Here is a 64,706-nt window from a genome sequence, read left to right on the forward strand (position 1 = left end):
TCGTTCCCTATTCACTCACTCACTATTCCCTATAGTGTTCATGATATAGTGCACTAAATAGGGAACGAACAAACGAGAATTCGGACACTACGCTGAACATTTCTAAACGTAATTTGTGTCAGTAAATGTGCCGGGTATTTGTGTGACGCAGACAGTTGCGCCCAGATTGTGTAAACAAACCGGGCACTCTAGAGGAAAGCTGGAGGTTGTATTGATGTTGAATGTTACATTTCCTTGAACAAGGTTTTTCTTATTAATTTTGAATGTTTCATTTTCTTGTTAAATCCCAAATAAATTGTTGATATTTCTAAACGAAAGCCTGAGACTCCATCATTAAATGTAGTCGTTTTCGCCGCTTGCGGTTATTGAGCTTCTTCTTCTCCTCCGGAAAAACAAGACTGCATTGCATTGTGGTATATGGGAGTAACACGTAGGGAACATCATATGCACACTCACATTTTGGGTATTTTAAGTGCACTATATAGGGCATGAAATTAACCAGTGAGAATTCGAACAACACTACAAAATAGCGAGCACCCTATATAGTGCACTATATCCGTGATAGGGAACGATTTCGAACACAGCTACGAGCTGTGTGTCATCAGCGTGCGTCATCATGACAGCGCCGCCGGCGCTGACGCATCGAAACTTAAATCAGCGGAGGCTCACGGCTCACGCTGGTCCAAGGGGAAGACCATCGTATTTGTTTTTAAAGGGACACTGTGTAAAACTTACTCCCATCTAGTGGTACAATTGTATATTGCATTCAAACTAATAGTGCTCGCTTGTCCAAAAACTACGGTGGGCAGTATGTGCCAAGAAGCTGTGACATGACACCTACTACCTCATCGAGTCATTCGAGTGATGATGATGAGGTTGGTTATTTTTAACAAACTTCAAACGGCATTGAATCATTAGTGTAAGATAGTGAATTATTTCAGTCATCATTCACGATAGTCATTATTTAAACAATGTGACGAAAACGCAACCCATTGTTCCGAAGGGCCGTTTGTCCGATAAGTCAAACAAGAGGCGCATTAGGCCGACGGTTTAATATGCCGAATAGGCCTACATATAAAGAGTTTTGTATCTCTTTCTCTCTCTGAGAGCAAAAATGACAAAAGAGAGAGAGAGAGGTAAAATACTCATTATATGTAGGCCTATTCGGCATATTGAACCGTCGGCCTAATGCGCCTCCTTTTTGAAAAGTCGGACAAACGGCCCGTCGGAAGTAACTTTAATGTTGCATTTGTCGAGGGGCAATCAGTAGAGAAATAGAAAAATTCAATCTAAATCAGCAATAGCAGGCCTATAACTTTTTTTTAGTAGGCTAGAGTTTATATTACTCTACTACACGCATGAACTATGTGCTTATTAGTAATGAAACATTCTTTATCCGTTTACTTTTCGATGTCCGTCCAATGTCAGAGATCATCATCAGGCGATTCAACGCCGGTAGGGAGAGGAAGAGGGAGAGGAAGAGGGAGAGGGAGAGGCGAGGACAGAGAGGCAGTGGATCGGTGGGAGCTAGGCGAGGAGGACGACGAGGAAGAGGAGAAAGAGAGTCAAGAGAAGATCTTGATAGGATTGCCGTTTATTTGTTTATTCCTTTTGCCCTTTTTCCCTATTATGGATCCCCATTAGTTGTCTCAGAAGCGGCAGGGTCTTCCTGGGGTCCAATTAAAATCGGAACATACAAACAATCATAACGCCGGTAGGCCCTACATGTATTCTGTTACTCCCAAACACTAGCCGCGTTTACATGGCAGATCTATGCCGCATAGATTTCTATGCGGCATAGATCTGTTCCATAAAATGTGTTACGAATGTACTGCATACATGGCAGTAACAAAGTGTCCGTTATTCTCTCGCGCACACCTGACACGTCTCTGGACCGGCGGTGACATAAATGGATGTCTTATCACTATCTGGGATTTTAAATTTGATTTAATGAAAGCACAGCAGGAGAGAAGCTTTTATCTGCCTGCTCCTTCAATTAAGAAGGAGGAGGACAGCGCAGCAACGTCATTTCTCGTCAGATCTTTATATTTACCCTATATGCTCCGCCGCAAACGAGGAATTTGGATGCAAGTCCGCAGCCAAGACTGGTGGGAGAGAGTGGTCTTACGGGAATTTAGTGACCAGGAATCCTCGAAGGTCCAATTGCGCACTACTGCAGCTGCCATCTCTCTAAGTTAAGAAGTATTTTAACGTTCAGCCTGCAAAAGTACTAGTAGTAGCCTACTCATTTACAGTTATCTCGGACGCGCGCGGACACCTCATTAATAAACACCCATGTCCCGTCGCTTAGCAAACCGGACACGCTTACCGGACTACTTTTACGGAGTGATAACAAAGACGTGAATCAGGCAATAAATCCACTTTCCTTGCAGCAGGTGAAGTTCGGTGTGCTTAAAAGTACCGACGGAGCTCAGTGAACTAATAATAATAATAATAATAATAATAAATTGTATTTATAATGCACTTTATATTCAAGAATCCTCAAGTGCTCAAGAGAAAAAATACAAAAAACTATTTAGAAAGTTTAGCTAAATGCTCTTTAAAGAGATGGGTTTTTGGAGGTTCCTGTTTAAAAAGAGCTTAGTCTGGTTAGCCCCTCAGGTGTCATGGAGGGCGTTCCATAGCTAGGGGCAAGCAGCAAAAAGGCCCGTCAACCCATGGTGCACAGCTTTGTATGTCGGGTTTGGGAGGGTGTGAGTGGATCCTGAACGAGTGTACGTGAGTTTGTCGGGGGGTTGAGGAGTTCCTGAAACGTAGAGGGGGCAATTCCCGTGAAGGCACTGGGGGTGAGGAGGGAGACTTGTACTCCAATTTCTGAGTGAGACAGGGAGCCAGTGCAGTGATTTCAGGATGGGGGGGTGTGTGGTCATGCTTGCGCACCCTCATCAGGACCCTGGCAGCACTGGTTATGAATGTATTGGATCCTCTGGATGCCTTGCCAGGGATCCCAATGAGGAGTGCATTGCAGTAGTCAACCTGGAGGAGACAAAGGCATGGACGAGCTTCTCCTGCATCAGCCCCGGGTGAAGTGATTGGTGCGGAGTGTGTTTGGCGATGTCCTGAGGTGGTATAAAGCTGTCTTACAGAGGTGTTTGATGTGGGTGTCCAAAAGTTAAGTTGTGGGTCCATTTTAACACCGAGGTTGGTGACGGATTGGCAAGGGGGATGTGTTTTGCCAGAGAAGGTGATATTGGTGATGGTGGGGGAGCGGAGCTGATGTGGCGTGCCAATAAGGATGGCTTCCGTTTTATGTGGCTGTTAAGTTGTAGGAAGTTGAGCTTCATCCACGCCTCTATCTCCTCCAGGCAGGGTGGTCAGTGTGGATGTTGGCAGAGGGGCAGAAGAGTGGGGGTTGTCCTGATGTAGAGCTGTGTATCATCAGCAATAGCAGTGGTAGAACAAGCCATTGCCTGCTAATGACACTACCCAGGGGGAGCATGTACAGTGAGAACAGTGTGGGGTCCCAACACCGAGCCCTGGGGGACACCGCATGGTGACGTTGTTGGTGTGTGATTTTGCTTTGCCCAGGGCAACGTGCTTCAGTTCTGTCAGTGAGGTACGAGGTGAACCAGTTCTTCACATTTCCTGATAGTCCCAATGGTGTATTGCGGCACGGTGAAGGAGAATATGTGGTCAAACCGGTATCAAAAGCAGCTAGTTAAGTCCCATGAGGATGAGGAGAGATGGGTAGCCGGTGTCTGCTGCCATCAGGAGGTCATTTGTGACCCCTGACCAAGGCTGTTTCTGTACTGTGGCCATAGCGGAAACAGACTGGAATTTTTCAAACAATGGATGTGTATGAGGTGATCCTGGAGTTGTGCTGCAACTGTTTTTTCCAGAACTTTGACAGAAATGGGAGATTTGAGATGGGCCTGTAGTTGGAGAGGACTTCTGGATCAAGGTAGGTTTTTTTTAATGTTGGTCTGATGACAGCAGGTTTAATGCGATGGGATATGGGCCGGCCAGGAGGGAGTGGTTAATGATATTGGGTGATGAAGTGGAGAGACAGCAGAGATGTGGCCTTCAGCAGGCTGTAGGGAAGGGGTTCTAGTGCACAGGTGGATGGCTTCATTTCCTGATGACGTCCTCCACCTCTCTTCCTTGTGATGCTGGAGAAGAGCAGAGGGTCTGGACAGAGTCAACTCGTGTGGGTCAAGCAGTTGGAAGGGGCAGGGCAGTAGTAGGATGGAGAGGTGTGAGCGGAATGTATTCACTTTTTGTTTAAAAAAGTTGATGTGCATGTTGCACCTCTCCGTGTGGCATCATATTGGGATGGTAAAGGGGGTTGAGAAGGTGATGAACAGTTGAAAAGAGCTGTTTGGAGTTACCAGGGCTATTGTTGATATTGCGGATAGAACCTGGACCGTGCATTATTCAGGCTTCAGCATATCCCTCCCGTGTTCCCTGTATGCCTGTTTGTGAACGGTCAAACCAGAGGCATGGAGTCGCCGCCTCAAGGAACGCCCAGCAGCCTGCATTGTACGGTTCCTGGTGTCCAGTGCGGAGCGCGAGAATGAGACTGCCCTCGATGTAATAGGGGGCGTGGAGATCCGGAGACTGCTCAGGGACTGTTTGTATAATCCACATGATCGCAAGAGAGAGGGAGTCAGTTGAGCCAAGGAGAGATGTTGAAGGTCCAGGGCCAGGGCATCCATGTTGATATTTTCAGATTCCTGAAGTGGATCTGCCGCTTTGGTTTGGTGTGGGAGGAAGTAAAAGGGAGCTCCCTTTACACAACTCTGTGTCCGGACGCCAAATCATAGACTGGTAGGTTGCTGATGGGGGCGGAGTTTGAGTACCATGTCAATTGGTGTGTCCTCTGGAGTGGTGGGGGCATACATGGTTGGTATGTAGGTTGAGGTAGTCTAGCAGCTGAAGAAAATCAGCAGCGGCTGGCATGAGGGGGTTGTCAACATGAATATTTAAAATCACCCAGATGATGGTATTGGCAGAAGGTAGTACAGAGTGTTTGTGAGGAGATCAGACATTTCCGGGATGAAAGCAGAGTTGGGTTTAGGGGGCCTGTATATGAGTAGAACAGTCATGGGATGGGGGGGCTTGCATGTGAATGCAAGCCTCTAAGTGAATGCTAAGTGAATGCGGCTGCTCTAAGTTAAACCCCAATCTATGCGGAATAAGTGTATACATGGCGATTTAAAACGGACTACACCACCTATTCTATTAGGCATAGAATCTATGCCGAACATATAATGTGATTCCGAATGAGGCGTATACTGACAATTTTCCGCATAGAAAATCTATGCTGCATAGATGTGTCCAGTGTAAACCGGTACTGTTCAGTGTCCACTGTTGTGCCGCCTATGTAATGAGTTACCAAACGACATGACAAAAGCTTGTACTTTAGACAAGTGGTTTTTCAAACTGTGGGGGGCGCCAGAGGTTCTTCAGGGGGGGCGCGACGTGAGAAAAAAATAAACCCGAAGAAAAACCCTGAAAGACGATGATTCAATCATCAGTCGTACTTCAACTGTAGAAGTAAACATAACTAAATCAATTTTCAACCGTTTATCTTCGTGCAAACCATTTAACAAATCTACACACTTGTATCTTCATAATAATCAAACAGAATTTCGATATCATTTAAAATGGTCTTCAGAATCACAGTTTTAGTTTCATACTGCTTCGTTTCAAGCTGTTTCATTGAAGACGTCAGCTCCATTCTGATACAACCTACTTACATAGACATTCGTAACTCATTCTTTTTCAACCGTTTACCATCGTTCAAACATTAAACAAATCTACACACTTGTATCTTCAATACTATCTAAACGGAATTTGATAGCATTTATACTTTTTTCAGGAATCACAGTTTTAGTTTCAAACCGGCGTCGTTTCAGTTGGGTTATATTAATTGAGGTCACCATAGGCAACGCGGTAAACAAAACCCCGGCCGAATAGTCGAACGAGGGATCTCTGGACTGAAAAGGCAGATCTGATTCGACTCGAAAATTTCAGAGTCGGGACCCTGAATGAATCCTGTAAACTGGCAGTTACAACAGATTTAGATGTTCAAATGTATTTAACATGGTAACATGCTTAGATAAGGTGTTACATTTTGTTGTTTAAAAAACGCAAAAAGCGTCATTGTTCAGAAACTATGTTTAAAAAAGTGATGATAAAAAATTTGTTTTCCAATGTTTCAAAAATATGTTCCCAAAGGTTTTTTAAAATTATGATCGGAGAGGTTTGACATTGTAAAATAATAAAATAGCTTTCCAACCACACAGGTATTTAGAAAACAAAATTGGGGGGGGGGCTGGGGGGCTCAGCTGATTTTTTTTCTCTGAGGGGGGGCTCACTCTCTACACATTGTAAAACCCCTGCTTTCGACAGTGACATCGACTTACCTGTCGAGAAGAAAGCAGGGCAACAGTCAGCATCCCTTTCAAAATCGTTCTCCTTCATCAGCTCTTTCCACCTTGGAAAAGCGACTCCGATGTTTACCCTCCTTTTCTTGTATTCGCTGGTCACGTTGCATTTTTAAACGCTCTTTTTCATTTTTTTTTGGCAACGATTGATTCCTTCTCCTGTGGCGTTGGCATAACTATGGTCTTTCAAAGAAATGCGGGTGCATGTTCAATTTGCCGGTAAAAAACTCGTCTCGCTAAACTAAGCTCTGTTCCACCGTCACGCTGGCTCAGATTGAAAACGCGTTTTGGCAATTCCTGTACGACGTAGTGCTTTTTGTACCCCTCTCGGCAGCTCATAGACCGGAAGAAAATGGAAGCCTCCATGAAGCTTAACCCGTCCTAGTTAACCATATTGATATTAATATTAATTATTCTTTCGCTCAGGAGGAATAAGTGAGATTTTTGTCAGCGATAATTTTAACACCAATGAGGACTATTTATGAATGAATATGTGTGATTTGAGGTAATAAATTACTCAAAATATTACACAGTGTCCCCTTAAGAAAGAAATCGAAAAATAAAAAACGCGATTTTTTTCAAAGTGCTAAATTATTATAATCATTAATATTAAAATTATTATAAAGATGCCCCCCCCGATAGTATCGACCATCGGCGATCGCTATAGGGCGCTATCGGACGATGGAAGCTTGTAGACGATTGCCCAACCCTATATCAAACCCATGAACCAGATGAGCAACAGAACATCGACATCACCTGAACAACATTCTGTCGCTGTTTCATCGCACAAATACACACACAGCCACACTCACGCATCAACACACACACACACACCCACACACAGACAAAAATGACATCCTGGGTGAATTCCTTCCATTTAAAATATTAGAAAGCTGTCGTTTACAGCAGTTCGCAGAAAGATAAACCAGCCAAACAGCCCACTCTTGTGCACATTAATATATAATACACATCACCTATTCCAAACATACACACACACACACCACTCACACACACACACCACACACACACACACAGCACACAACACACAACACCACACACCACACCACACACACACACACAAAAACACAATCAGTAGCACTTCAAATGGAGAAGCATGTGAATGGAGAATGCTAATGTATGGACACATGCAATGCAGACTTGCCTATCCCAAACACATCACACAAATAAAAAACGCAGAGTTACGTATGTAACTCCGGTTCTATGAAGCCTGGATGACCGTGCATTAAGCACTTGATTTATCCGTCTCGCACATGCGCAAGTTCGAGTACCTATACCAACAAGTCACCTCTGACCCTCGGGAGGTCACCCTCAGGTGACACCGGATGGGCTATATAGCCCGAGTGTCGACAAAGGATCTGTTCCCAGAATCTTCTCGCGAATCACGAGACTTCTGAGTGAGCTGTAACTCTGGCGGCCATCCAGGATTCATAGAACCGGAGTTACATACGTAACGCTGCGTTCTATTTCATCCTTACGACCCTGCATTAAGCACTGGAATGGCCAATTCTCAACAACGTCAACGAAGAATCCAAGCACTCACCCTACTGCACTGGAGACAGCAGAGCTTGGCATCAGGACCACGCCCATTGCCATGGGGAGTTGCAACGTTGACACGGGTAGAACCTGGAGAATGTGCTAGGCGACGTCAATGACGCCGTGGCACAGATGGTCCCCAGGTGCACCCCCTCTCAGGGGTAGCCCCATGAGTGTTGAGACGCTCCTGGTTGAGTGACACCTCACCCTGGATGGCGGGGGGCAACCACTGGTCCCGATAGGCCTGCGTTATGGTCTCCACAATACCAGTGGACAGCCTCTGCTTCGTTAAAAGCACGACCCCGGTTAGGGCCACCATGGCAAACAAAAAAGCTGCTCCGACTGGCGAATACTGGCGGTTAGCAGAAATATAAGCCCTAAGGGCCCGCACCGGGCACAGCTGCTCAGACCCACCCTCCTCAGATGGGGGGTCAAAGCGTGCTAACTGGATGGGCTGGTTAAGGTGATTGCGTGGAAGCACCTATGGCAGGAACGCAACATTCGGCCATAGAGTGACACCCGAGCCATCAGAGTTCCACCTCAAGCAAGTATCACTCACCGATAGGGCATGCAACTCCCCGACCCGCTTCGCAGAGGTTATGGCGAGTAAAAAGGGCAGCCTTCATGGACAGCCACTTCAACCCCCCTTGACCCAAAGGCTCGAAGGGAGGCGATGACAAGGCTTCGAGCACTAGGGGCAGGTCCCATGCTGGAGCCCTCAGTGCACTGGATCCACGGCCCTAGCTGCACACCAGTTGGAGAAAAGCTTCCATCTGTTTTTGTACTGCAACCTGGTCGACAGTGCCCTGGCACTCATTACAGTACCCCTGACAGCCGCAGTGCAATCCCTCAGCAGTGGGTCGGGCCCTGCAGTGGCCAAGCCCAGAGCTGAAGGCGATGGGGGTCGGGATGCCAGATCTGACCCCCCAGCTGTGACAGGAGATACCCCTGTCGGGGAGGCGCCATGGCGAGCTGGAGCAGAGCCTGAGCAGCAGTGGATACCAGAGCCTCCCCGGCCAAAAGGGGGCCACCAGAAGGAACCGGCGGCCATGCAAAAAGACCCTCTGGAGTGTCGGCTAGAACCAGAGGCAATGCTGGATACGCATAGAGAGGCCTGTCCGGCCAATTGTGCGCCAGCGTGTCCTGCCCTAAAGGGCTGGACGCTTCTGACCAGGAGAACCAGAGGGGGCAAATGCGCAGACTCCTCCGAGGCACAGAGGTCTACCTCTGCCCTGCCGAAGAGGCCCCACAACGACTCCACCACCTCGGGGTGAAGCCGCCATTCCCCCGTTGGAGGCTTCCATCGGGAGAGGAAGTCTGCTGCCCGATTCTTGGCCTCTGGCAAATAGACTGCCCGTAGGCTGGCCAGACGGAGAAGCCGTGCCGACCTGGTGCCCCCCTGGTGGTTTACCTGGGAAACCGTGGCCATGTTGTCCGGCCGGACCAGGACATGCCGGCCTGCCAAATGGGGCAGAAAGCTGGCCAGTGCCTGCTGCACAGCCCGGATTACCAACTCCCGGCGTACCGGAATTGCGCCCATGGGCACACCTGCCGCCAGACACGCTCTCTCTCTCCATGGAGCCAGAGAGACAAAACACTGCAGGGTCACCTTGACCCTTCTCTGCCTGTGCCACTTGGCATCTAGGTGCAGGCTGTTCAGCCACATTTGGAGCGGGCGCAGGGACAGTAAGCCCAGAGGCCCCACAGCTGAAGCAGCTGCCAGCTTGCCCAAAAGCTGAAAGAACTGAATAAAAAGCAGCCTCCTGCTGGCTCTGAAGAGGGGAAGGAGGCGGAGGATGTCGTTCACGCGCCGAGGTGAAAGGTAGGCCTTCATGGCAACCGAGTCTAGGACCAACCCCAGATAGGTAACCCGTTGGGAAGGGTCCAGGCAACTCTTCAATCGGTTCACAGTCAAGCCCAGCCGGGCGACGTGCGACAGCAGGCGGGCCGTATCCTGGGCAACCTGGGACCTGGACGGCGCACAGACCCGCCAGTCGTCCAGATACGGCAGGGCCTTCATGCCCCGCGTCTGCAGGGTGGCGGGGGCTGCCGCCACAACCCTGGTGAAAACCCTTGGGGAGAGGGAAAGCCCGAAGGGAAGTGGAACTGAACTGGAAATGGCGGCCCCGATAGGCAAACCTCAGGAACCGCCTGTGGTGTGACGCAACCAGCACAGGAAAATAGGCGTCCTTTAGATCTATAGTCGTGAACCACTCCCCCCTGGCACAAACGCATGCCGTGGGCACAAAGCAAATGAAATGTATCAAATTTCTGTGTGGCGCGTGCCGTGCCGTGTGCAGGCACGCCAGAATTCAAATAGTTAAGAGATGGCGGTTAAAGCAAAGCACAGCGAAGAATTTAAATACTTTAAAGAAATAGGAGATCATAAGGTGAAATGTAAAATATACTACAAGTACTATGTGGCAACATATGCTCCTGAAACACAACGGTGAGTTCGGGAAAGCAGACCCGCAGCAACCAAGTGTGTCGGCTATTTTCACCGCAGCAAGACGCAGCTGTAATCCCGGCCGTGTAGAGAAGATCACAACGCTGAGTATTTTCATAGGCCATTTGCTGCCCTTTTATTTGCAGCTTTAAATTATTTGCAATGGTTAAGCTACTTGTTTAGTTTTTTTTTTTTTTTTTAACCGCTACAGGCCTTGGTTCGACGTGATTTAAATTGTGGGACGCATATTTATTTCTGTAAGGAAAATGTGTTTTGAACGTTTGCAAAAATAAATAATGAATACTCTGATTACTCTGACTGTTTTGATGGAGAATAAGCATTACATGTTTGGTTGGTAATATTGCCGTTCATCATTAGGCCAATTCCTGCTGCAGATGCGTTGCATTCTAAAAATAGATTTGATTAAACGAGTACTCGATAGATCCTCGAGGAATTCCTTCGATCACTCGAGTTTGGAATTTACTACTCGTGCCCATCCCTACTATTCAAATTCAAATTCAAATTCAAAAAAACTTTATTTGTCCCCAGGGGGCAATTGAGGGCACATAGCAGCAGCATTACAAAGGACAGGGCCATGTCCAAACAAAACAAAAAACAAACAAAAACAAAAACACAGCATTGCTACCTGGCAGACAACACACACAAGCACAGGTGTCACAAACACACACATCCATATAAACATGCATAAAATATGCAAAGTGCACGCTTACAAATGGAGAACTGACTCCCAAAAGTGCAAAATGTGTCAAATATTACATAAAAATAAAGCGCAATCAGCTAACAAATACCATGCTGGTTACAATACACCTGAGATGAACCGAGGCGAGGTACCTATGTTTTAACAGTCAATGGGAGTGAGAGGGCCAAAACAGAGTTCACGGCTTCACCAGTCCATGTGGGGAGGGCACAAGCCCGGGTGGGGGGTTTAGGAGGAGTTGAGGAGGTGAACAGCCTTGGGAACAAAGGTTGCTTTTCTCCTCTGTGTCCTACAGCCGAGGCAATGTAGTCGGCGCCCTGAGGGGAGCCACTCAATGGCGGGGTATAGAGCGTGTGAGGGGTCCTGCATAATTCTGTTGGCTAACCGGAGTGTTTGCTGGTCGTGGATGGAGGAGAGAGTTCTTGTTGAAAGTCCAATTATTTTAGAGCAAACTCTGGCCGTACTCTCCAGGCGGTTTCTGTTTTGGAGGGTGATGGAGTGGAACCAGCAAGTTATGGAAAAAGTACAGATGCTTTCAATGAAGGAGTAATAGAAAGTAAGCAGTTTGTTTTTGCTGACTCCAAAGGAATTTAGTTTCCTTAAGAGATACTTCCGCTGATGACACTTCCTAAGGATCTCTTCAGTGTTGGAGGAGAATTTCAACTGGCTGTCGAAGATGGTGCCCAGGTATTTATACTCCTCCACCAGCTCCACCGGCCTCCCGTGGATTGAGATGATGGATGCTTCTGCCAGCTCTCTCTGCCTCTTAGAAAAGGTCACCACCATCTCTTTGGTCTTACTCACGTTCATCTCAAGGCATGAGCTGTCGCACCACTCCACAAACTCCTGGAGAGCTGATCCATGCTGCTGTGAAGGACCTGAGAGCAGGGACAGGAGAACTGTGTCGTCTGCGTACTTCACCAGGTGACACTGAGGCTGTGTGGATCTGCAGTCATCTGTATAGAGGATGAAGAGCAGAGGTGGGAGCACACAGCCCTGAGGGGAGCCCGTCGAGGTGTGTCGGAGGTCGGAGAAGGTGTTGTTGACCCGGACTCTCTGTGACCTGTCGGTTAGAAAGTCCATTATCCACCGGATGAGCTGGTCGTCTCTCGCTGGATAAGAGTGTGGCTGGGAGCGGACCCGGGGGGCAGCCGGGGGGACTCTAGGCCTGCCAGGAGACCCGACAGCTGCAGGTTGGTTTGCCTAGCTTGGGCAGCTCGCTCCAGCGCCTCCAGGGCAGCTGATCCAAACAGCTCCCCCGATACCACTGGCACGGCTCTGAGGGCCTTCCTGCATGCCTCCGTCAGGGGCGACTGAGCCAACCAAACCTGGCGGCGAGTCTGGACCAGGGTGGACATAACACGGCCCAATTCCCTGGACATGAAGGCAAAGGCCTGTAGGGACACTCAGATCCTGCGTGGATGACTCAACTGCAGCTTGTTGCAGCGAAGTCGAGAACGCCAGCATTACTGTACGTCCACACCAGAAGCGAATTGAGCGACCAAATCGCCGGAAGTCATTCACTTTCTATGGGCAAGAGCGACCAAAGCGACCGAAGCGACTAACGCTACCAGCGGCCAAAGTTGAGCGACCAGAGCGTCAAAAAAAAGTTGAAAACTTTTTAACTTAATGCAAATGACTATGACGCGCTTCAGCGGCCAAACACTGACAGCCAATCGGAATGTAGGCGCTCTTCGCTTGCGTGGATCCCAGGGAACACCGGCAGGCACTTTGGTTCCTACCTACCTTTATTCACTCACTGAACAAAATGTCGGCTGAAGTTTTAATCGCGGCTGTAACTGGCACCCGGTGTTGTACGACCCCAACCCTTTTTCAGTCAGAGATCGAAACGCCATAGTGGTTTGGATACCAAGTGATGATAAGCGGGAGTATTTATACATCTAGAACGTTCGTATTTAAGCGGGAATCATTTTCATTTGCTCTCCATGCCACCAATCTAACCAACCAATCGCGTGTAGCATGCTTTAAACAAAACTAAAAAAGTTTTTGAAATCGTCACATAAACAAACTAATCGACAAGAAGAGGGATAAATGACAAGGGATATATCTCTTGTCTTTTATCCCTCTATTCCCCACTATTCACGGAGCCTGAGGTGAATAATTGTTAATTAAATAGTCTAGATAGATAGATAGCCTAGTCAAGTCTTTATTAATACCAAACGACACAAATCGTCGGGAATCCATTTAGGTGGTTCGGCCCACACAGGAGAGTAGCTTACAAGACCACACAGAACAAGTCTGACTGGACATACACACAATACATCACATTAAAACTAGACACGCGTTGATAGATAGATAGACAGATAGGACTAGAATCTAGATACAGGTATGTTCCATTATTTGCCTTGCGGAGCCAACCAGTCCTGTGCACGTATGCAAATTAGCCATGTGCGCCAATGTCTATTTGTTTTGAGTGCGACGAATGAGTGCAGATCATGATTTGCAGATGCAGATCAGTGAAACATATTTTAACTAGCCTACTACAGCACGCAGGGTTTTTTGTTCTCGGTTGTAATTAGCCTACATTTTAGGAGTTTTTTTATATTGGGGGGGAATCACTGTCTTGTTGTCGAAGCACTTTATCCAACAAGCAAAACCGTCTCGGCAATATGGCCAAAGTGTATGGGAGTTCACTCTTTGATATGGCTGTCTGCACTAAAAGCATACGGCTCCTTTAGATGTGTCTGCATAATTGAATTGTACGTCATGAGCGACTTGAGCGACCAAAGCGAACAGAAATATTCGCAGCGAAACTTTGTGAAACTACGTCCACACCAGGAGCGACCAAAGCGTCAAAGACGCTTTGGTCGTTCCTGGTGTGGACGTACAGTTAGGTGGGAGAGGGAGTTGCTTATCCGACCCATACGCACTGCTGCGTCGTAGACCTTCAAAAGTAGGTGGTCTGTGACCCTGCACTAGAGCCGAGGACACCTGGCATCCGGCCGCAAAGCCTGATCGGGAGTCAAAATGAGGGAGGCAATGGCGGGCTCAATGGGTGGCATGCGACCAAGCCCATACTGCGCTGGATCCCGCATGGCAGCCAAGGCCTGAGCACTGGCAGAAGGACGGGGGAGAGCCTTGGCATCCTTCCAGCAAACACGTAGTTCCTCCGAAGTAGGGACAGAGAAAGGGGCTATGGCAGGGCTGCACCTGAAAAAGGCGCTAGGCTGAGCCAAGTCTGCCTGAGGAGCATCGAGCCCCAGGCGAGCCAGGGCCGTAAGGATGACGGCCCCCATGGGGTTACCCTCTATGCTGTGCCCAGAGCTCTGAGCAGAGGAGCGGGGGGCCTCCCCAAAAGTGTTTGAGGTTTCCTCCTCCGTGACACCTTCACTAAAGAGGTTAGCCGACGCCACCAGCGACAGGACATCGTCCGTGCAAGGCACAACCCCCAAGGAAGGGTCAGGTTGGATGCCAGCCACCGCCCCACCCGCCCCAGGTTGCAGGGTCAGGAGGAGCTCCTGTATCCTCACCATGTCGGACGACAAGCGATCCACCTTGAATGCTAGCTCGTTCCTAGCCCTTTTCCTGGGGGGGGCACTGCTTTACCCCCACGCCAAGAACGGCTGGGCTGAGCCGAAGGAAGTGGCGTCATTGAGGGAAGTCGACGGCTGTCGGACGTTCCACCGCTGCGAGTGCCAAGGGCATGGAGCCACAGTTCATACAGGCCCTCTCAGTAAGGCCCTCCTTCAAATGCTCGAAGCCGAGGCAAGAGGGGCAGCGATCATGACCATCGTCAGGCTCAAGGAGGGCCACACAGGCGCCACACACATGAGCCGTCAGCAGAACACTGGGCGAGGGAGCGAGAGCATCGCCTTCACCAGTAAGCTACTTACTCAAAAAACACAAGACAGTGTTACCGGGAGAGGACTCGAGAGCGCAGTCTTCACCAGTAAGTGACTGAAAAGAATTACACAGCACTGTTACCAGAAGAGGACACAAGAGCGCTGCCTTCACTGGAAAGTGAATGAGCTGAAATATACAGCAGTGTTACCGGGAGAGGACGCGAGAGCGCTGCCTTCACCGGTAAGTGACTGAAAAGAAATACACAACAGTGTTACAGGGAGAGGATGCGAGAACGCTGCCCTCACCGGTAAGTGACTGAACGGAAAACTTTTTTATTTATTTTTTTAAACAAAAGTGTTACCAAACAAATGTGGTAACGTAGAACACAGCCGAGCTGCTTCTACTCAAAGGAAACAAAGGAAGCTATACTTAGCGGCTTTTACAGTGGGGGGAAGCGACAAGCTGCCCCACCAAAAGTAGCGGCATAGCCCTTTCTGCGCTGTACAGTCATACAGCCCCTGGAGGACGAGTTCACCCGTTTACTCCGATGCGATCCTTACAAAAAGCAAATACGATATCCGCAAGTGGTACTACATGCATCTTTTGCGAGAAGATGAAAGGAACAGCTCCTCTGTCGACACCGTCTATACAGCCCATCCGGTGTCACGAGGGTCACAGGTGACTTTGTTGGTATAGGTCAGGGGTCACCAACCTTTTTGAACCTGAGAGCTAGTTCATGGGTACCGAGTCATACGAAGGGCACCCAGTTTGATACACTCTTCTGAAATAACAAATTTGCTCAGTTTGCCTTTAGTTATAGATTATTAATATTGATTAATGATACACATCTATGTGAAAACACTGATCATGTTAATGATTTCTCACAATAATTATTAACAATGACTTAAAAAGGTGGGAAAGAGTTGTCCAAGAATGAGCTGTGTTATTTCAGAACAGGCCTGCGGGCCCCTCATATACCGTAGTAACAAACGACAAAAATTCACATTCCATTGTGATTCTTTGGATTTCAGTGAGTGATTAGAGTCGGTGAGTCAATACACACAGGTAATCCCCAAGTTATTCCTACTCTCAGACACTTCTCGTGTTCACCAATCCCTAAACAAGTCCGTCCGTCCGTCCGTCCGTCCGTCCGTCCGTCCGTCCGTCCGTCCGTCCGTCCGTCCGTCTGTCTGTCTGTCTGTCGGCACCATATCAATGATATAACCCTCAGGGGGACCCTTTGTTTCCAGCCCCAGAAAATGATTTTGTCAGGATTCTATGGCCAAACGAGAGAAGGAAAATCATGAGCCTTTCTCCACAACCAATAATATACCAGTATACAACCCAGTACGGTTCCTGCCTCAACAAGGACATGTGGATGAGGACAGCCCAGATTGAACACTTCTCTCACTTAACCAGAGGAGAGGAATGGGAAAGGAAGAGATGGGAGGCTCAAAGTTGTTCACTGTTGGCATTTGTTGATTTCCTGATATATTTGGTTGAGACTGATGGACTTAAAAAAAAAGAAAAGTAAAACTCGATCAACACAACTGCAGTCGCCTTCTTGTAATTTCATTATTCTAAAGTGAGCTATTTATTTCAAGATGCAAATTTTGTTATTTTTTAATAAGTACACTGAAAGTATTATTGAAATATTACACACATGCAACCAAAAATGGCTTTGGATTGTGTGTTAGGATCAGACCACGTGAAGATATTATTTGTGACTTTTCCCTACAAGAAAGTGACTTGAGTCGATGCAGTTCTAACAGGACAGAGAGGATTCAGTCTGCTGGGCTGGTTTACTGAACACAGCAACTGATTTGGTAAATTGCTGCGATCAAAGTAACGAATGGATTGATCACTTACTGGTTGATGGAGGACGGCTCCCTTCAGGTCTCTGTTGTTACCTGTGGGTTAATGGAGGACGGGTCCTTGCAGGTCTCTGTTGTCACTGGTTGGTGGAGGACAGGTCTCTGTTGTTACTGGTTGGTGGAGGACAGGTCTCTGTTGTTACTGGTGGGTTAATGGAGGACGGGTCCTTGCAGGTCTCTGTTGTTACTGGTCGGTGGAGGACAAGTCTCTGTTGTCGGGGTTATAGTTCTACAGGCGGAGGTATTTCCAGCTTGGTGGCGCTAGCAGGCTAGCGTTCAGCGCTATCCGCTAACCAGCAGATGACTTAGTGAATAATCCTGAAATAGTCCTCATCCTCAGGAACATAAAGAACACGAGAAACGAACCGAGTGACGGTAAGTAGGTCCTCGATGAGCTGGTTCGGCAGGTTTCATCATATCATGTTTCATCATCTTTAGATGACGGCTCTTGTCCTCAGCGTGGTCCTCTGTCGGGAGCCCCTGCACATCAACAAAACTGTCCTGGTTCTGCTGGACGCTGGGAGAGGAAACACAAACACAAACACACACACACACACGCACACACACACACAAACACACCGATGGAAGAGCAAAGGACTGTGGGGCTTGTAGTACTAGTATGTATTACACACACACCCACAGACACCCACCCAGGGGCGCCGCTAGGGATTTTGGGCCCCATGAAAAGAATGAAACTTAGTGTCATTATTTTTTCTGTATTATAATTTCATCATCATTAGGGGCCTCTCTGGGCCCCCCTCCATCATGGGCCCCTAGAATCCGTCTCCTTTACCCCCCCTTTTCGGCGCCCCTGCACCCACCCACCTTGTGTTTAACACACACACCAACATACTAACACACACAGGCACACGCACTGTGTTTGAGTCCTGGTGTTTCCGATGGTACATTTCTCAGATCAGAAATGAAATTTGCAAAGCAGTAAGTGCATTTCTCAAAACAATGTGTTCAAATAGCAAAACACCATGGATTGCCTGCAAAAGCCAGTCTCTTGCTCAAAAATCCTAGTTCATCTCTCAAAAGTAAATATCTGTTTCAATGAACATGTCAGTGCCATCAGAATGACAAGTCCTTGTGTCATTGTCTACGGATAAGACAGTCAAATTGCTTAGTCATGTTGTCAACATAACAGTGTACTCTGGAGGGATGTTCTGATGTAAACTATGGCTGAAGTTTTGAAGACAATTATTGTAAATTGTAAGTGTATGTGTATGTGGGAGATTGATTGCAAAAGACTGTACAAGATTCACATTTAAGATTTTACTGTAATTTATTGAGAGACCATGTCATTGTGATACAGAAAGGAAAAGACAACACTGCATAGCACTAAGAAAAAAACAAAAAAAACAAAATTAGAAACGTGAACATAGGATAATCTCCCTAGGGAAAATTGTACATGCAGTACTGTAGGAATTAGAGTGCAGTCTTCCTACACCTCCTGACGTTCCTGTCTGTTGGGCCACAAATTCTCATCCACATCACAACGAATATCTTCTCTTGCGATGCAGCGTGGAAAGAATCTTTTAGAGTGTCTTATCCAGCCTCTGCAGGCGTCTGCTGTGATGTCATCACACGCTGCATCCATGGCAGCCAGAAGGGTCATCTGTGAATGTGGCTGGTGATCATAAACTTTCCATCCCCATGCTGAGAAAAATTCCTCAATGGGATTAAGGAATGGGGAGTAGGGTGCGAGGAACTCCATCAGCATCCTGTTGTGGGTCGCAAACCATTGCCTGATGATGTTGGAGCGATGGAAACTAACATTGTCCCAAACTATCACGTACTTTGGCAAGTCATCTCCAATCTGACCCCTCTCTGGTTCAGGGATGAGATCCCTGTAGAGTGTGTCTAAAAAGGTGACAAGACGCACTGTATTGTATGGCCCAATAAGGGGAATATGCGTTAGCACACCATTCTCAGAGATAGCAGCACCCATAGTTATGTTCCCGCCCCGTTGGCCTGGCACATCAACTGTAGCTCTGTGGCCGATGATATTTCGACCACGCCTTCTGTGTTTCGTTAGGTTGAATCCAGCCTCATCTACGTAGATTAAGTTGTGCGTTGGTTCACTTGCTTCCAGTTCCATTGCACGCTATATCCAGAAGACACAAAATTAGTTTTATGAATTACATGCATTTTCATTTTGGACAAGATACAGTTACATCAAATGTATACAGCACATATCGCATCTTCTTTTCTACAGCCATAGCAAATGTGTAAAGGTCACACTTACAGTACTGTATATCACTATACGATGTTGTACTGTTTACTGTGAGGTAAAGTTACTGCATGCTCATACATGTTTTACCTGTACATACTGGTAGCGCAGCACTCTTTCACCATTTCTTTCAAATGGAACATTGTACAGCTGCTTCATACTCATTTGGTGTCTTTTCAGCAACCTGTCAATGGTTGAGATGCTGACTGTTTGGATGTTTTCAAAGATGTTGTTGTCCTCTATAATGGCACTCTTTATCTCCCTTAGTCTTATGGCATTGTTTTCTACAACCATGGTGCAAATAGCCTGCTCCTGTTCAGGTGGGAAAAGGGGCCTTCTGCCACCCCTGTGAGGTTGTCTTGCCATCCTATGTGGAAAAAAAGTAGTACTTACTGAATATTGTAAAATGCAAGAGGAATACTTTACTGTAATATGAAGCATTACAGAAAGTATACAGTACAGTGCCTATCGTTAGATTACTGTCTGTTCTCTTGACGAAAAGTCTGAATGATTGAGGACACAGTTGTTCTCCCAACATTTGGCTGCACCCTTCGACCAGCCTTGGCCATTGTAAGCCCATGATTGATAACATGGTCTACAAGTGTGGCTCTTATCTCATCAGGAATGTTCATTCTGCCTCTTCCTCTGTTGTGCCTCCCAACTCCTCTGCCACGCAGCCTCACTCCTCTTCCTCTTCTCTGTTGACCCCGTCCAATTCCTTGTCCTTCCATTGTCAAACATTGTAACATTGTGTTGTGCTCCAGCTATATATATACTTGATTGTTGATGAGATGCACCTTTAAACTACTTCAGTAAAACTGGTTGATCATTGGTTGATCTAACGCTTCAAACATTTCCCTTCATTAGAGAAGGTCTAGATTCACCTGGGGGCAATTGACCAATTCAGGACAGACTTAGACAAAATAACAAAAAAAAGAGTCTAATGCCAGTGTAGAGAAATGTATATAAATATGCTTGACATATTATGAAAACTTGTTCAACCATTTTGCATGTAAAGACTTATGCAATGAACTCATCCCCAAATGTTGTGGGGATGAGACTATTCCATAGAGACCATTACAATACATTTTGATCAACATGACATAAGCATTATCAATATAATGTAGGAAAGAGCAGAGAATTGTACATAACCATGTGCATGGATGTACCAAAGCATTTGCAACGTGTTCAAATAAATTAGAAACTTTTTTTCATGTGCACAAGTGACACACTGATGTGAAGATTGAACAGGTAGTTTTGAGAATTTCATTTCTGATCTGAGAAATGAACCAAAGCGACTGAGAAAAACGGTAACAAAGACGTTGAAAGATGGTGCGATCTACGAGAGAGACGCAGAGCAACTTTCCTTAAGAGGCTTTTGTCGGGATAAAAAACCCTAACCCATCCCTAAACCAAAAGCGGTTAGCAAAATAAAGAATATGTTGCTGTTTTTGCACTTGTAAATAGTTAATCGCGTTTGTAGCCTACACTCAGACGTGAAGTCATTCTTGCATGCGAGTATCTCAACTCACAACTCAAAACTCACCTGTCTTCAAGTCACAACTCAAAACTCACCTGTTCAAACTCGCACACAACGTCTAACTGATCACTGTTTTGATTGTTTTTTTTGTTTTGTTTTGTCTTGTTTTTGTTTTATTTATTTCTTATTGCTTATGTTTACTTATTTATTTATTTATTTATTTATTTTTTCCACAATGTCTTGTTTTGTTTTTTTTAAATGTATGATGAATATATGCTCTGTAAGGTGACCTTGGGTGTTTTGAAAGGCGCCTCTAAATTAAATGTATTATTATTATTATTATTATTATCTTGATTCATAAAAAAATATTAACATTTGGGAATATGCAAATTATTTGAAAGAGGTTTAGACTCCGTGCGCAGCCCCGCCTTCTCCAGTGAACCAAGAACCCCCGCGCCGTGCCAAGCCTCGACCGAACCGGCTTGGCAGTGTAGAAAGGCCTTATGGTGGAGAGAGGGCAGTAGTGCGCATCTAAAAAAGCAGCCAACCACTCTTAAAACCCTTCACACAACACAACACAACACAACACAACACAACACAACACAACACAACACACACACACACACACACACACACACCACGGTGCTGATTGACTGTGTGCACACACGCACACGCACATATACACACACAATGGCGGGTGCTGACTGACTGCGCACACACATAAATCTCAGTTTATAAGAGCTGTAGGCGAAGTAGCCTCATCAGAGACTCTACTTGCGTTAAACAGCAAAGTCTCAGAGCTTGGCGTCTTAAATCTTTTGTGGACTTTTGTCAACAGCTCCTTTCTCTGCTTGCAGTATCACACAAAAATACGTAATTTTGGGTCGCCATGGTTGTTGTATATAGGCCTACAGAGGGGGGTTCCGTGTCATTTAATATTTCATAGTTTCCAATAACTCCCGCTCAGCCCCTCGCAGCTTGGGAGTGACCGTGACGAGTGTGTCTCTAACCTTCCGGGAGTAGTAGCAGTATTTGATACAATTAGATTCAAAAACGGTTGTGAAAGAAAAAAAAGTTCACTGTATCCGGCCCTTTACATTTAAGCTAACAGATATAGATATTCGATAAAAAATAAAAAATAAAATCATATAACTTCAGAATAATCTGGCGGGCCAGATATTATGTCTGGCGGGCCAGATATTATGTCTGGCGGGCCAGATATTATGTCTGGCGGGCCAGATATTATGTCTGGCGGGCCAGATATTATGTCTGGCGGGCCAGATATTATGTCTGGCGGGCCATTTATGGCCCACGGGCCGCCATTTGCCGACTCCCTACAATGAAAGAATAATGCAGTATTGCAGTTAATTTTTTTTATTTAATAAAAAAATAACATAATGTGAATAAAGATGTTGTGTGTGACACACAGGGCAAGCCCTCTAAAGAGGAGTGTGGTGGTTACTAGGCGCAAGGACCCAAACATAGCAACAGCAGGGTTGTGTTCTGCAGGAGCCGGGAGGTCAGCTGGTACCAGAGAGTCCTCCGTGTGACAGGGTTATGTCATAGACACACGCTGTGCTCAAACTCAGCAAATATTAAATAACACTGTGCTGTTCCCGGTCTGAGGAACTGTGCAGGGATGTGTTGTCATGCTGTCAAAGCGACAGTAACCATGTGCAGCTGTGTGTTGACATAATGTTTAGTGGATCACAGGCCAGGCACACACTGGCTACCCCAGATGAATGAGCATGTGTTCTTGTGTTGATTTAGTTTGTCGCTGTTGCAGAAGTACGAGTAGTCCTTCTGCACCGTGGTACAGTATGTTTATCTACAGTGAACATTCCTTAAGCCATAAACTTAAGTCTGTGTTGACAACAGAGTCTTTTGACACATTTGTCCCTCCTCCACTCTGGCGATACTACAGACTCTACAGATTCATCTACCAGATCAATAATGTAAATAAGAAACTGTTCTTAATGTTTTATCTGGAAAAATAAAGGTTAAATAAAAAAAAAAAAAAAAAAATTCTGGCTCGGTATTCTGGCTAGAATACTGCTATAGATAATAGGTTCTAAGGTAACAGGACGCAACAGGCCAACATTACACGGTCTGTAAACTTACAAAGAACCATTATTGTTTCCACCTTGACTATACTCTCACAAATTATAATTTTGAATAATAGTCAAAGAAAAAAACATCTGAATTGACTTGGATTTTTCCATGATCTGGAAAGCGTGAACGTGGAGAGGGGCCTGACAGCAATCCACCCTGCCGTAGACTGTGGTCCCTGACCGCCCCATGGAGAATCAGCTGGAGGAAAATGGTGAGAAGGTTGTTTCCTTGGAATCCATTTTTTTATTTAACTTTTGGTTGACCTACAAAAGTGTATGGAGCCCATTATAGGTTGCTAAAGGCATTCTACATAACATTTTGTTTCTTTTGGATCGCCCCCTAACTATCCTTCTGGGAAAAAATGGGGCGTGCATCACTTGGCCTGTTTTGCTTGCTTGCCAGACTTCGCCTAACTTTGTGCCTGACAAAAGTTTGAGTAAAATGAAACAAAACAAGCGATTTGAAGCAGCAGGACCAGTCCAGACAATATATGGATGTGATGGCACGCTTCATATAAGCTCAATAAATATTTTTTGTTCATACGTCATTCTGTTCTGTATTGTTGTATTTATTCTTAGACCAACAAACCTAATTCTGGAGACGTTTTGAAAGGAAAGACGATTGTAGTGGGAGAACTGGGGTGCCGGTGTAATTGTGTGTAGATGGAAATTTGACAGGTGTCATGAGTCAGGGAGGAGGGGCCCTGAGCAACCCTCTACTAAGGGACGAATGACCTCCCTGCAAGTTGGCAGCTGCAAACAGGTGATTGGTAGAAAATACTCCACAAAACATAATAGCACCAGCAGGGGATGCTAGAGTGCATATATAAACTGAAGAAAATAAAGAGGGTCCGTAACAGTCAGTTTAACCTGTATTATGTAGGCTAAAGTCAATAATTAGTCAGTTTAACCTGTATTTAGTATTGGCTATTGGCCATGTAGTTATGTATGTGCTTATTACTGTTGTAGAGTTAATGCTGCAGGAAACATTGTAATATATATGATAACTTATTAAATGTAGGTTCAACAGGCTCATTCTCAAAGACATTTTGGTGTGATAATTTCAAACACTGATAACAACTCACATACACTATCTACAGCTGGTAACTACCCCACATACACTATCTACCGCTGTAAACTACCCCACACTATTTACAGCTTTAAACTAACCCACATACACTATCTACAGCTTGTAACTACCCCAAACTATATACAGCTGTAAACTACCCCACATACATGATCTACAGCTGTAAACATCCCCACAATATCTACAGCTGTAAACCACCCCACACTATCTACAGATATAAACGACCTCACATACACATAAATAAAAAAAGTTAATTCTTTGTATGAGCTACACATTAGCTTAGTGGCTGGCATGAGCCACTTAGCAAGGTAGCACATCGTAGTAAGCTAAATATTGATTATCAAATAAATAAATGAGGTCTCTATTGTGTGTTTGCCCTGATGTTACGCCATTGACATGCAAACAAATGTAACGGACTGTAACACTGCAGAACATTCAAAATAATGAAGGTTTAAAAGGATATTTTCCAAATATTGATATATATCAGTGGAAAGAAATGTACCAGCTGATCCTATGAGCTGTTATTCAACAGCTCATAGGATCAGACAGACAACCCTCTGTAGCCAATGACATCAGTCTATCTCTCAGTTCACTTAGATGCAAGTATAAGTAAGGTTAACTTATAGCATGAATAATACAAGAATATAGGGTAAATATATTTACAACGGAGCAAAATGTTAAACACTTGATATTACCTGGCTTTCCTTGGTCAACATGTGCTTGCATTCTGAGGGACACATGTGCTCCTCATTCACGTGTTGCAAAAGATGTACCCCCAGCCCCCTCATTTAAGTATAAGTGGCCCCTCAAAGACGGCTGGCTCACGTCACGGTGAGAGGAAACGCCCTCCAATGGTTTCTCGTCTGTGGTTTTAGAATAGGCTCCAAGTTGGTGTTAGGTTAATCCATACCCCGGTTAAAATCAGACACTACCAGCTTTAGGATTATGACTGTATATGCCACAGACAAATAAAGTGCCATTGTTAACTATTACAAATGCATATTTTACTGTTTAAATCAATATTGGTTTCACAGGGCTCCTCCAAAATGTGGTAAGTCATGGAGATTTAAGATCAGGTTAATAAACAAGGCGATGAATGGATTTTAATGAAGGACCTCACTTCTAATGTATAATATGTAACCCTTCTGTACGTACTTAGGCCTACTGTATGGAATGTATTTTTGGACATTGTGCGCGTGAACGAGAGCATTATGATTGGCCATGGACATCTTGGAGGAGGCCACACAATTAGGATATAACACGGAGCTCCGAGACTGTTCGCGAGTTCTTTGCAAACCAAGTCAGGTGATGTTACTCTCTGCGGTAACAATAAAGCCTTGATCATTCAACCCTAGGCCTTCCCGACCTCTGCCAATGATGGTTGCGGCATGACTAATTATAATATGCACAATCCTAATCAAGGACCAACCCCAACGACACCACTAATGTACACACATCTTAGGCGGTGGGTTTTATACACGACAGTTTGAACATTGTTGGAAACCACTGTGATAATGAAAAACTCCCAAATATATATAACAGAGTGATTCTAGACGTTTTTTGATATTTTAATGCAGAAATGTTACATATTCTACCTTCAAATCTTTACACCTTTAATACACGACAACACACAAGAAAAAAAACAGATTCTCAAAATCCACTAAATAACTTGGGTGGAACTAATAAGACAACAAAGGCAAACTAGCGAAATATCTAGAGAATAAAAATAACAATGACAGTAAAATGCTGACAGATAAGAGTCAATTATATTATCAACTTTCTGGCACTTTATGACAGTAAACCCACATTATGTTCTACAACACATTTTTCAAAGGTCTTTTTTATCTGCAAATTGTAACAATTCCAACAAAGATTTACGGAATGACGTAGCCTATTTATATTATTTGCTGGCAAAAGTGTGTGGTAATGGCATACAATATGGTATACTTCAAGAATTTGTACATTTTCATTTGTGACTAAAAGATGGGTGCAACCGGGTCAATATTTTTCTAATAGGCTTGTAATTTGATTTAATTGCTGAGTCACTGCAAATAATTGTATTTAATGTTTTTAGTTTGCTCACCACCCACTGCCATTGGCTGAAGGGTATGCAGCTCTCTGATTGGAGCAGCCACAAGGTAATGGTTAACCTAAACAAGGCCACATATGGACATGATAGTTAATTTCAGACACACCGGCCATGTTTCGTCTCTTTAGGGCTGAATGAAGTCACCACTCGGAACAAGCATTCAAATATGCAGTATTCAATAATAATGCAGTGATCAATCACTGAATTATGTATAGCACATCAATGTGCTATACATGCAATTTGGAAAAATATAGCACATCAATGTGTTATACATCCCTTCACAACTATTATGTATATTATCTGAATCATAACATGATTTGTTTCGTAGACTCTCTCCATATTAGGGATTGCACGTTAAAACATACAAAAAATAAACATGTGTGCTCATAACTTGTCAGTTTGGAAAAATGTAAAGCTATACAATAACTAAAAGAACGTCATACAGCAATTTCTTTCAGGAATCACTCGTTTCATAGATTTAACCATTTATTGCATGAAATGGTAACACACTTTAGTTTTTCGGTTTGGTTCCATCCTTTTCTGGTGCTCCCTGCTGTAGGATTTAAAACATGACATATAGATGTCAGATACTGAATACCAACTGCATACATACATGACTACAGGGAGCGCGATACATCCCCCATGGTGTACATCAGATATCTCAACCCATTGTGGAGGTAGTATGTGATACAGAGCAGAACAAGCAAGTGAAAGATGGGTGGTGGTTAACTTTGCAGACTGTGTTTGAGATGGAAGGTCTTCAATTGACCGCCTATCAGCGGGCGTGCGTTTCATTTGACAGCGTTAGCTGTCAGCTGATAGGGGCACATGACTAGAGTGTCCCGCCAGAGCTAGCTGCACCCATGTAATACAGATTTTATAAATATATATATACTGTTTATACAACAGAGTCTTCAGCACAGGAGTCACACCATATCAACAGTAAATACTCTTCAGATGATTGTGTCCTCAAACTTCAGATGACGTTGCTTGAAACATAATCACCTTCAGCCCTCAAATGAAATCATACAGAACAATCCCAAATAAAATAATTCTAAGAACAACACAATTTCTCCAATTCTGGAAAATGATAAGCAATAGCATATGTTAATTATTAGAGTAAGCAGGATCAGTGCATGAGACGAAGCAACTTTCTTAGGCATTCACAAATCCCTTTCAAAACATGGCTGAAGGAGACAGAAATGGCTGATATTACAAAGTTAATACTTCATGATGGCACAGTGATTGCATTATAAAAGTGTACAGAAGAGACAACAAACACGTTAATTAATGTTTGTTAAGTCTATCCATCACCAACCGAGGTAACACAATGGTGATTGAGCACATTGTACCTATTGTGTTATTTTTAATAGTTTGTATTGTATTGTTTTTTATTGTTCTGCATTGTTTTAATATCTTCCTGCACAGGGACTGCAGGTGTAAATAAGCTATATGGTTGTGTTGTGCTTGGCCCCTGTTAGCTAATCTATTTCAAACTTTGTCCCACTGATGTAAGCCCTTGCATTTGTTCTGGGTGTCGTGCCACTTTAAAATCCCCTTTTGTGTGTGTTGTTCTAACCATGAGAGTTTGAATATTCTATATTTTTTATTCATGTTAACCATGGTGAGGCAATTCATTTAATTTGTTGCCAGAATGTGGCACCAAATCACAAGGGTAGCATTTAGCATGTTGAGATTTCAGGCATCGAATACAACACAACGTGTGTTGTGTTGTATTTTGATACCTGCAACCTCTTGAATCATGAATCAGTTCAAAAGAATGAACAGAGTGGTACCTTGTACAAGATGCAGCCACCATAGAGAAGGTCTGAACACAATAAAGAGGTGGCAAGAGAGACATTTGCATCTATTTTGGAGGATAAGCTGGAATATACACCTTGTTGGTCATTCTATTTTCTTCTTTTGACCCATAACTGTTTTGCTCTAACTATGTTGCCAAAACCATGCCTTACAATACTGAATATAATCTGATATCACACCACTGATACATCCATATAAATTGTCCCTTTCTGTGTAAGACTAAAGGTGCACTTGTATTTATTACTAGGTTAAGGTTGGATAATATCTGCACTGGAGTAAACAATATTGTCCCTTGCCCTGAGTTTAGGCGCAGTGCATTCTGGGGGGATTAAATAGTGCCAAACAAACAAGTGACATTCTGTCCGACTTTCTGTCCATGTCAATTGTTCAATTCGTATTCTGTGAAGTATGCAATGTAACTTCTCAACTATAATACAATGAAATTGTGAATTCACTCATATGAAAAGATATGTGGAATAAAAAGAGGAAATATACGTGCATGCTTGTGCAATTGTGTGTTGGTTCAAGCTTGTTTCGGAAAATGATGGTCATTGGGCCACTCTATAACCCCCACACTCCCTGTCCCAACGTTCCTCCTCCCTGTCCTTACCAGACAGGCTAACACCGATGCCCTCCGTCCAGGCTGCCCTGAAGGCTGGGTTGTCACGTCCTGAGCTTCAGGATGATGGTGGCCAGAAGGAGGAAAAAGGTGTTCCATCCCAACGTGACCGCAAAACCGCGCCACACCATCATGTGACCTAGGCCCCAACCTATTGCAAGAATGGAGATGCATAAAAATGTGGGTGTTATAGGGGTTCATCTATTTTTTTAAAGCATGAATGATACAATACATAGAATTAATATAGATTAGTGGTGTCCTTGATTAGGATTTTGTATGTTGGAATTATTCATGCCGCAACCATCATTTGCAGCAGTTCAGCACTCTAGGTAGCGACCTAGTCAATCCTTTTCACCAGGACGTACCATCGTAGCTCTCTCTTCTCACCGTAGTGGTACGATATGTCCTTCTAGACTAACGATAGTACTATGACAAGGGAGCATACATTAGCAGAACAGAGTCTATCGAATCATGCTCCCCTATCAAAATATGCTACCTTATGTGTTTGGTAGCGTATTTGATCTGTAGACCAATTGCCTCTATCAAACGATGCTGTTTGTTCTATTTTCTTTTGTTGATTTAATAACCATCCCGCCATGTGTCTAAAGCAATGTTTAAATAGATTCATTGTTTTCAACGCAGCCCATTGTCTTCAGCCTCCATGTTATTTGGTACCATCTCCGACCATGTGATGGTTCCGTAAGAGTGTGTAACCTGTGTATGTGTGTCTGTGTGTGTTGTGTACTGTGTGGGTTGTGCACTGCGTGTTGTCTACAATAGGCATGTGTTGTGTACTGTGTGAGTTGTACATTGTGTGTTGTGTACAACAGGCATGTGTTTTGTACTGTGTGGGTCGTACACTGTGTTGTGTAAAACAGGCATATGTTGTGTAATGCGTGGGTCGTACACTGTGCGTTGTGATGGTTACCTCTATACATGATGCAGCGCAGTGCTTCTGAGGCGTAGGTCTGAGGCAGCGCCAGGCTGAGGTAGCGCAGAGGGTAGGGGATACACTCCACAGGCCAGATCACCCCTAACACAGGGAGGAACCATTAGACATTCTACAGGCAAGATCACCCCTAAGCCCAGCATTAGACACACAATTCACCAGGACCAAACAATGCTTGTGTTTGGTTGAAAAGCAAGAAGCAGAAAAACACTTCTGTGAGTTTACATACGAAAGCGTAAACTCTGAGACCTACATGCAAAGCCATATCAAAATACAGCTTGAACGATCACAAGGGACAACTGGCAGTAAGTGCAATATGAATGCACAGATCAAATACTATATGAACAGGATCTGGTCAATTCAAAGAAAGTCTGACTTGATCTGAGTGTGCTCGACTGAAACATGAGTACCAATAGGGCTGAACGATTTTAAGAAAAAATTGAAATTGCGATTTTTCTGGTAGAGATTGCGGTTTCGATTTCAACCACGATTTATTTTCTTTAAATCAAGTTTCAGTATAAATTAATATAGCCAATGAATTCCATTAAGGTAATGCAATAATGAAAACTGCTGGCAACAGATTTCAAATGCAAGACTGTTTATTCAAGTACCTAAGAAACAACAACCAAAAAAGTCAAATAAAAAGGGAGCCCTCTTTCTTAAGTAAACTTGCTTCAATGGCTCATCAGCATCAAAATAATTGCACTTTTGTAAAATAATTAAAAAAAAAAAAAAAAACGCAGCTTTGACGATCCCAAAATCGTAATGCTTGAGATCGCGATTTTCGGTCGAAAACGATAGATCGTTCAGCCCACAGCGTGCTGGTAACGTACCACTGATCACCAGGTTGGGGTAGAAGACGCCTAAGGCCGCCTGGTTGGCACTCTGCTCGTCGTCGATGGCGGCGGAGATGACCAGGCCGAAGGCGATGCCAGTAACGCCCTGCAGCACGATGAGGGCCACCACCAGCATCAGAGAGCCCTCGTTAGGGATCTGGAGCCGCACAGACCGGGAAGGAGAAGATAGCACTTGAAGAGGCTTTTCTAGGGTTAATAATTGCATTTGGGAGTACTACTAGAATAGGGTTACATGCATGCATGTTATATATACCCCCTAATATTCTCACACTTTTCATTTCTGGAAAACCAATTTCAGCTTCTTTGAAAAACATTCTGTTTTGTATCATGTTGCTCTAAGGTCCCGCCTCCCGAGTAGCCCAGTCTTCTGTGATTGGTCAGCACGCCCACTCTGTTGCGATTCGTCGAACGCTTTCCACGTGCGTCTGCAAATCCCCCCCCCGAGAAGTTGTAAACATTGCGGGTGACGGGAGGCGGAACTTCTGCACTTCAGCACCGCCCACTGCACAGTCTGACGTCACACTCACAAGCACAAACTAGCTGTTTCACACACTTTATGAGCCGCGAATACTCCCCCTGGCTCGGATTTAGATATTTCTAGCTTAGCAGACGTAAAACATGTGTCCATACATCATATAACAGTCTAAAGCAAAGGGAAAAGACGAAAAAGCATGACATCACCCACTCCAGAATGGCTCTAATCCAGGGACACCCAGGGCCCTGTGCTCCTACTGGGGTGTCTTCTGGTTTTGTTATATGATGAGTTTGACTCCTTGAGAGCGGTGCAAGTGTTTTGTGTGTTTGTATTACCTTGAAAACCAAGAGGACGAATAGCAGCATGAGAAGGATCTGGACACTGATCACAAACAGCTGAGACAGAAGATGGGCCAACATCGTCTCTAAAGAGCTCACACCTGACAGAGAAATAGGTGGAGAAACAAATAGTCAAACAAAAAAAAATTATATGTTTCTGTTGTGTAGGAAAACCTACATAACAGATGGACAAGGCGGGTAATAGGATTTATTCTCTATGCAAGGAATCTCACAACCCTGAATCTGAAAAGCTCATGAGGTCATGATAAACAAGGATATATCCCAATGCTAATTAAATATTTTTTTAATTAAAGTCCCCGGTCAACCAATCCATCCTTTCAAATTAGCTTTGTTTTACTGTTGTTAAGTTTGCAGTCAAAGATGGGAAAACAAATGTTTGCCATTCATTTTATAGATGCACACATGATTCATAGCTGGTTGTTATTAATGTGAGATATCTACAATTGTAGGAATGACCTCACATCAATTTACCAATAGTGCTAATCATAAGCCTGACCATTCACAAACATTGGCCTCAATTAGTCCCACATCCTTTACATATCATTTTAAATGAAGGGTCTGCCTTTGAATTGTCTTCAAATCTTCGAATTGGATAGCAGCACACTACGGTAGCAACACATGTCCTTGACACCGCTGAAATGTACAACTGTCTTTATTGTGACATGTAGAATAGTATCAATATTGTCAAAGTACATTTAGTTTCCTGTCGACTGGACATGGAGGTCTTCACGTCAGTCAGGCAGTGGGCGGAGGTTGTTTGGTGGAAAAAGTGTGGTCAGGAACAATGAGCCAAGGCTTTCCCTGCCATACAGACTGACCCTCCTGGTGACTCACCTCATCCACCATATTTAACAATTGTGCTATAAGACAATAGTGAATTTCAATTATTAATAAATGTTTCTTTGTTTGGAAATGAGATTAGGGACATTAAACTGAAACCAGGAAAGATGAAAGTTCCCTTAATGAGAGTGGGTAAGTCATTATTAACCTGTAAACTAACAGTAAGCATAATGTTGATGAATGAATAGCAAAATACATTGTTCTTTACACACCGGTGTCTACTTCTCCCCTAGGGGGAAGCATTGTCCCTCCTTTTCTACGGCAGTACCTGTACTACTCCCCCTAGGAGGGCATTGTCCCTCCTAAGTGTTCTACTGCGTTACCTGTACTACTAGCAGCATAGTCCATCCTAAGATCCCTGTTCCATTACCTGCCACCCAGCACCTGTCCAGCAGACCCTCCTTCCTCTCCAGGACAAAGGAGAGCGCCGTGAGCCCCACCGCCAGGTAGAAGGTGATACTGAACACCAACAGACATAAACAAAACGATTGCAAGCAATTCTTTTTTACATAAGAAATTGCTCACTTATCTAGCAATATTTGTATCACCATGTAACAGTGTCATAAAGGCCTTTATGGTTGGTTTATCCCAGTTCATCAGTGTGCGTGAACTGCGCACAATAAACTGCAAAATGATCTCATCACGTCCTTGCATACGTGCGACAATCCGCACGTGAAGCGTGTGCGAGGGCGTGATCAGGTAATTTTTTTTGAGGCGAGACGCAATTTTCACTTGTCTCGCACAGACCTGAGCACGGCTCCCGGAGTGATGAAGGTGGTGAAGTCAGTGTTGAGGCTTCCATAGATCGGCTCTTCTATCTGATCGATACAGAAAGTGGACATTGGCTACCTCTGTACATTTCTCTATGCAGTACTATCAGTACGCCGGGGCAAAGAGGAGCATTAGATATAGAATACAACGTTCAATGTTTTACTGCTTGACTTCAAGAGGGATTGAGCATTCATTTGCAATAATATGTATCTTTCCGATGCAGTTATTTGAATGCGACATAGACAAAATTCAGTTCAATGAAAATAGACAATATTACCTTAATAGGCAGAGCCACCATGTAGGCCTTGCTGTCCAGTTCATAATCTACAAATTCCTGTAGATAAAGGGAACATATCTTTTACCATGGTTCAGGTAAATAAGCAGTGTTTAAATGTCACGATGAGCATTAAAGAGCAACCGAACCAAAAACTGTATTGGGTCTTGGGTTCTTTGGCTATTTCTTAAACATGTAATATGTCCTATATTATCTTGAAAATAGTAAAAACAAAAATGTATAATAATACATTTTATCACTGTTACTCAATTGCTCCCGTAATTTAGATAAAACAAGAGCTAAATCCTGTGATTTGGCCAGTATAGATTTGGCCAATAGTTTGAGAACGTTCCAAGCAGGTTCGGTTCTTTTCCTGACGTCTGAGTGCCTTTTCCGTCATGCCCATTTCCGTCCGAGTTACACTGGTGGCGTGTTTGGGTGTGTGGAGCTCTGTTAGGGCTTGTTTGTGGCATACGATAGAAAGTTCAGCTTCCCAGACACTTGTATATAAAGCAGATGGTGTGCGGGACGTGTAGTGTAACGCAACAGTGTGTGTGGTGAAGCACCGTCTGAGCAGTGGTTTATTTAGATGTGGTTGAGAGGGTTAAGCTTCTCGCACAAGGGTCAGAAAGTCCCCATGGATCGTAACCATGGGGAAATAAGCCCCCCCCTTCCTAGATCTCTCCACCCCAAACAATCTCTTTTTTAATCTCATAGTGATTGAATTCCAGTTGAAACAGTGGGTTGATGTTGATCCACAGTAATTTGGTCAATAGCACTAAACAGATGTGTGTTTGGCCACGTAAAAGAAAGGTATGAATAAAATGTTATTTATATAAATTGTAGGTAAAATGCAGATAGCAATTCTGGTCTTCAACACAGAGGTTTTCAAAACCGATGCTAATTTGTTTGCATTGTTTCAAGTAATTTCTATGCGGACATTTGCTTATATGAGACATAACTGCAACTTCATTCCTTCATCTCGGTTATAATTTTGTTCATTCACAAAAACCCAGACGTAAGGGTTTAGTACCTGAAAGGCCTGGAAGACTTTCTTCTGGAGCATCAGAGCAATTTGTCGATCTAAAGATAGAAATAGAAACACCAATCTCATGAATATTACATTATTAGCTCATACATGTAGTACACCAGGTAGAGAGCTCTTTTATAAACATGATATGTCCATATCGCTCTTACTAACTTGACCAGTGGCTCATGCCAGCCACCAAGCTAATTCAGTGTGTACCACACATAGACGGGTCATTTTTCAGTTAACAAAATGTATCCCTGCCCTAGAGAACGGACCCATCTGTGATCAATGGTGTTTCCCTTACACTTCTATTCTTTCTCCCAACCAAGGGGCTCTCGCTCAGCCCTCCCCAGCCCCTCATCAATGCGCACACTCCCAATAAAAACAGGATTATGCGCGGGATGAAGGATTGTTTTTGGCATTTCCCTGGGAAGAAGAAGGCTGACTTTGATCAAATAATTGAAACAATCAGAGTTGTTTCCCGGCTGTTTACTGCTCTAGAGCTAGCAGGATATACTTCTAAACATAGATTTTAATAAAATGGAAACATTTTGAAACGTGACAAGGCTAGGAGATCTTTCTCCCAGAGATCCAAACTTACTTGTCAGGTCCAGCCAGACGTGTACTGAGCCTCCATCGACCACATCTTTAGAAACCTGCGGGTGGAGAGCCCTGGCCAATCAGAAGGTGAGACACAAGCATTACAACAAGAACCTCTGGTTCCAGGTGAGCTTTATCGTGTCTGTACCAGCCAAAGGTATAAGCTGACTTCCCCATGACTGCCAATACCTGCAGTCTACTAGTAGTGCATTGTAGAGAAAGCTCCTTAATGAGCAGAAAACATATTCTAATCAGCTTTGTATAGGTTTCTGACAAAGAGCTATGTCGTATATAGGAATTTACAGATGTATCAGCATTCTCTGTTCTGATACAATAGATATAATTGTATACATTTTATAGATAGACAGAATATATAGAATGCATACAACAGATACAATAGATAGCAGTGTATAATTTATACAATAGATAGACCATATAAGATTCCTACAATAAATACAATACATATAATAGATGGGTTGAGGAATGGTTACAACATAAGTCCAAAAAGCAAAGCAAGTCGAGATTAGTTGAGGAAAGGCAAGTCCATGCATTTAGATTTAAAGAGCCATGACACAATTTGAATAGAATGTAATTTGAGTAATGATCAATCATATGATCTTTAATTCATCATCCCTACTTCATTTCCCAATAGGTGGCTGTAACCAAGCTATTTGAATGCTATGCTATCAAATGAAACAGCATAAGTTGGGCAACCCCGAACACAATGCTGTCCTAGCAGGCTCTTATGTGAATAATTACGTAGCTCCATAGTGTCTGTGGTAAAGAACATTTCTCTCACCTCCTGGTCATGTAGCTGGAGAAGTTCTGTCCGAAGCCGAGGACCCCCCAGTACTCTCCGTTGTAGATCCCAGTGAAGGCGTCTGCGTGGCTCAGCGGTACCTGGGGTTCAGAGTCATGGTTAAGAGTCCTGTTCTCCATTGAAACTGATCAGCTTTGAGCTCAGATAAAACACAAACATACACACACGCACATGTTTTTTTATATATGACACTAATTAAACCTCGTCCGATCTTATAACAGTAAAGTATCTTCTGCCATACAACTGTCATTAAAGTCTCATCTCAATATTAATGTATATCTTCTCATCCATGTATTTAGATGCTATCATTGGTGTTGTGTGTAGCAACAACTGTTACAGCCATGGACTTACCCAGCAGGTGCACTGCTCTGTCTCTCCCTCCTGGGCAAAGTGTACCCTTTACACCTGTTCGTCTTGCACACCTGCCATCCATCTCCGGTCCTTATTTCTACTTGAACCCCTACTTCACTCACTGATCGCCAGATTGTTGTTTCAACCACATTGGTAGATAACCAGTCTCGGCATAAGGGAATTTTGCATTTCTAAATACCTGTCCACCTTGCCTGTCCACCTCCTGTTTATTCCATACCGCTCACATCCTACAATAAACATCTGGTTTGATTCAATCTCTGTTGTATCCGTCTGCGCTTGGGTTGCCCCCGTTCAATCGTAACAACACTGATTACTACTTTACAAATTACTAAACAATGACCAAACACCATTACTACCGATAACATTTCTATATTCCTATGCTTCCAAAGTATGAATAAATCATTTCGATGTGACTTCACAATGTTCAAGCCCTGTTGAAGGTCTGTAACAGGAGTCTCCCTAAATAATGTCAGTTATTTATGGCTAAAGATAGAATAAGACTGTATATGAAAACGTGGAGTATTCCTTTTGTGTATAACCATAATATATACAGCACCACCAGTAGTGTACTGTGAAATGATACAGATTTTCATATGCAATGCAATAAGCAGGCACAACCGCTCTTAAATTCACCCAAAGCATAGAGGACAGAATCTCCTTTTAACTGAATGATAAATCAATGCACTTTGGTTCTTTTAAAAGATTCAGCAAGGGATTCCCAAATAAATGTGTGGAACTACAGGTAGGAGCATAATAGCATTAATATGGGGTCAACCAAACTCTTTCTTTTTGATGAAATGAAAGATATCCCCTCATTGTGATTTTGTGAGTCAAATATTGTGACTCATTAATGCCCCATGAGATGATGTAGATGACGTTGATGAGACATTCATTTTTATTCAGTTGAACATCTACCTGCTCTATACTGGAGTTGTCTAGGAAGCCCAGCAGCAGCTGGCTGTAGCCAGAGGAGGATGTCTCGTTGTTCACCACAGCCACCCGGACGCCCTTGGGGTCTCCTCCAATGCACACACACATAAGGGAGATCTGGATGACCGGCAGTAAGAACTGGAAGCACAACGACCTTGAGGATAAATACAAAAAAAGACATTGTAATCCATTTGAATTACTATGGGATAGTAGTTCAATAGATGTTTCCCTCCACTGATGTTGAGCAAGAATAGGCTCATCAAGCAAGGCTCATGCAAAAGAGCCTAGATTTTTGTTAAACATGCCTCCTTTCACGGTGAAACTGGGCAGTTGGCCACAAGTTTATTATATCCAGAGCCGATTATATCCAGAGCGTTTAGCAGCTCTCATTGCTGTATCTTGCAACATTTCAATAAATTGCGATGGAATGTGTAGGAGGGTGTGTTTTTAACTGATATTTGTAAAGAGAGAAAGATAAAGCATAAGAGTTTCAAAACATACAACCCAAAAAACCTCTCTCTGCTGGCAGCTGGCTGAAGTGTTTCATTTCAGCCAGCTGTACTTTGCAGGCAAGATGAATTCCCTGATAATTCAGGGAAGAGATGTGTGCATTGTTCAGATATGAGCCGGTAGAGGTCTCAAATCATCAACACAAGGGCATGTGTCTACTGGAACAGATACTTCCCAGCACATTTTGCTCCCTAATAGCTGATAGATGGCTAGGTCATCTATCAGCCAACAAACAGAGACAGACCGAGACAGAAAGAGACAGACAGAGATAGACAGAGAATACAGAGGCTCCGCCAAATAAAGTTTGACATTGAAATGTACTGCAACGATCCTCCAACATGAACTCACCCAGGCATCCTCTTCATCCGTATCAGGGTCTTTATCATCAGCGCTGAGATGTTCCTCCACTTGGGAAGCACATGCCTGGCTCGTACCTTCCAATCCACTACACATACACACACATGCACACACACAACTTAAAGCACATTTTTAGCTACACTTCTGAAATCTTCAAGAACACCACCAACTGCGAGAGGGGCCACTTATATCTGAAGGCTCATAAGGTCAGTCACAACCCAAAGTAGGGGATGATGGGAGGAGCTGTGCCTTAAGGCTCACCTCCATCTTAACCATAAACATCCTGTAAAGCACCCAGGGTAAAGGGACTGCATTTAACAGGCCTAAAACATTTTAAGTCGACAATTTATTTAGTAATTTCATTTTCAAAATGAGACCTTCCCAACTCTCCATTTCAGCCTGTGGGATGATCTACATTATATTTCAACCGGGCGTTTGTGCCGGGAAAAAGGAATTGACCATTAAGAATGGTTAATGGCAAAAATGTATATTCTTTAACAACAATTCAATATGAACATTTACTTATGATTATAACTGACATTAGTTTTTTCATTGATATTGTCTCAACCCATGCGGCTCGAAATCTGAAAGCCTGAGCTGGAGCAGGCTAGAGTTCACTTAGAAACAAAAAGGGCCAGTAATGAGAAGGTATCTGTGATTGTTACACATGGTATTAAAGGTCCACTGTGTATAATTTAGTGGCATCTAGCGGTGAGGTGGTTGCAAACCAACTGAATTCCCTGCCTCACCCCTCTCTCTCCAATGATGGAGCAGAGGTGCGATCGCCTGTACTGGACTGTATTTCGGGAGAAGTTACTACCAAAATGATGTCCTTGTCTACGGCAGCATTAAGTTGACAAGTGTGAAGTGATAAGTCTTCTTGATATATTTGTCAATTGTATAAATTAATGAATCTTTCATTTTCATTATCAACACACAATTCATATAAATTTGCATAATAAATATGTTATTTAGTCTGTATAACGGTAGGTCATAGTTTACAAGTAAGATAGCGGTTATGACTGTAAAGGGGCATTGAAGGGCCCAAAGCATATTTATTTTGGTTTTATGTGTGGTAATATTTCTAATTTGATCGACAACATAGTAGTCTATGCCATTTTCTCACTGTTAGTAAAGTAAGACAGAAATTGGCCTTGACGGGCCTGTTTTTACCAGTGTCTGCCAACCAGCTTGTAGAAGCTCACTGTGCGTGTGCCTGGTGTGTGTGGATGTGTGGAGCTCTGTCTGGCCAATACTTTATTTCTAAAGTACACATCAAAGATGGGGTTAAGCTTTGCAGATGCTTATAGTATAACGCCATGGTGTGTATGTGTGTTTGTATATGTATAAGTGTGTGTGTGTGTGTGTGTGTGTGTGTGTGTGTGTGTGTGTGTGTGTGTGTGTGTGTGTGTGTGTGTGTGTGTGTGTGTGTGTGTGTGTGTGTGTGTGTGTGTGTGTGTGTAGCTCCATCTGGGCAGTGGTTTATTTTGATATGCTCATCTGAGAGATGGTCAAGCTTCTTGGACATAGCATAAATTTAATCTCAGTGTTTGATTCCACCAGATGCCTCTACATTCTACAAGATGCTTCTCTAATGCAGAGAGCAATCAATTCTTACAAGCCTTGCATTTTTTAAAACCAAAACTAGCAAATTCTGAGACAGCTCTCTGTCAAAACTGAAATCGTCAAAATAAATTTGTTTTTATCATCAGTATTCAGTATCTAATGAGGCTTGAGGATTGTTTGTATTTAAGGCTCGTCGCCTTATACCCTTGTCTCTGCTATTCCACATAAGTTTGAAATTTGATAATATTGACCACTGAATATCAGAAATAAGGCAGTCTAGATAAATGTAGCTACATTTCTGTTCATTTCAATATTTAAGGATTGCTATCTGTTCTTTATTTTTACAATTAGTTTGACTGTTGCTTAATATATATATTTTTTATATACTAGTTAATACTAGTATACTAAACAATGTGATTAGGAGAAAGAGTATTTTCCCCTTTCAAGTCACTTTAACTAAATTGAAGGCTAACCTTCTTTTAGGATGATTATACATGTTTGAACAAAATGTGATGATAAGGACAATACATATCTTACAATTGATATCATTTGTGATTAGATTTACAAGTTATATAAAAAAATATAAATTAAACGTAACAATAAAAAATGGTATTTGGAGATCAAGCACAGCTCAAAGCGAATGAGTGAATCAACTATTGACAAATATATATCTGTATCTATAGATAGATAAAGATATATTTTTGTATCTTTAAATCAAACCTATGGCCTGTAAAACATCTTCCCAACTGATTTAAATTGTTACCAGCATGTTTAGGTATGTCCTCTGGTGTTCCTCCTGGTCCTACGCTAAGAATGGGTCGGCTCTCGTCCTGTCCGCTCTCAAGTGAATGTTTGCTTTCCCCCTGCTGCCTGCTGCCCTGCTTTGAGTCCATCAGGTCTGACGTCTCACAGAGCTGGAGGAAGGCGTGCTCCAACGTCTGCCAATGGGCGAGATGGGGACCAAACACAAATATTATATTTAGTAAATAATTCCAAATTGAGACAGAAATTGCAATGACCTTACAGTGTTGAAGTGCCCTTGAAGTAAAAAGAGATGCCCAGTCACAACTAACTTTTGACCCACACTAAAAAATAAAGAAGCAACATAAAGGACTGAATGCAATAATAATATAAACCATTGGTTTTCAAACTGTGGGGGGCGCCCCCCCTGGGGGGCGCCAGAGTTCTTCAGGGGGGGCGCGACGTGAGAAAAAAATAAACCCGAAGAAAAACCTGAAAGTCGATGATTCAAATCATCAATCGTACTTCAACTGTAGAAGTAACCTAACTAAATCGATTTTCAACCGTTTATCTTCGTGCAAACCATTTAACAAATCTACACACTTGTATCTTCAATAATATCTAAACAGAATTTCGATATCATTTAAAATTCCTTCAGAATCACAGTTTTAGTTTCGTACCGCTTCGTTTCCAGCTGTTTTCATTGAAGACGTCAGCCCATTCTGATACACCTACTTCTAGACATCGTAACTCATTCATTTTTCAACCGTTTACCATCGTTCAAACCATTAAACAAATCTACACACTTGTATCTTCAATACTATCGAAACGGAATTTTGATAGCATTTATACTTTTTTCAGAATCACAGTTTTAGTTTCAAACCGGCATCGTTTTCAGTTGCTTATAATAATTTAGGTCACCATAACAACGCCGGTAAACAAACCCCGCCGAATAGGCGAATCTCTGGACTGAAAAAGCAGATCTGGCAGTTTACACAGATTAAGATGTTCAAATGTATTTAAAAAAGGTTAAATTGTGTTAAGAAATGTGTTTAAAAACGCACAAAGATGTTTTAATGTCTCAGAAATATGTTTAAAATGTTTAAAAAGTATGTTTCAAATGTTTAAAAAATATGTTTCAAATGTTTTAAAATTATGATCAGAGATGTTTAAAATGTGTAAAATAATTAAGATAGCTTTCAAAACACAGGTCTTTAGAAAAAAAAAAATGTGGTGGGGGGGGGGGCTCAGCTGAATTTTTTTCTCTTAGGGGGGGCTCACTCTCTCACACTTTGAAAACCCCTGATATAAACAATACAATTGTAAAACCATTGTTGCTTTAATCTTTGGATTTCATCTGAGAGTTTAAATCTTTACTCACGGATGCATTGAGCTGATGCATCACTTCCTGTGGATTTCCTTCTGCCAGCAAACGGCCGTTCCTCATAAGACCAACCTGCAGAGACAACAAGAGTGAGTCTTTCAAGTAAATCAAATCTTTAAAGAGGTCAAGAGAGGTGAGTTCCATGGAGAGGTGGCTCTGCCTAAGAGTATTCAAACCCCAGTTTCCCAGAGCTTGAGGATAGCCGTGAAGTTGTGGTGGCCTTTAGACTAGATTGAAATCTTGTCTAACAAAAAACATCAGGTACCAGGCAGCCTCTGAAGGTCTCAGTAGAATGGTTCCAGTCAGCCTCTAAAGGTCTCAGCAAAGAAATTGGGGTTTGGGGAGAGGTTTTAACAGTTTGAATAATGTATATCGCCCAAACCTAATAGAATAGGTCTGGGACTAGAATGGGTCTGGCAGTAGAATGGGTCTGGCAGTAGGATGGGTCTGGTAGTAGATTGGGTCTGGTAGTAGAGTGGGTCTGCTAGTAGGATGGGTCTGGTAGTAGAATGGATCTGATAGTAGAGGGGGTCTGGCAGTAGGATGGGTCTGATAGTAGGATGGGTCTGATAGTAGAGGGGGTCTGGCAGTAGGATGGGTCTGGTAGTAGGATGGGTCTGATAGTAGAGGGGGTCTGGCAGTAGGATGGGTCTGGTAGTAGGATGGGTCTGGTTGTAGGATGGGTCTGATAGTAGAGGGGGTCTGGCAGTAGGATGGGTCTGGTAGTAGGATGGGTCTGGCAGTAGAATGGGTCTGGTAGTAGGATGGGTCTGGCAGTAGAATGGGTCTGGTAGTAGAGTGGGTCTGGTAGTAGGATGGGTCTGGGAGTAGGATGGGTCTGATAGTAGGATGGGTCTGGTAGTAGGATGGGTCTGATAGTAGGATGGGCCTGGTAGTAGAGTGGGTCAGGCAGTAGAATGGGTCTGGTACTATGGCAGTATGCCGCTAACTAACCACATTAGCTTGACGGGCCTCCTCTATGTAGTGTGTTGTGATGATGACCGACACCTTTCCCGTCTTTACTATCTCCACCAGATGCTGCCAGATCCTGCAACCATAACAAACACACATCATTACATATCACCCAACTTGGGATCTAGTAGGTCCAGAAGACATTTCGGCAAATCTCTATAAACATATATCAAAGCTTATAAAAAGCTAAATCGTCTTCAGATGACAGCTGATCGGTACTGAGATTGTAACTCTCTGAGTGTTTATTAAGGTAGTAATTATTTAACTACTGGGTACCTATTCCATTAGTACAGGGTAAGAATGACCCACTGAGCAATAATCAAGACATTTGCGAGGAAATTAGGGAGAATTTATAAGGTAGTTATTATCTACTGGGTACCTATTATACTATGTAGAAAGAAGCAGTTGTAGAAAGAAGCAGCATTCTCACACTCCAAGAGTGTGAGAACTGTGTGAGAGGGGCAATTGTTAGTATGCTCGCGTCCACGTCCCTATTCTCAAGGCTCACAGGAGGTTTCTCCGCTTGCTTTCATGGGCAGGGATATGAATCATTGTTATTCATATAGGCCGCTCACCTCCTCATAGTGTGTGGAGGTGGTGGTGGGGCCGCTCACCTCCTCATAGTGTGTGGAGGTGGTGGTGGGGCCGCTCACCTCCTCATAGTGTGTGGAGGTGGTGGTGGGGCCGCTCACCTCCTCATAGTGTGGCATTAGGCATTAAAGGGATACTTCACCCATTCAGAACTGGCGTTCTATTATTATAAAATCGCTATTGCAATGTAAAAAATACGTTTTTTTTTCACTCAGCCTAACCCAGTCTTCCCTTGGCCCAGCTTTCCTGATCAAATTTTCTCCCGAGATTACGTCAGATGACGCGTTTGACGTCATCTCGGGAGAACTTTGCCTTGCAGAAGGGCCGAGGACTACTAACCACTGGTTCCGCAAATTTGTGAGCCCAACAATAACGAATGAGGGGGGTCGGGAGCTCGCATACGAGATGACCGCCACAATGTCCGCCATGTTTCTTCACCGCAAGAACAAATTTGCAATTTGAAACAGCCGAAGTGGATTTTGAAAATCTATTGTTGGATTTGGACATTCAGGGCTATTAGTATGAGCAAGAAAACAGCCAGGAAGAATTGACACAAATAGAGGAGGAGGCTGCTGCGGCTGCAGCTGAACAAGCCTTGCCTGTTGCCGAGGACGAGGAGCCAGAGTGCGCCGGTTTGCTCTGTTAGCCAATAGACACTAACACAGAGTCCCTGTGCTGCAGCGAATTTCAGCAATGCCAATTTCTTCAAGAAGAAATGGCTGAATCTGGCGAGGACTTACACACATCTGCCATAATGTGTAATCTCTCACCCAGGCTTTACGCCTTATCTGAACAGTTGGGTATTGGGTACCAGAAGAGATATATATTGGGTATATTTCCGGAACCAGAAAGTGAACTGGAAACGCCAGCCAAAGACCGCTGGGAGAAACAGACGTCTGAGCATAGAGTAAGTGTTTTTTTACTAACACATTGGCTACAATAGTTTTGAGTCCCGGGGAACGTGACAATGTAGTTATCCGAAAGTAGTCGAACTTATTGGCTTGAAGTCTGTTTAATGCTGTACTGGTTACTCAAGGCATAATTTTTATTTTGCTTTGCTAATGTTGTTCTCTTTCATTCTTAGGCAGTATCGGCTTCCTGTGCTGTCCAGGCCATCAGAGCTAATTACCCAGCACAAGATGGGCAGTACCGTGGCTACCAGGAGACAGTAGATTTATGCTCAAGATGAGCTGTGACTATTTTGACTCTAGCAAACGCACCCTACACGTTTTATTTTTGTAAATAGTTTAAAAAAAAATCTTGAATAAAACTTCTAATTCATGTTAGTTGTTGTGATTTGTTTACTAACCCAAGTGCTGTTATACTAAAGTAGGCCTACTGTTTAAGATAAACAATTATTTCAACTGGGGAGAAAAGGTTGAGTACAAATACTTGATATGCTGAGCTTCTGTAACTGGCTAATGTTTTTATGCTGTACAGTAATATACAAATGATGCGTTTGAAAAAACAAGGGCAGAAGTCGAAGCTAGTCAACATATCACGGGGATATGTTTTCACGAAGTTTGCTCGTGCTACCACTCGCGCTAGGACCATGGGTCCTTCCCCCTCCAAACGTAAACAGGCAGGCGGTGCAGCGGGCGCAATGCTCCTGTGGTAGTTTGAGGATTTCTTACTTTTGAGCCAGAGACTCTTTCTGCCTTTTATCAGGCAAGGATGAACCGATTTCATTTTTTTTGCACATTTATTATTCATAGAATTATTTATTTCATATAACCTTCATATATCCACCGGTGAAGTATCCCTTTAAGGGATTTTTATTTTATTTTTTATCTCGACAATCTGCTTATCCTGAGCCACTCAGAGGCAGCTGTATAGAAGTAAATCTGTGCGATCGGATTTTGAAAATAAAAAGCCATTGAATTCTAAGCACTGAATATTTATGCATTGAAATAACGTAACTGGATTTTTTGCCTCTGAATTTAACTCAATAATTCATATTCAGCTTTATTTTTCATTGATAAAAAAATCAAAATAAAATATTGAAAATTAAAGAATTCAACGTTAATATTTTCAACGTCCACAAATCACCATGCCAAATTCAGCTGCAAAATTTAAAGTCTGAAAATTTAGTGTTAACATCCGGGGACACCAGGAAGAGCAATCGATCCTAGATGCTAGATTGCGGTCAAGCAAGGAGAGCGAGAATAATTGCGTCACTCGCTGGTTCTTTCTTTCTTGATACAAACGTTAATTCTAAACAGCATTTTACACAGTAGCATATAATAGGAAATGCTCAAAGGTAAATCAACGTCATTAAACACTGATTGTAGCTTTTTATGGAGAGAGAAGCCACCGAAAAGTGTGACCCTAAGGGGCGCTGTTGCACATTTTCTGCAACATGCACGAGTTTGAAGCATAGACCGGCATGAAGTCGTTCACGTGCGGAAACATGCCAGAGCTTGAAACTTAACGTTTGTATCATCATCGATCACTCGGATTGGGGGTATTCTTTTTGTGACTCCAGATGCAAGTTAAGTGGATGTAGCAAAACAGTTGATATGCCTCTGTGGTGGCATAACAAGAGCGCAACGAGCGCACAGAGCCAACACTATTCCGCACCGAGTGACATGATACAGATATAGGGATGAGAAATTAAAAGCAGGTTGCTGTCGAGCGCCTCTTCCCGAGGCACGCCATGCTTCCACTGGAACTACAGGCTGCTGCCGCTTCAGTTGTGCAATACTGTCGGCTCTGCGCTCTCGTTTCACAGTGGGCAGCGGGCTTCAGCATCACATCACAGATTGCCCCAGCATCACATCAAACGTAGGCAAAGTGACCTCGGTGGATTGCCCCAAATTGGTGCCCTAATAAATTGGATTCCTTGACACACTACAATTACTCTTACGTTGCATGTAAATCCAGCCAAGTCACTGCAATCACACACACACTTCACATACAGTCATTAGTTACTCGTTTACTTCATACTGCAGTAAAAAAAACAAAAAAACGGTGTGCATTATAACAAAAACATAAATAAAATAAAAGATCCCCCCCTCACCTTGTTATTAAATGTGCTCAATAAATACATTTGATTTGATTTGATTAGCATTTTACAGACCGATACAATGGAAAGGGCGTTTAGTAAGGTCCACCACCGTTGCTTCTCTCCCCAAAAAAAGCTACGGTCAGTGTTTAATGACGTTAATTTACCTTTGAAAATGTCCTATAATAGGCTACTGTGTAAAATGCTGGTTAGAATTTACGTTTGTATCAAGAAAGAAGAATCGAGTGACGCTCTTATTCCCGCTCTCCTTGCTTGTCCGCGATCTAGCATCTAGGATCGATTGCTCTTCCTTGGGTCCCCGGATATGAACACTGAATTTTCGACATGGAATTTTGCAGCTGAATTTGGCATGTTGAATTTGGGGACGTTGAAAATATTTAAGAGTTAAATTCAGAGGCAAAAAATCCAGATGCGTTATTTCAATGCATAAATATACAGTGCTTATAATTCAAAGGCTTTTTATTTTCAAAATCCGATGGCACAGATTTACTTCCTATCAGCTGCGATATGTGACAGTGATAAATCATCTCTCCTTCTTGGATCACGCCATCAACTTGGTAAAGATGGTATCCAGCCGTTGGCTGGTCTACTTGGGGCTTTGCCTAGACTCGGCCACGATGAGAGTCAGGCTCTGCCTGACGGTCTATCACGAACCCTTTGGGGCTGATGGCAGCTGCACACCTGGAGGTACCCCTGGGTCTGCTCTTTATTCGCAGACTGCACATAAACTCACTGTATATGTGAGTCCGCTGTATATGTGAGTCTATATTTATTAGGCCTGCAGCGGATTCGAATTGTATCCGAATCCGTTCGGTTCGTTTACCACAGTTCGGAGCATTCTGGAGATCCACGGATTTCGGTTTCATGAAGGCATTGCCTTATGTAGCGTATTTTGCCTACTGTAGCCTACGTCCGATACAAAGGGTGTTTAGGACCCAGCGGAATGCATTCTCTCCAGTGCTGCCCGAGCCAATGAGACTTTTCCCGCCCCTCCCTTCATCCTGTCAGCGTTCAAAACAAACTGGGCTTTTCAAGCGCACGATTCCTAAATTTAAAGAAAGTAATTGATACAATTATATTCTAAATATACGGGAGATAAATACAAACGTGTGATAATCGGGATAACGGCCTTCGAGGTCGACCGGTTCGATGGAAATAATGGACAGGTAGAGGCAACTCTGGCTTCATGCTGCGCTCGTCGCCAGAGTTCTAAGCCTCGTCGGCCGTTATCCCTTACATGTTACACTCAGTGCACCATGTTTTCAAATGCATTTAGGGGAACATTTATTGCACAAAAAAGCCTTGCAAGTTGTCTGATTGCAGTCAATTAACACATTGCAAATAGCCTGTGGGTCTCATTCATTTTTGTGTTTCTCCCCCAAACCCTCCGTCAAAAAAAAGTCAGCCTATTTACTATCACGGACATGATCCTAATCCGAACCGTATCCTAAACCGAGGCCCAAAACGGTTATCTGAACCGAACCGTGGACACACTGATCCGTTTCACCCCTAATATTTATACATAACTTTTGGTGTTTGCGTGCGAGTGTGTGTGTGTCTGTGTGTGTGTGTGTGTGTGTGTTTGTGTGCGTGCATGCGTGCGTGCGTGTGTGTTGATACCTGGCTCTTAACACAGGGTCCACTCCCACTGTGGGCTCATCCAGAATTAGAAGCTGTGGGTTCTGTAGCAGAGCAGCTCCGAGGGACACCCTCCTCCTCTGGCCTCCACTGAAACACACACACACACACACACACACACACACACACACAAACACACACACACACACACACAAACAAACAAACAAACAAACAAACAAACAAACAAACAAACAAACAAACAAACAAACAAACAAACACACAGAGATTACAGCAGGACACACAACAAGCCTTATTCATTAAGGGAAGCAACTTCCAATTTGGATTCCTTCTAATTAGTCAAAACATGCCTGGCAACAGCATCCAGAAAACAAGTATAGTATAGTTTATTTGTATTATTATTATTCGTTTTAAGTTATGGTCCAAGGGGACACAATTTAATATTTTGCTGGATGACCACTTTAGCGTTGAACCACATTTAACCTCCAGTTTTGAAAGTTTGTAAAACAGCGTCCTCCTCCTGACACACCAGTCTACAATCACCAATCACCATTCCCTACTTCAGCCGGGGATCTCCTATCAGCCGGCGCCAGTTCGTTGTTACGTCTACCCACTTAGTATCGGTCCTACCAGCATTCTTGAATATCTGCCTCTAGCCTGACCCCTTGGTAACCATCTCTCCTCCTCTCTAGTTCTCCCCCTGCCTCCGAAACCCTGCCTGCCTGACTACCCGCCTGTCGTCGAGTCCTTGCCTGCCTGACTGCCTGCCTGTTACTGGACCCCTGCCTGCCTGACTACCCGCCTGTCGTGAAGTCCTTGCCTGCCTGACTGCCTGCCTGTTACTGGACCCCTGCCTGCCTGACTACCCGCCTGTCGTCGAGTCCTTCCTGCCTGACTACCTGCCTGTTACTGGACCCCTGCCTATCTGACTACCCGCCTGCCTACCAATAAATCCAGTTCCCTTTACTCCGTCTCTGCCTTCCTGTGTTCAGCACTTGGGTCCCCACGTTCTGTTCCATAACAGTACGAACTGGCCAACATGTACCCAGCGGACACAGAGGCATTATGCCAGGTGATCTCCCATCAAGGGACTCTCCCGGGTCAGCATGACCAGATCCTGCAGGAGATTACTTCCAACCTCCGCGAGTTGACCACTGCAGTACGCTCCCAGCGCCCCGTCTCTCCGGAACCATCATTCTCAGTTCCTGGTCCAGTGGCTTCTTCCCGGCAGCCGTTCATCCCTTCTGCAGAACGCTAGGAAGGAGACCTGGGATCCTGTCGGTCTTTCCTCCTTCAGTGCTCCTTGGTTTTCAAACTACAGCCCCAGACCTACCCCACCGATAAGTCACGGATCGCCTACCTGATCGGCTCCTTGCGAGGTGAGGCACTCGCCTGGATGGCGGCCGTGTGGGAACGTTGTTCCAAGGTGAGTTTTGACTATTCCGCCTTCACCGAAGAGGTTTTCGATCACCCAGTCCGGGGAAAGGAGGCCTCTCAGCGTCTTCTGCGTCTTCGCCAGGGATCCCGCAGCGTCGCCTTCTTCGTGGTTGAGTTCTGCACCCTTGCGGCTGAGAGCGGCTGGAACGAGGATGCCCTGCAGGGGCTTTTTCTAAGTGCGCTCTCCGATGACATCAAGGACCAGCTGACTTCTCGGAGGAATCCGCAGATCTGGATGAGTTGATCGCTCACTCCATTCAATTTGACGATCGTTTGCGCGAACGGCACAGAGAAAGGTTTACGCCCATTCTCCACGCACTTGTTCGAGCCATCTGCAACACCTCGGCCCTCTCCTTCGACTTTCGCTCCACCCCGCCGCGAGCGGGGACTCTCTCCCAAGCCCATGCAAATCGGACGCACGCATCTCTCCCCCGAGGAGAGCGAACGCCATATGCGCTCCGGTTCCTGCCTTTACTGTGGTCTTTCGGGCCATCTTCGGTCAGGCTGCCCCTCTCTTTCGGGAAAAGAACGGGCTTGCCAGGAACCCGAAGGATCCTGGCGAGCCGCTGCTGTAATCCCTCGGTCTCCCGTCCCCTCCTGGAAGCTGTACTCCTGTGGCAGGATCAAGCCCTCCCGCTCTCTATCCTCCTGGACTCCGGAGCTGACGAGAGTTTTATTGATCGGGAGTTGGTTCTTCTATTGAAGATCGACACTGTTCCGCTTGACCTCCCAATCGAGACCAAGGAGCTAGACGGGAGGACACTCACCGGAACACCGTACCGTTCCGGTAAGCCTACTTGTTTCAGGGAATCACCACGAGTCCATCTCTCTTCTGGTCATTACCAGCCCCTTCTCCCCGGTCGTTTTTTTGGGTTACCCCTGGCTTAAGACACACAACCCCCAGATCGATTGGGGAACAGGTCGTGTAATGTCCTGGAGTACAAACTGCCTGTCCCAGTGTTTGCGGTCCGCCCAGTCACCTCGGGCGCCAGAGCTCGAGTCTGCCGCCGCACCTCCTAACCTATCCCCCGTTCCAGAGGAATACCACCACCTTGGGGAGGTGTTCAGTAAATCCCACGCCTTGTCCTTGCCCCCCCACTGTCCTAATGACTGCGCCATCGACCTCCTTTCCGAGGCTCCTCTCCCTGGGAGTCGCCTGTTCAATCTTTCTCGGCCCGAGCGAGTCTATGGAGGAGTACATCGGGGAATCCCTCACCGCTGGGATCATCCGCCCATCCTCTTCACCGGTAGGAGCGGGGTTCTTCTTTGTGGGGAAGAAGGATGGCTCGCTTCGTCCCTGCATCGACTACCGTGGATTGAACAATATCACAGTGAAGAACAAGTATCCCTTGCCCCTTATTAATTCCACCTTCATTCCCCTCCACGGAGCCGTGGTCTTCACCAAGCTTGATCTCCGCAACGCATACCACTTGGTCCGCATCCGGGAGGGAGACGAGTGGAAGGCCGCGTTCAACACAACTTTGGGCCACTTCGAGAACCTGGTTATGCCCTTCGGTCTCACCAACGCCCCCACTGTCTTCCAGTCCCTGGTCAATGATGTCCTCCGGGACATGTTGAACCGCTCCGTGTTTGTTTACACCGACGACATCTTCTCGAGATCTGTGGAGGAGCACCGGGTTCCAACCGGCAGGTTCTACAGCGATTGATGGAGAATCGACTTTATGTCAAGGCGGAGAAGTGCGACTTCCACGTGTCATCCGTCTCCTTCCTTGGCTACATAATCGGTCAGGGCCAGATAAGGATGGATCCCTCCAAGGTCTCTGCGGTGCCCGAGTGGCCCTCCCCCTCAACCCGTAAGAGACTGCAGCAGTTCTTGGGATTCGCTAATTTTTATTGACGGTTCATACGAGGCTAAAGTCAAGTCGTGGCACCTCTCACAGCCCTGACCTCTACCAAGAGCTCTTTCTCGTGGACTCCGGAGGCTGAGACCGCATTTCGGGACCTCAAGAAGCGATTCGTTTCTGCGCCCATCCTCGTGCAAACCGATCCCGCACTCCAGTTTGTGGTGAAGGCCGACTCTTCTGACACCGGAGTGGGCGCGGCCCTCTCCCAGCGCTCTACCTCCGACCACACCACCACCCCTGTGCCTTCTTCTCCCGCCGGCTGTCCCCGCTGGAGGGAAACCACGACCTCGGTAACCACGAGCTTTTGGCTGTCAAACTCGCCTTGGAGGAGTGGCGACATTTGCCGGAGGGCGCGGACCACCCGTTTATAGTCTGGACCGACCACCGTAACCTGGCTTACATTCAGTCGGCTAAGATATTGTATTCTCTACAGGCCAAGTGGGCCTTATTCGTTGGTCGATTCAATTTCTCCCTCACCAACCGTCCCGGTTCCCAGAATGGTAAGCCGGATGCCCTGTCCCGCCTGTACTCCCCCGAAGACCCCTGTACTGATCCCGAAAACATCCTGCCCCCCGTTTGTCGGATCGCCACACTCACCTGGGAGATTGAGTCCGCGGTACGCTTGGCACAGAGGCAGCAGCCAGAGCCCGGTTCCGGTCCTCCGAATCGCCTGTTCGTCCCAGACGCTGTACGGTCCAGGATACTGCTCTGGGCCCATTCTTCCAAGCTTACCTGCCACCCAGGAATCACCCGCACACTGGACTTCATCCGCCGGCGATTCTGGTGGTCATCCATGGATGCGGACGTCCGTGCGTTCATTGCTGTGTGTGCAACCTGTGCTCGGAATAAGACCTCCACTCGTCCCCGTTCTGTTCTGCTTCGACCTCTATCCATTCCTAGCCGACCTTGGTCTCACATCTCCCTGGATTTCGTCACCAGTCTGCCCACGTCCGAGGGCAAGACCACCATCCTCACAGTGATCGACCGCTTTTCGAAGGCTGCACGCTTCATCGCGCTTCCCAAGCTCCCCTCCTCAAGAGAGACTGCGGATCTCCTGGTCAGGCACGTGTTCCGCCTTCATGGCATTCCTGCGGACATCGTTTCGGACAGGGGCCCCCAGTTAACCTCTCAGGTGTATGGAGTCAGAACAGTCTCATTATTAATGAATGCACAGAGAAGGATTCACAAATGTATTTTGTGATTTATATATAAATTACTCTCTTCTCACAAATACATTTCAATGCACACACAAATGGATATCGGCATGTATAAATGTAAAATAAATCCATAAACAAAAATAAGTTTCACAAACATATTTCTGATCCACACACAAATATGTCTTGTTTTAAATAAAGGTAATATAAATCCATAAATATATTAATTTAAAAAAGATTTGCAATTTTCATCAAAAATGTATTTGGATGTTGTTACATTTATGTACAAACTGTTAAACTTGAATTTACAAGACGCTTTTCATTTGTGAGCTTGTTTGCATTTGTTTGTGAAACTGTCTGCATTTATGTGTGGATTTTTGAGACTCTCCTGACGTCGCTAGATTCACAAATGCATTTTTTTCAACAAGGAAGTCTCTGTAGCCAATCAGATGCCTCCCTCGTTTTCAGCCAATCACATGGCTGCAGTTCCGACCCCTGAGTCCAGCCTCCGAGCCTCCCGGTTCTCTGTCAAATGTCTACTCTATCGGAAAGAACATGGTTTTTTGAATGATCGTACATAACAATCTCTAGGTGGTGAAGAAGTAAATGCTGCGTCACGACACTTTTTCCATCTAATTTCGACTGGGTTTTGGGATTATCGGTGCCGTTAAAGTAGTAAACGGCACCGACGTAAAAACCCAGTCACAGCAGTCATGTGGTTGACTGAAAACGAGGGAGGCATCTGATTGGCTACAGAGACTTCCTTGTTGAAAAAAATGCATTTGTGAATCTAGCGACGTCAGGAGAGTCTCAAAAATCCACACATAAATGCAGACAGTTTCACACACAAATGCAAACAAGCTCACAAATGAAAAGCGTCTTGTAAATTCAAGTTTAACAGTTTGTACATAAATGTAACAACATCCAAATACATTTTTGATGAAAATTGCAAATCTTTTTTAAATTAATATATTTATGGATTTATATTACCTTTATTTAAAACAAGACATATTTGTGTGTGGATCAGAAATATGTTTGTGAAACTTATTTTTGTTTATGGATTTATTTTACATTTATACATGCCGATATCCATTTGTGTGTGCATTGAAATGTATTTGTGAGAAGAGAGTAATTTATATATAAATCACAAAATACATTTGTGAATCCTTCTCTGTGCATTCATTAATAATGAGACTGTTCTGACTCCATACAGGTGTGGCGCGCGTTCTGTGCGGTTCTAGGGGCCACAACCAGCCTTTCCTCCGGATTCCACCCCCAGTCCAATGGACAATCGGAGCGGGCCAACCAGGAGATGGAGGCAGCGCTCCGCTGTTTCTCTCACGCCAGTCCCGCTTCCTGGAACTCTCAGCTTCCCTGGGTCGGGTATGCCCACAACACGCTGGTCAACGCATCCTCCGGCTTATCCCCGTTCATGGCCTCGCTGGGCTACCAACCACCCCTGTTCCCCGAATTTGAGGAGGAGATCTCAGTCCTGTCGGTCCAGGCCCACATGCGCAGGTGCTGGCGCACTTGGAAGCGCACACGCGCTGCGCTGCTCCGTGCATCCTCCCGCTCCCAACTGCAGGCCAATAAGCACCGTCTACCTGCTCCGCAGTACGCCCCCGGACAGAGGGTGTGGCTTCCGGCGAAGGATCTTCCCTTGAAGGGAATTTCTCCAAAGATCTCCCCCCGTTTTATTGGACCTTTTGAAATTGAGACTAATATCAACCCCTGTGCCATTTGTCTCCGTCTTCCCCCATCCGTCCGTATACATCCGACCTTCCACGTCTCCCAGGTCAAGCCCGTCTACACCAGCCCGTTGTCTCCCCCCGCTCCGCCCCCACCTCCACCCAGGGTCATCGACAACCACCCGGCGTGGACAGTCCGTCGCCTCCTGAAAGTACGACGCTGCGGCCGGGGTCACCAGTACCTCGTCAACAGGGAGGGGTACGGTCCTGAGGAGCGCTCCTGGGTTCCCCGGAATAGTATCCTGGATGCCTCGCTCGTCCGGGACTTCCATGAAGATCATCTGTCTGGTGTTGGCCGAGAGGCGTCCGTAGAGGGGGGGGGTACTGTCACGCCGCGTCACGCTACGCGGCCCACTACCTCCATCTAGTGGCTACTTGACGTCAGTGGTCCTTCTCCTGACACACCAGTCTACAATCACCAATCGCCATTCCCTACTTCAGCCGGGGATCTCCCATCAGCCGGCGCCAGTTCGTCGTTACGTCTACCCAGTTAGCATCGGTCCTACCAGCATTCTTGAATATCTGCCTCTAGCCTGACCCCTTGGTAACCATCTCTCCTCCTCTCTAGTTCTCCCCCTGCCACCGAACCCCTGCCTGCCTGACTACCCGCCTGTCGTCGAGTCCTTGCCTGCCTGACTGTTACTGGACCCCTGCCTGCCTGACTACCCGCCTGTCGTCGAGTCCTTGCCTGCCTGACTGCCTGCCTTTTACTGGACCCCTGCCTGTCTGACTACCCGCCTGCCTACCAATACCGTATTGGTCTGAATATAAGACAGCCTTTTTTCCCCTCGAAATAGGTCCGGAAAAGTCGGGTCGTCTTATATCTGGGGTCTAGTATTCAGAGTGCAGCTTATCTTCTTCGCCTCTCCTTTTAAATGTCAATACACATTCACGGCCCCAGGTGGCGCCAAATATTGGTTCCGGGAAGAAGTAGTCCAGCGTCCTTAACAACCAGCCCGTTTCCGGTGTTTAAAGATGGAAAGACAGGCTGACCATTTAGAAACAATTGGGTCAGGTCAATCAACAACAGCGGAGGAGCTATGATGCCAATTTTAAAATAATGGTTGTCAATAAGGCAGAGTCAAGTAACAACTGCCAAGCTGCCAAGAAGTTCGGGGTCACGGAGTGTAACGTAAGAAGATGGCGAGCACAAAAACAACGTCTCAAAGATGCCAACAGTCAGCGCAAATCTGGTCTGCAAATCTTTTTTTCTAAATGTTTGTGTTGAAAACGGGGGGGTCGTCTTATAATCAGGGTCGCCTTATATTCGGACCAATAAGGTAAATCCTGTTCCCTTTACTCCGTCTCTGCCTTCCTGTGTTCAGCACTTGGGTCCCCACTTTCTGTTCCATAACACATCCAGCCCCAGCATTTGTAAATATCAAATAGTTGCTAGGATTCAACATCCAAAAATACAAAGCACACTTGAAATTACTAAAAATTCTATATATTAATATACATAATTGAGATTAAGAACGATAACTAGAACTGCAAGCAGTTATGCAGGGGTCCAAGAAATGTGCATTTCGCCGGCACAACGCGAAGCATGTGTTCAAAACAAATGGGCTTGGCCTATGCCAAAAGATGCAACTGACTCCAGTGAATCTGTGGATATAAAGGTTTTGACTGTGGGAGCTTCGTTGTGGGAGTTATAGCCCAAAACGCGTTTTCAGAACATTCCATTGGCCAGTTAGGAGATATATTATTTCGTAGTTTTTTTGCGCCCCCTTGTGGCGAAAATTTCCAAAGACAATTTTCCTTTGCCAAATAACTCCCGCCCACATTGATAATTCTTGGCCATATTTTCTATATAGACTCGGGATTATCCCTTGAAGGTTTCCCTTGAGTTTGAAGAACATTCCTTGGGCCAGTTAGAAGATATACAATTTCCTCGTTTATTGCGCCCCCTAATGGCGGAATATTTCGATTAACGTCATTAAGGGTAGCACCGACATGTGTCTCAAATTTGGACTTGATCCGATGTCTCATTTTGGTATTTTTTAATTTTTGCGTTTCGACGTAAAACGTATCTAATAAACAAATATTCAAAACGCTACCGTTTCGTAATTGAGGGTCGGATCAAGAAAGTGTTCATTGATTTATTTTCGTGTGCGTCTGAAGATGTCGTGTGCAAAGTTTTGTGTCAATTTGTCCAAAAATGTGGGAGGATTAGGGAAAAGGCAGTTTAGCGGTCTTCGCGATTTTGCGAAATAAAAATTGTGATGGAAATGGGCGTGGCCTATGCCAAAAGATGCAGCAGACACCAGTGAATATGTGGGTACAAGTTTTTGACTGTGGGAGGTTCGGTGTGGAAGTTATAGTCCCAAACGCATTTTCCCTTGGTATAGCGCCACCTAGTGACCGGCGTGTCTGGATTTTGTCGTCTGCATAGTCTTCACTGACCTGGATCTAGTCATGCAATTGGCCTGTCTGCACCATTTACGGTTTGGGCTGTGGTACCACTTTCTTGGTAGGAAGTATAATAATAATAAAAAGAAAAATCCTTACAAAAACAATAGGGATCCAACCTGTTGGCTTGGACCCCTAATAACATTACTATCAAGGTTTTCTTACACTCCTGCTATGTTCTTTTTTTGCTGTGTCCTTATGTCTTCCTACCTGAGATTTCGGACCAGCCTGCACTTCTGAGGTAGGTCCAGGAAGTCCACCAGGAAGTCCATGCGGGCCTGGGTCTCCTTGGAGGTCAGTCCGTGAATGCGTCCAAAGAATGTGAGTGTGTCACTGATTGTGAACTCGTTATACAGCGCCAAATCCTGAGAAAAAGATTGGCAGAAATATTCCTGGTTATTTTTACCTAAATTGAAGGAACTATTAGAAACAGTAATGTAGCAGTAATGTGGTAGAAGTTATGATAGCTAAATCTGTCATCACTGTGAGAGGCTCCCTGCATTCAGGTGGATTAAATTACAATGATTTTCTTAATTAATGAATTTGATGAATACATCGCTAATGTAAATAGTATATTAGTCAACTACATGAATAGGAATATGTAAAACAAGACGGCCTGTCAAATGAACGAGTTGAAAGAGTTGCTGACAGGCTGTTTACCTGTGGCATGTATCCAACCATCCTGCCAGGAACTTCATGACCAGGAAAGGAAGGAGGTTTTCCCAGAACACTGATGTGGCCCCGGGAGATCTTCAGAGTTCCTACGATACATTTTAACAGCGTGGTCTTCCCACATCCACTGGGCCCCAACAGGCCATAACTACAAACACAATGGGTGGTCCATCACTTGCTAAAATCACGATAGAAGGACTTTTGCATTGACAAACACCAACGCGCACAAACATACACACACACACACACACAGTGGCAGATCTAGGGGGTGGCCAGGGGTGGCCGTGGCCACCCTAGACTGAACCACGGCCGTCCCATTGGCCACCCTTGTCGTATTAGGATTTTTTTTAAATAATTTTGCAATTTTGCAGAGACTTTATACATTTATATCTGGCTCTTATGTCAACATCTGGTGAACAGATACCCTCTAATATTGTGGAACTCACAAAGATCATTGAATCATTCAAAGACGTATTCCATGAGCTGTTCAGGTTATGGACATTGCCTTACCTGTGAGCACAGCTACCTGTGAACGAAGCATTTCCACACCAATCTTGTCAAGACCTACCCTAACTCTACCATGGATTATGTTTGAAACAGCAATCTAGGAGATTTAGGTGTAGAGTGAAGACGAGCAAAAGCCCCTACAAATACTAAATAAATCCAGAAAAAGACATAGCGTTTATCCTCGTTTAATTGTGTGATAGACCGTACTTGCCTTGCCAACCATTGAAATGCGTCTGAACGTCAATTGTTTGGGCTAGGCTGGTTAATGGTCATTCGAGATAAAGCCCTCCTTCAAGTCAGTCGTCTATGTGAGCTCTCAAACTTTTTGCTGTCTATCAAGCAGACAGCTTTTCATTGGCGCATGTAAATTCGACTTCAGGTCGCAATTTTGTGCGCCCCGAATAATGGCATTGATTTTTATATTTCTAAATAGCAGAGAGCTAAAAGCAGAGATTTGTAATAGCACTTTCCGACTATTTCAGTGGAATAATTTGTCTCCCCAAGCAATGTTATACATAAAAGGAGCAAGTAAGTTACATATCAATTTTGTCTTTCGGCCTGTAACATATAAACAAAATGAAGCAGTGTCCGATATTTCTAACTGCATTTGAAATAGACCTTGAGACTCACAAAAAATGGACGCTATAGCACCGTGATCATGATTTGACTCAATATCAGAATAACAAGCATGGGTCAAATAGCAATAGCTGATGGAATGGCCATAAAGTAGGTCTGTATATGCAGTGTAAGTTTGTCATGGGATGTAGGCTATGAATGGAATTAATTCATCGGTAGTGGCCATCCCCAAAATGCACCAGAATACAGGAAATCAAATCTACCAAATTCAAAATGATATAGGGGAGGACCCCCATACCCCCTCTCCTTCACTGTCCACCACCCACCCATCAACGCACACATGCCCACAAACAAACAAACAAACACATCCACTTACATTTGTCCCTGTGGAACAGTCAGGTCCATGTTGCTGATGACCTTCAGTTTGCCGTAGGACCGGCAGACGTCACGACACTTGATGGCCATCTGTAGCTCAGGCTCTGCAGAGGCCTCGGCGTCCATCATCTTATTACCCTGGTTCACCATAGACAGAGAAGCTTTAGAAACGATATAGGCCTGGCAAGGATCCAGACAATCACTGGAGCTGCAGTTTAAAAGGAAAATTGCTTTTAAATGCATTTTTTTTGTTACTATTGTACTGCGTACAAGACAGTTTCTAGTTGAACACACTGTAACTTAAAGAGTGACTAAGTCTTAAAATAAATCAACAGAGTAACGGTGTAATAACTGCTGGCAACAGTTGCTCAGCAACATACACAAGGTAGAAACACAGGCCGAGTATGAGAAATGTGTATTTGTATTCATTATTGTGGTGTTCTCTATTATGTGTGTTTGGGTAAAAAACATGTTTTGAACTTTTACTTGGGTAAACTAACTGTTTCTACAAGTGAGGCCTGTAACATTACAACAAGTGAGACATTATGACACTAGCAGAAGTGTATTTTGGGTTCTTTACCATGTCGTGGAAATAATCTTGTGAAAGTAGAACACCTGAAACCTCTGTTCTAGCAAAGCACTGATGAGCTCAGCTTAATTGGAGGGCACACAACACAGCCATCAATGGTTGGTCTCAGCACCCTCTGAATCTGTTCTTCAGAGGTGTATCAGTCACTGTCAGGAATTATGGAGCAATGATTTTTCACAGCAAGTTCCAGACACAGTCATTTTAATGTAAAGATGGGGGACTTTAACTTTAAAATTACTAAAATTATAGTCATGATTTTGAGTGACTGCAGAGTCATAGTTGTCCTGATTCCTAAATATAATCCAATTAATCTAATTTCCGTATGTTTATTTTTTATTATAATGTTATTATTATTAAAGCCTTGTTTTGAAAAATCGGAATAAGTCACGTGTATCCTAAACACGTGTGACGCTCAGCTCTCCTGACCTTCTGACCATTGAGACCATGGATCAGACCGCGTTGGGCCGTTTCCATCCGTTTGCCTTAAAAGGACAGAATCCGTTAATCTGATGTCACATCACATCCACTCCCTATATGAAAACTATTGTGAAGAGACTAGATAACTGGATTCGTGTCCAGTCCTTAGAATGTAAGACCGCCCAAGCACTATATAGTCGGCGTATGACTATTTGATAGGCTACTGTTTAACGTGTGTAAATGTCAGGTGGGTCATAGTAGTTGAACCCTAGTCCTGGACCTTGGTCCATTCCGGAACAATGCCCAGGGTCTCAACAATATCCTCATGTGCCTACAGCCTCGCAACCGTCTCTGAGACGGTCCTTCCTTGCAGGTGTTAATAGCAAACACCATGCAACTCCGAGGAACAGCCTCACTGAACGGATCATTTCATCCGTTCTCCACCGCTGAGATTCATCCTCCATTCAGTCGCTTTAAAATCAGCAGACATGGTAGTCTAGTTCATCGTCAAGTCATCTTACCTATGTCGTGGAAAGGACAACCAAGTTAGCGAGCTTTTCGTCTTTTAACTACCGACCTTTCATGCCAAAAACAAACTGATGATGTTCCTGTAAAACTATTTTTAAAGCGTCTCGGTGGAGCGGCACACCCCCACTCTTTCACTTCCCCCTCCTGCTCGACGACAACTCCACCGTGCGTGTGAACGAAGGCTGGCTCAACCGTATTAAAACAGAAGGATACCTACATTACTCCGTTACGAGCATTTAAATAATGGTATTTTCATCATTCCTATTGACGTCCGTATTAAAACAGAAGGATACCTACATTACTCCGTTACGAGCATTTAAATAATGGTATTTTCATAATTCCTATTGACGTTTTAATAAAGATGACGCCAGGTCTGAACGGCAGCGTGGTAGCTGTGTGGTGTGGTGTGGTGCTCTAGTGATATGGTGCCGATAGCGTGTTGCTCTAGTGATGCGGTGCTGATAGCGTGGTGCTCTAGTGATGTGCTGCTGATGCTGTGTCCGCGGCGCTCAGCAAGCAGACCTCAACCATCCTTCACACGGAGGGCGGGCTGTAGCCTATGTGTTGAGCAAACGGAAACATTCAGCTCCCTTACCAGATCTTCCATCGGGGTGCTTTCGGGAGCTCCTGTCGTCACAACAGGACCAACTGCCTCTGCTGCCATGGTCTCAGGGATGGGTCCTTCGTCGAGCCTCCCTCCGTCTGCTGAGAGTCCCTTATCCGCTCAGTGTAGGCTTTTATAATGGCATCTCGAAGCCCAACCCAATCGAATGTCTTAGACATCAAGAACTATACGTGCCTTTTGTTAAACCATAATTCTCTTTCATACCCTATTTTCACTGCCCTAGCTGTACACTGTGCAGCCTGTGGCACATCTGCAAATCTCCTGCAGAGGGCGCCATAATCACTTTTACAGCGTAGGTTCTACGACAGCTTCTGCCGACACACAATAAGCGTAAAATTAAGGGAAAAGTACACAATTGGACTGTTGATAAAATATTATAATTCAGGAAACACGCTGCAAAATGGCCGAAATACCCATCTCAGAATCTGTTCATGTCAGCCTACCTAATATAGCCTACCATCTATGCATGATCATAGGGCTCATTGCAGGCAAGTTACATTGTAAGTCAACATTTTATGGCACCATCTAGCTGTTCGATTGTGTATGGTGATCGGTTATCTCTCCTGTCTCTGAAAGTGAGAGGCCTATTATGCCTGGAGCCTTTCGATGCCATATACCTAAAAGACCCAGCAACACATTCCCTTTTCCTCATTGTGTTCTGTACTGATTATCCACTGTACATCTTAAGACCAATAATTTTCCAGGACATATAATCACGCACAACACACACACACACACACACACACACACACACACACACACACACACACACACACACACACACACACACACACACACACACACACACACACACACACACACACACACACAAAGGCTGCTTTCGAAAGTTCAACTTCCACTTTTTGATTTACTGGTTTCCGTTGATATTTTCTGGCACAACAATTAACATAGAAAGACAGAAAAAATATCCAATGTATAGTGGAATCGTGTGCTATAGATTTTCTTACCAATAGCACATATATTTTTTAACCCTTAGATGCATAAGTGGGTCAAAAATTACCCGGTGAGGTTGTTTTCTTGAAATATCTTCGTAATGAAAAATTCTTATCATTTCATGTTCCAGGAATTCCTCAAAAAACATGTTTTTGATATAATGCCATTAACATTTTTAACTTACCCTCTATACATTTTAAGAAATTATAGTTTTTTGTTTACTACCCCAAGCTTCCATAAGTGGGTCAAAAATGACCCCATGCATTTTCTATGGAATCAATGGGAACCTTTGATTCTTATCAACTGTGGCTGTCAGGAATAAATTAACTGTGGACCACACAGACTATATCAGAAGTGTCACCCCTCAGGAAGATTATTTTACAATAATCTATATAGCAATCCTATATAGCAGAAAGAAAAAAACAGAAATAATCACATTTTACAACAAGACGAAAGGAGGTGTAGACACCACTGACCAGATGGTTGGCACCTACACCTGCAAGCGCCAAACACAGAGGTGGCCCATGGTGCTGTGGTACAACATAATTGACATTGCCACCCTGAATGCCTACACCTTTTTCTCGGCTCCAGCACCCAGAATTCAAGAGCGGCATCACCAATGCACGGCGGCTCTTCCTCAAAGAGCTGTCAAAGGAGCTTGTCACACCACACATGAGAAGTCGACTGGAAGGATGCCCCCAACTGCAAACCCCGATTATTGAAGCAATGGAAAGGTTTGGGGTGACAAAAGCCACAACCCAGCCACAGGAAAGAAGCAGACAGGGCCAACCAAAGAGAAAGAGGTGTCAGATCTGCCCAAGTAACAAAGATCACAAAGTAAACAATAGGTGTGGGAAATGCAATGTACGTGTGTGCAATGATCACAGCCAGAAACAGGTAGTTTGTCTGAACTGCATACAGTGATGAGGACAAGAAGGCAAAACAGGGAAAAGAGAGAGGAACTGTCAATGACTGGACAGTTACAGACAGACATACGGACGGACGGACGGACGGACGGACGGACGGACGGACGGACAGACAGTGGATGTTCACATTTTTCTATTGCTGTTCTGGGTAATTTTATTTTTCAAAAATGTTAAAAAGTGAAAAATAGAGATATTTCAAACATGAAATAATTATTGTGTGGTCCTAAATATAATACAAAATATTATACAAGTGATTATTCATGACAAAAATGGCATTAAAACACATTGATTCTAATATGGGTCATTTTTGACCCACTTATGGAAGAGTGTAGGGTCCAGTCACTCGTGCATCTAATTAAAGTGACATTTTATTGGTAATCCCATGTGTTTATGAGTGGCTGTCTCAATCAAATCATTGAAACAATAGATCAAAATGTTCAGTATGATGAGTTGATTGCTCACATGAAATATCTAAGCAATAATTGTAATACTTTTCTAGCTATCAAACTTTTGGATTTGACAATACATATACATTGCACTCAACCTTCGAAGGGAGACCTGTAAACAACAGACTGTCGATGTGATTGAGTTTGGTGCTTTTCTGGCGCCAAAGTGTAATTTGCATTACGAGCAGAGGGTGGCAGTAGTGCGCCCATAGGGTGGATTCAAATTACGCTGAAGAAAAAAAAGAGACGAAGGAGTGCATTTTAGTGGTGGATTCAATGATTCGTTTCCGTGACCCAGTTCGCGAATCGTTCGTTCGTTCGTTCGTTCAGTCGAGTTTCCGGTAGCACTAACTCCACTTAGTCTGACTGACTCAGCTGAGAACCGTGCAATGGGGTCCATTCCATGATGCGATTTACCGCTACCGGAAACCAGGCTGAACGAACGACTCCTCCTAGTTCAGTCGAGTTTCCGGTGAATCGATTCACCGGAAACTCGACTGAACGTGGAAGAGTCGTTAGCGATTCAGCCTAGTTTCCGGTAACGGTGAATCGCATCATGGAATGCACACCATTGCACGGTACTCAGTTGACTCGGTCATTCGAACCGGTTCGCGAACGAACGAGCCAACACTAGTGCATTTGACCCCGAAAATTCTGGAAGCACTCACATTTCCCCCTTCAGCCACAACGGAGACCAGCCCATTTACTGATAAAGTAAGTTTGTGAATTTGGAAACATTTGCACTACACTGCTATGGTTCACTGTGTAACTATTAAAATATTTAGTGCACTCGTTTGTGTGCGTAGGACAGGCGCGTCGTTAGCAATTGAAAACATCCGGGGCTTTAGCCCGGGGGGAGCACCATCCTGACTCCTGCGTGCTACGGTATCTTAATTAATTAAATAATTAATTAATTAATTAATTAATGTATCGATTAATTAATTAAGGGCGCCCCCAACACATAGGTCGCCTATGCCGAGCGCCAGGGCAAAATAAGACATTAGAATAGCCTATATAGCCTGCGTGCACATGTCAAGAAGCCATCGCTGCTCCGACGGACCTTTCTCCCCCAGCCAGGCAACGGCAAGTAAGTAGTGGTCTGCTTTTATGTTTCATTTTTAAGTTATTACTTATTGTCCGTGTAGGTTAATGTTACAGATAAAAACATGCTTTATATTTAGTCAGCATTTCAGAGTTCTAATGTTTTCCCGGAATATGCATTCCTAAACTGTTCACGTCAAGTTCTCTTTAAGATCGCATGAGATGATATGTGCTATCGCGCGACCTGTAACCAGGAAGTAAACACTCGCTTGCATGAAATGATATGCGCTATCGCGCGACGTGTAACCAGGTTGTAGATTTAAATAATGAAAAAATAATCTTCCCAGACTTTCTGTTACTTGCTTATGCTGTATGCAAGTTGTTTAAGAACCTTATCTCCATATAAATCTGAGCTGTACATTAATCTGTTAATGAAGTCTCATTTCGACTCCTTCCTCCACTTCACATACATGTATTCATGTTCTGTTGCTTGCAGTTAACTACAGCCGCCCTTCCTGGGTAACGCCACCACCAATCCCTGGTCATCCATTGAAGACATCTCTCTCACTCTGCACAGTCACACTGTTGCCGCTTCATTCTCATTGTCTCATAATCTCATTATTATGGCTGCTGTGGATGCTTTAAAAAATAAACATTTTTCTCTTAGGTAAAATCAAACCAGTGGGATGTTAGATTGAAAACCTCCAAAGCAATGTATTAAAAATTGAAAGACAGTCCTATGTGAAGTTTATTTTTTGGGGATTTTCAAAATGAGGTACCAGAAGGGATTGTCAACCCACTGTTTCTCAACCCTCTCTGATTATTACTATGAGTAGTAGTATTGCATGCATACAGTACTCACATCAGCGCCACAGTAAGCCTATAGAGGCTGCAACCATTTGCATTCTCAAAATATTGTAGTGTTTTAGAATGAACAACCACTAGAGAGACAAGACAAGACTAATTTTGATTGACAAGTTGGCTAGATTTATATATGTATTTATATTATTTTTTTATTCATAAGAATGAAATAAATTGTGTAATGAAAGAATAAAACAATGATTGATGCATTTTTGTTAGAATAACATCTTGCTCCCGCGGCCAGTGCCAGCGCCGGCATTGCAAGGGGAGGGATATTACGTACATGTGCAGGAGGCGGGATAAGTGCG

The 64,706-nt window shown here is 44.3% G+C and overlaps 2 protein-coding genes across 4 annotated transcripts; both read right to left on the reverse strand.

Annotated features, from left to right (window-relative positions):
• Nucleotides 1-18,095: 18,095 nt before the first annotated feature.
• Nucleotides 18,096-19,376, reverse strand: LOC130404783 (uncharacterized). Its single transcript, XM_056609680.1, has 2 exons — nt 19,133-19,376; nt 18,096-18,916 (listed from the first exon to the last, which is right to left on the reverse strand). The coding sequence occupies exons 1-2, from the start codon at nt 19,334-19,336 to the stop codon at nt 18,254-18,256; spliced, it is 867 nt and encodes a 288-aa protein (XP_056465655.1). The 5' UTR covers nt 19,337-19,376; the 3' UTR covers nt 18,096-18,253.
• Nucleotides 19,377-25,076: 5,700 nt separating this feature from the next.
• Nucleotides 25,077-60,397, reverse strand: abch1 (ATP-binding cassette, sub-family H, member 1). 3 transcript variants are annotated; one of them, XM_056609520.1, is made up of 20 exons: nt 60,141-60,397; nt 58,013-58,149; nt 56,542-56,701; nt 56,092-56,246; nt 47,293-47,400; nt 42,039-42,132; nt 41,082-41,156; nt 39,723-39,897; nt 37,385-37,481; nt 36,512-36,680; nt 35,204-35,304; nt 34,406-34,476; nt 33,808-33,857; nt 32,778-32,834; nt 32,477-32,547; nt 32,100-32,188; nt 30,866-30,969; nt 30,032-30,191; nt 29,178-29,282; nt 25,077-28,400 (listed from the first exon to the last, which is right to left on the reverse strand). In XM_056609520.1, the coding sequence occupies exons 1-20, from the start codon at nt 60,207-60,209 to the stop codon at nt 28,294-28,296; spliced, it is 2,154 nt and encodes a 717-aa protein (XP_056465495.1). In that variant the 5' UTR covers nt 60,210-60,397; the 3' UTR covers nt 25,077-28,293. The 3 variants fall into 3 exon arrangements, with proteins under 3 accessions (XP_056465495.1, XP_056465498.1, XP_056465497.1); XM_056609523.1 differs by lacking the exon at nt 60,141-60,397 and adding an exon at nt 59,539-59,674; XM_056609522.1 differs by lacking the exon at nt 60,141-60,397 and adding an exon at nt 58,592-59,674.
• Between the last annotated feature and the right edge of the window lie 4,309 nt (nt 60,398-64,706).

The sequence above is a fragment of the Gadus chalcogrammus genome, chromosome 15 (assembly GCF_026213295.1).
Source record: "Gadus chalcogrammus isolate NIFS_2021 chromosome 15, NIFS_Gcha_1.0, whole genome shotgun sequence".
NCBI lineage: Eukaryota > Metazoa > Chordata > Actinopteri > Gadiformes > Gadidae > Gadus > Gadus chalcogrammus.

Bases quoted from the DNA above. Each gene is read 5' to 3' on its own strand.
- LOC130404783 (XM_056609680.1), bottom strand. From the start codon at position 19,336: ATGGTTGTAGAAAACAATGCCATAAGACTAAGGGAGATAAAGAGTGCC. The intron at 18,917-19,132 runs GTAAAACATGTA...TTCTGGATATAG, and splicing joins TGCGCTACCAGTATGTACAG to CGTGCAATGGAACTGGAAGC.
- abch1 (XM_056609520.1), bottom strand. From the start codon at position 60,209: ATGGCAGCAGAGGCAGTTGGTCCTGTTGTGACGACAGGAGCTCCCGAA. The intron at 35,305-36,511 runs GTAGATGTTCAA...TCTGAACCCCAG, and splicing joins ACAACTCCAGTATAGAGCAG to GTACCGCTGAGCCACGCAGA. The intron at 32,835-33,807 runs GTACTAAACCCT...CTTTATCTACAG, and splicing joins AAGTCTTCCAGGCCTTTCAG to GAATTTGTAGATTATGAACT.